The sequence below is a fragment of the Dendropsophus ebraccatus genome, chromosome 5, assembly GCF_027789765.1.
Source record: "Dendropsophus ebraccatus isolate aDenEbr1 chromosome 5, aDenEbr1.pat, whole genome shotgun sequence".
NCBI classification, from domain to species: domain Eukaryota; kingdom Metazoa; phylum Chordata; class Amphibia; order Anura; family Hylidae; genus Dendropsophus; species Dendropsophus ebraccatus.
Window position 1 is genome coordinate 131,456,642 of NC_091458.1, and position 72,089 is coordinate 131,528,730.

Sequence of the window (72,089 nt, forward strand, 5' to 3'; positions counted from 1 at the left end):
CACAAGTCTAAAAATCTGCCTTCAGGAGACTGGACCTGGATTTCTGGTAAGTTCAGCTTTATTTTACAGCATAAGAACCACAAAAAAATAAAAGCCTGGCCAGAAGCACTGGAGGCGGGCCGGTCTGCCCCTATTGTGTGCCGACAGTGAGCAGGTAAGTCCAGGGGGGCAGCAGGGAGCTGGAGGAGAGGCTCCTTGGATGGGCAGCCCATAGAAAATAATGGTGGTCTGCTGCCACCGCTTTTATTACACAGAGCGTCAGCAGCAGATTGTTGCTTGTCAGTTGATTGTTGCCTTTTATTACACAAAGCAATTATTGGCCGTAATGGCCAATAATCTGCAAAATATGACTGATAATCGCTTTGTGTAATAGGGCCTTTTATAATGGATCTGTAAGTAAAGCTTTTAATGCTGAACCTTGGGAAACTGAGTTACCCAATGTAATTACACATCCAGGTCAGTTCCATCCAAGTCATACTAATCTGGTGCTGTATAAATCGAATGTGCATAAGCTTTTTTTTTTTTTTTTTTTTTAAACTGGTGTAATACAAATATAATCATTCCCACAAAAATAATATTTTTGTTCAGTATAAAGGTCCAAGACAACATAAAGAGGTGAAAATAAATTACAAAATATTTTTTTCATTTAAAATTTAAATGATTATAAAAACAGTGACAGGGAATGAGAAAAACATGTAAAAGCCAAACGTTCACAATATACAGTTGGCCAATATATAACTTAGTTATCTTAAACATACAGTACATTGCTAGTCTAAATTCCAACTTGATAAAATGTTTTCTCCTCTGTTATGCCACGTATGTGAAAGATTTATGCAGTGCAGTAGAGAGTGTGCTTTAGGCTATGTTCCCACCCAGCATTTCTGCTCAGTATTTTTCAACCAAAACCAGGAGTGGATTGAAAACACAAAAAGGCTATGTTCACACACTGTTGAAATTTAGTGGATGGCCATCATGAGTAACAGCTGTTATTTTAAAACAACGGCCATTGTTTTGAAATAACGGCAATTATTTTCTGGTATATGGCGGCCATCCACTAATTTTCAACAGTGTGTGAACATAGCCTTTCTGTGTTTTCAATCCACTCCTGGTATTGGTTGCAAAATTCTTAACAAAATACTGACCAATTACTGAGCAAAAATACTGTGTGGGAACATAGCCTTAAAATGAATGAATCATGAAAAAATTCCATTGTTTATATCAGGTTTTTGCTTCCTTCTACTTTATTTTGTGTGGCTAAAGAACTAAAATCCTGACATACTCCCCTAGTCACGGCAATATTCACAACTGACATCTCTCTTTGCTGCAGCTCACTTTTTAGTTTTGCAGGGTAGATTGAGACTGAGGGTAGAAATAAAAGGATTTTATCTGATATGAAAAATATGGCAAAATATGTTTTGCACAGCCTGTACCCAGGTGTACGGGGTATTGCACCTCAGTTCTATTCTGGCCAATGTATGTTAATTGCAATACCAGACACAACCCAGACACCCGCAGAAAACGGCGGACATGTTTTCTTAATGCCACTGCTGGTGACCTACGGTGCCATGAAAAAAGTACAATTTTTTTTCCAAATTTTGTCACATTACACTTATAGACTTAGGCTATGTTCACATAACGTATGCTTTGAATAAATCAAGCAATTTGCAACAATGATTTATGCAAAACATATGTTGTATATTGAATTCCCACCAGAATGCCATATTGGAGGGTATAGTCACCCCTCGCTGTCACATTCACCTAGAAAACTCCCCCCCCAACTGAATTCTATAATTCATATTATACTTTGGTGTTTAAAAGTTTAAAAAACCTTTGTGCAATGCTGTACCCTTTCAAGTTTATGAGTGCAACCTTTAGACATAAAATAGACGGTGAAATTAAACACAAGAACCAATAGTGTTATAAAATGTCACAGGTTGGCAAGTCTCCAAGCTAGGCCTCTTAGCCGTCTATGTTTCCCAGGAGTGTACTTTGTAATGTGTATGCCACATGCAATGTAGACAAGATCGAACAGGAACGGTAAAGTAGTACCATTATATATTCACCTGCCCTTGAGCATTACATAGAAAGCCTGTCTGACTGACTCACCCATTCATATTTGAACACTTTCAAACCTGTCAATTACAATGGGAGTCATTTTAACAAAGTTGAGAATCAATGGTATATTCCATTGTAGAGTTTATTCAGTCACTATTTGGAGTTGTGGCCTTCAGACAGTCATCGTCTCATTTCAATTTTGTTTCAGGAGGTGTTACGTGAACACGAGGCAGTAAGTCTATCTCTTCATTCACCTTGTTGTTTACATGGAACATCTCTTGTTTTTGGAGATATGCAAGAACATTATCGGACTGATTTTGTTGGGTCAGCTTCTCACGACATCTTTTAGCGATCAGATATCCTATTTCACAAAGGTTGAGTAGGATGCAAACGACGGTGGTCACAACCATGAACAAGGTAAAAATATTTTTTTCGGTGGGTCTCGATATGAAGCAGTCTACAATATTTGGACATGGAGGTAATGTACACTTGACAATATTGGGTAGAGCGTAATCCTTGTAAATGTGATGAAAGATGTAGAGGAACACTGAATCTACTGAAGCTTTTACTATAAGACTAATGAGGTAGGTCCACCATAAACCTCCTCTCTTCTTTCCCGTGTCTATATAAAGTCTTCCACTATCCTCTCCCTGTTTTTGTTTATGTTTTCTTTCTCGATCTTCCCTGTATGCCACATGCATGAGAACGAGTAGAGATGGGCAAGTAACCAAAATGAGCTGGAGGGCCCAAAGCCTGATATGGGATACTGGAAAGTAGTAATCGTAACACACATTAGTGCACCCTGGCTGTTTTGTATTACAGTCAAATTCTCCTTGTTCATCTGCCCATACTCTTTCAGCTGCCACCACATACACTAGTAGCCGAAAGACAAAGACGACTGACATCCAAATGCGTCCGAATGCAGTAGAGAAATGACTTGCTCCACTGAGAAGACCCTGGAAGACTCCCCAGTTCATGGTTTATTAGAAAAGTTTCAACTTGAACTTAGCTGCTGTAGCCCACTTGTCCTTCCACCAATTCAGAATCTTTGATTCTTCACTATTAATTCCATTATGTAATTATATGTAGCACATACATATTTGGACCTCAAAATATTGTGACATGGCCGTGTCCCTTATCTGTAACGAAAAAGGAAAAATGTTTTAATTTCTTTACAGTACACTTACTAAGGACTATGAAACAGAATTAACATATACACTCTTCAAAGTCTTAGATAGAACTACACATGGTGCACATTGATTAAAAATGGGCCCCTGGCGCACTTCATGGAAAAGGCGCTGATTTTTATTCGAAGCATGTGCCAGCCATAAGCCCCGCTGACCTGATGGGCGGGCATTGGAGGCATGGCATGCACCTATTTCATCATGGGTAAACCACGGCACAAATCTTCACCTGCTGCAGAGCAGGTGTACATTTCTATGCAAGTTCTGCAACAGGCGCAGGTAATTGGTAGCGGGTTTATATTTAAGGCCATGTTCGCGGGGATGTGGCCATTCTTGAGTTCCTCCCACCATTTGTGGCGACCACAGATTTTCCAGTCAGTTTCCAAAATTTTTCAGCACCCGCCCTATAAGACGACACCCACCGTACAGGACGACTATTGAGAAGATTTTACTGGGCGAAAAAGTAGTAGTACACAGCAAAATACTGTATATTCTACAGAATACAAGTGGCACCTTGGATTACAAGCATAATTCGTTCCGGAAGCATGCTTGTAATCCAAGTCACTCTTAAACCAAAGCAGATTTTCCCATAAGGAATCATTGAAATGCAGACAAATGGTTCCACACCCCAAAAATAATGATTTTTACAAAATTCTGAATAACAGGTAAACAAATTAAACAAATATTTAGAAAACAGCTATATATGTGATATTTTAAGTTACTGTACAATCAGCATGTGGTGATGTGGTGTATAATGTATAGTAAGTGCATAAGAATGAAAGAACAGCAGAAGTTTGTAGATACAGGATGGAGCTGCAGATCCCCATGATGTAGGAGCCTAGTACAAGAGGCTAAAATAGAGAAGCAGGGCTGCTGTCAGAGGACTGTGTGGTCACATGACCACAATGGGGAAGGTGTGTGTGTTCAGCATGGACCAGGAAGTGAGAATCACAGAGCTGTGCAGGAGGACAGTGACAGAAACTTCTGTGTACAGCAGTGTGAATGGCTGAGTGTAAGTGCAGGCAGATTATAACAGCAGTGGGTATAGCTGAGTGTAAGTGCAGGCACATTATAGCAGCAGTGTGTATAGCTGAGTGTAAGTGCAGGCACATTTTAGCAGGAATGGAGAGGATGGGAAACACAAGGGCTGACAGGCACTGCAGGGAGTATGAAGGAATAAGCTGGGCATATGTGGGCAAAGTATAGCAGCGCTCTCTGTCCAGGGAGAGAGGAGTTACAGCTATGGCGAGATTACGTCCACAGTCCTGTCCTCTGATGCAAGCCCTGGCCTGAAGTGGACCTGCTATTATTTGGAAGGTGAGGGAGACTTCCTGGGTCAGAGTACAGAGCTGTAGACCCCGCTGTGCAGACCATGCCCCTCCCCAACTTTCTCTCCCACCCAGTACTGGGAGCTCTTAAACCAAAGCAATGCTGAATGCTCTCAATCCAAGTTACTCTTAAACCAAGGTACCACTGTACTTTGATCCCTGACGTTACAATATGAATTGGTTCTAGGGAGAGCATGGTTATGTTAAAACTATGGTATCTTGAGACTAAGACTATAGAAAAAGTAATTGGTTCTAAAGCAACCAAAATGTCACCCAATGTCACCAAAATTATCAAATAACAAATACAAATAACGTCCTTGCATATAAAAGAAATGGCTGTTGAAAGCTGTAAATCACTCGAGGACAGGAGCTTCCTAACCCTGTACGGTACATACGGTACTAGAAAAATAAAGGTGAGCCACCCTAACAGCAAGTCCTGACAAAGGTAAAGAACAAAACATGCAGTACTGCACTGTACGGTATGGTGGTTCGACTAGAGCTAATCCCTATGTATTTTACAGGGGTAATACAAGAGTTTTACCAGTGAAATGTACTGCAGGTTTTGTCTGTGGCAGTGTATGCTAAGAACAATGGTCCAGGAAAGAGCATTATATGTTGAAAATATTGTAACCTGGGGCCATTGTAACTTTAGAGGCCACTGTGTCTTCATAACAATGCTGTACCATATCCAACAAATAAGGCCATACAGTGACCCAATAAACGCAACCCCGGCCACTGTGACTTACAAGGCAAAAGCTTTGCAATGTTTATCCCATCCACTTACTAGTAACGCCTTGCAAGTGGCCCAGGAAGTGTTGTTAAGTAGACAGAATGAAGTTTGCTGGACTTTTGTAGCCCAGGGAAATGGCCCCTGGGATTTCAAGAATAGTTTGCATTTCGGCTAGTAGCATGATATTCTTACGCTGGAGGGGCTAGTTATGAATGCAAAAGTATGCATGGATTCAGGGTTAAAAGCCCTAAACAGCTATGGCCTTAGTTTATACACCAGAACCCTGAAGTTCACTCATGACCATATGTTTATATAGCCTATTAGTGTTTATATAGCCTGTAAGTACTTATATAACAGTATCAGGTATACTTTCCATTTGGTACTATATTATGCTTACCCTGGAGCTCATATAACTATACTCAACATTAAAATAACATAATGCTGGGGGGGGGGGGGTCACCTGTCACTTTCCTCTATGTCAATAAAGATGACATACAGTGTTTACGATACTCAATAAAAAAAAAGAAAAAACATACTATAAAAACTTCAGATACAAAAATGACCGATTATGGAATTATTTTGCCAAGCTAACACCGTGATTGGTCAGATTAATCTGTCTTGTATACATTTAATTACTAAAGGATTATATTAACATAGTTTAGGAGTAATTATACTTTACTCACTCTTAAATACTGATTTTCCGATAAACATTATATATATAGTGGAACGTCAAACTCATTATATCATTACATTGTTGATTTCCAGCATGTTTCATGCACATAACTAATATAACATTCCTTAGACCTTTGATACTGACAATTGTAGATCGTTTAACAAAGTAAAGCCCCGCTCGGTGCTTACCTTTACAGTCTTCCAGATGGTTCCCATGAGAATCAACGTGCTGTATAATGTTCCCTTATTATACTTACATGAAGAAAATAATGTTTTTTTTAAAGACTTTCTTCCATTGTAAACCGAAGACTCAAAAGTTCTAGGGAGTGTGATTTTTTTTTTTCTAAATCAAACAAGCACAAAAGAAACCGGATCTTTCAGTTTTACAGCCAATCTGAGCGAAGTGGGCAGGTAAAGGTGTGTTCTGCAATTCCTTAAGGAACTGGAGTGATTGCATTAACCCTTTAATGACAGACTTAAAAGATATGTAGTGAAGATGTACAGAATAATTCTGTGGTCTGCAACCTCTACTACAGAGTAGTATACGGTGATTTTCTTTTTATTACATGTTGGTGCATACAGAAGTAGGGCTGCATAGAAATCAAATAGAATTCTAATACAGTCATGTGCATGAGCTCTTACAATTTCATTTTAAAGGAGTTATCTTTTACATTCAAAACAACTGGTTTAAGAAAGTTATGTAGAGTTGTAATTTACTTCTATATAAAAATCTCAAGTCTTCTCATACTTATCAGCTGTTGTATGCCCTGCAGGAAGTGGTGTATTCTTTCCAGTTTCACACAGTGCTCTCTGCTGCCACCTCTGTCAGAGACAAGAACTGTCCATAGCAGGAGCAACCTCTCCTGCTCTGAATAGTTCCTGTCCTGGACAGAGGTGGCAGCAGAGAGCACTGAGTCAGAGTGAAAAAATAACGACATTTCCTGCAGGACATACAGTAGCAAATAAGTATGGTAAGACTTGAGATTTTTAAACAGAAGTATATCACAACTATATATACTGTAACTTTCTAAAACCAGTAGATAATTTGTCCGTAATGCATTCCTAGGCTATCTTCACACAACGTATGAGACTGGCCGTTCCGTGACGTGGTCTCTGAAAAGATCATCCCGGCCGGTACGGCAGAACCCTCATCAGAACTCTCCACTGGACACTATGGAATGAGTGGCCCGAGCCACTCGCTCCACAGGTGTTTTCAATGAATAGCAGCCGCAGAAAACTGACATAACAGTTGTTTGCAGCGCCACTAGGGATCCCGACCGGAGTGTATACCATGAGCGTATACACCTGGTGTAAACTACCCACAGCAACCAATCACAGCTCCTCTTATATTTTACCAGAGCTGAAAGCTGAGCTGTGATTGGTTGCTGTGGGCAGTTTACACCAGGTGTATATTTACACCCTTTCATAAATCTCCCCCCATGTGTATACACTCCGGCCAGGATTCCATAGGCGGCAACGGCACGTATATTTTAGTATTAATCAGGGCCATAGTTATACGAAAATATACGTTGTGTGAACATAGCCATAATCTGATAGTAAAAGTGGGAATGGTTTAAAATGATTACTCATCCATATTCTTTACTGATTTGTCTATGTAACCAATGTTTCTTCAGTAAAAATTATAGATCCGCAAAAATTACGGATGCTCCTATAGACTTTGATGAGACAGCCTTGAGCCCTATCAATGGGCGGATTTGCAATTATGGATAAAACTATGAGATGTGTAAATGTAGCCGTAGTCCAACATAATATTCAGGATCTAATAAATGGATCTTGTTACATTTACACAACTTTTGTCAGATTGTATTTATGAATTTAGTGGCTTCATTTGTTCCAGAAAGCACATGTAGCATGAATGTGTAGGTAAAGACTAAAGCATCTAGGTTGGTGTCGAATTTACTTCAATAACAGGGCTGGCTTCAATAAAACACACCTACGTACTGTACATTTCATCAGACATGTAAATTCATGTCCTTCCACAAGACAAAGTGTTCTTAGGCAATGTCATCATACAGAAAATATTTGCCACCCCTTAAAACTGATCAATGTTTTCCTGGACTAAATAATTCTCTCCCCTTATCTGGTTAATATACGAGTCACATAGGTGTGCTAGTACTGTAGTTAGAAAGGGATCTCCCTAATTTCAAAGGCTACCTCTCATTCTGTGGAGGTGAGATACAAGTTCACACTGTTGGGAACTCCGTAGTCTGCTGCTAACGTGAGCGGTATACAGAATTGCAGTATGTCCCATATTATTTTTCAGATAGTTACTTCTAAGAAACTATTCTGAGTTCTTTCAATACTGTAAATAATACTATGGCAAAAGAAAAACAAAGCAATTTGGATATCATATATCATATATTACAGGTGCAAAAAGCAGCAAACAAAAAAAATGGCGTTGTTAAAAGAGAAGTTCTGTGATTACTAAAATGTAGCAGCTTGCAGAGACAGGGGGGCAATTGATTGCAAGTAGGAACTTACCTCTCCCTGTGCCCACGTTGAGTGGTGGGACCGGATTTAAGGCCCCCGCCGGGTTTCGGAATCTCTGATGCTGACACGCCATGACCCGGCTGACCTGGCCGCTCCAGTCACTGATTGGTTGAGTGGAGAGTCCATGAGCTGGGACAGGCATTTTCGGGTGGAGGTCCAGAGGACGGCCTTCAGGTGGGTATCCCAAGGATGGACCTGCCACTCACCGCAGGCACAGGGAGAGGTAAGTTCCTACTTGTTTTTTTTTTAACAATTCTTTATTAAAATTATCTTTCATCTCATCAAATATAAAGCAATATTTACAATTTCTAGTACAAAAACATACTGTCCCATCAACAATTTCCAAAGAAATACATGTAGTATTCATATGGGCCTTTTCTAACTTTTGTATGCATAAAAAAAGGAAAGAACTGTCATTGTTAAGAAAAAAGAGATTATAAGGGCCACATCTGGCGAAAGAAAAGAAAGATTAGTTTTCCCATAAACCTTATTCAGTATAGTTAGACCTTAATTTTTGAAACATACAGTATATTTAAATAATAGAAACCTAATAAAAAGATAAAAATTAGAAATGCAAGAAAAAGAAGAGAAAAAAAAACACACAAAAAAGAAAAATAAGGGGAAAAAAAGGAGAGGAAAAGAGAAAAGAGAGAAGTTAGTAGAGGTCAGTAGTGTAGTGGACATTAATATTTCCCTTAATGGGCAGATATTATCTTTATCCAATCTCATTTCTAGATCTATAGATTTCCCAAGGGGCCCGGATCATTTATTGCCTAGGATAAGTATGTGTTATTAAACTAAGTAAGGACTTCTCCTTTAAAAAAAAACAATATATTGCATGTACTTAAAGGGAATCTGTCAGCTCCTTTTCGGCTTCTGAGGTGCTGACATTGTGAGGAAGGTGTGTGTGTGTTAGTGTGTGTATTACCTTTCTTTTTCTGGTAGCTGCTGTACTTTTTCCATAATCTGTTCTATAACTTGCGGCACAAGTGCCAAAGAGGAGTCTTGGTGCCGCACTTCGTCGCGCCTCAAACTCCCTTTTACTCCCAGCTTCACCTGAATATTCATTGGTGGCTGGCGGCGGCCTTCCTGGCAACGTCATCTGGCTGCAAAGGCTCCGCGCACACTTGTCAGTTTGCGCATGCTCCCTGGATCTGTGCGGCGCGCATGCTCCTGACGAACAATTCGCTCATGCGCCGTAGAGCATCAGAGCAATGCAGGCGCACTGTGCGCATCAACTGAGGGCGTAGGCTCCAGCCCTCAGTGCGACTGAGCCTCTACGGCGCATGTGCGAATTGTTCGTCGGGAGCCAGGGCTCATGTGCGAACTGACAAGTGTGCGCGGGGCCTTTGCCGTCAGATTAAGTCGCCAGGAAGGCTGCAACCAGCCTCCAATGAATATTCAGGTGAAGCTGGGAGGAGGTAGTTGGAGGTGGGACGAAGGGCTGCATGAACACGGCACAAAGACTCCTCTTTGGCACTTGTGCCGCAAGTTACAGAACAGATTATGGAAAAAGTACAGCAGCTACCAGAAAAAGAAAGGTAATTCACACACTAACACACACACACCTTCCTCACAATGTCAGCACCTCAGAAGCCAAAAAGGAGCTGACAGATTCCCTTTAACAAGATTTATGTAAAAAAGTATATCAATAAGGCACGGGCTACAGGGAACATGACACTGAATTTCAATGTTGCTCTAATGAAACTGCAACTAATTTTATTAAATGTGTTCAGAAATCTAGCAGGTTTGGATTTCTGTTGACTGTAGTCATCAGAATAAACATAACTTTATTGTCAGATCATAAAGGAGGGACAGTACAAGAGTCCAAACCTTAAGGCTATATTCCCAATATGGAATTGTGCCATCATTGCCGTAGGGCAGGGGGTGGTAAAAACATAGTAATCAAGTGATACTTACCCATCCCCGTGTCCCTGCAGCTTCCGCCATCCTGTGTTGTCATTATCTGGCAGGAACTACCCACTCAGTCAGTGACTGCAGAGGTGTCCCATATCAGTCACTGATTGGCTGAGCGGGCATTTATGAGCCGGGTTGTGATGTCACAGACCAGGGGGGAACAGTGAGTGCTGGGGCACAGGGACAAGTAAGTATCTCTAGATTGTTATGTTCCCACCACCCCCTGCGTACCATGATTTTTTATATTTACCCGGAGTTCCCCTTTATTTGTAGTAATTAATAATTTCATTGCAGTAATTAATCATTGCAATGACTGTAATAAAACTGCGATTTTAATGAAATTGTGGCAAAAATATCACAATTTTAACAGGATAAAATGCCAAAATAGCATCAAAATCGTGGCAAAAAAGCATTATTAACAAAAAGTAAACACCATGGGGCAGTTTTTTAACGCCAGCCTTACAAATGTCCCCGCAGCTCCAGAGCTCAGAGGATTTATTTAGAGTCACATTGCCTCTACAAAAATCCTGTGCGCACTGAGCCCGTCCGTGCGCACAAAGTGAAACCAACGCCAGCAGAAAATGAGCAATGAAAAAAAAGAAATCGACTGTAATTTTTATTGAAAATAAAACAATATGTGAACAGATGAAAAAAAAGCAACGTATGTATTTTGCAAAACCACATGGTAAATATTAAGCATGTTTATTATTTGGACAGTTGTAATCAAATATGGCCCTTTTTCTATACGGTGTGTGCACTGCCAGCCAATATCCTATTGACTTCAAAGAAGCGCATTATTATATTGAAAATACAGATGCATTTTACCTTTATTTTACAGTGTGAACATAGTCTTAGACTGGAAGTGCCTATTAATATTTCATATCCACAATTACAAAAAGGTAATAAAAATAGTTTTTTTTTTTTAAATTATACTTCTAAAAAGCATAGCAAACATTTAACCCTTTATGGCCCATGATGTAACTGTACATCATGGCAGGGGTTCAGAGAGAGAGGTCATGCCGTGACCGAGCTCTGAACTGTGCTGCTTCTGGGTGCTATCAGAAGGCAGGGACAGCTGCTATTTGCCAGCAGGTGCTGATTGCTGTGTCAGTTAATTAATCTTTTAAATGCGGTTAAAAGTGCATCCCTGATGGTCTAGTGGCGGGACCCCCCATCCCATGTGCCATGCGAGAGGGCAAACCTTCCTACTTGCTGGGCCTCAACAACGCTGATCCCAGCTCGGTAATGGTTTACTATGGGCTTCAGCAGCCCATAGTAATCAAGCACTGATTGCAGAGATCAATGCAGTAAATATGCACTGCATTGATCCCTTTGAGCAATCAGTGTATTGCTCATAGAAGTCCCCTAGGGGGACAACACATTACTGTAAAAAAAAGTTTTCATTAATAAAAAAATCCCATAAGTTTAAATCACTTCCCTTTCCCATTTTATAAATAAACATAAATAAATAAAACAATAAACATATTTGCTATCGCCACATGGGGAATTACCCGAACTATTAAATTATGGCATTCCTGATCAAAACCGGAAAAATAATAAAAAGTGATCAAAAAGTCACATACTGTATACGCAGGCATGGTACCGATAGGAAGTACAGGTCATGGAGCAAAAATTACGTCTCAAATAGCCCAGTAGACCAAAAAATAACAGTGTTATAAGGATGGTAATAGAGCAATTTTAAACATTTTTTTTAACGGTTTTCTTTTTTTTTTTTTTTTTTAAAAGCAATAAAATAAAATAAAAGTTATACATAAGTTATATATAAAAATTGCATATCCTTGTAAATGTACTGACTTGAGGAACAGAGATAACATGTTAGTTTGCTTTCAATATTACCGCACAAATAATTTATTGTCCGGTTTTGCACTATAGTTTATGGAAAAATTAGGCCCGTCATTACAAAGTGCAATTGGTGTCGCAAAAAATAAGAGCTCATTTTGGTCTGTAAGTGAAAAAAATGCAAGCGCCTTTTAAAGAGGGAAAAGCAAAATTGGCCTGGTCATCAAAGGGTTAAGAAACATAAGGAACTTTTATTGTTTATATGTGTCATAATAAACATATCTGTTCACTCAAATGATGCATTGTACTTGTACTACTGCACTGCATATGGCAGTGAATTTGTTGTGAATACTGATGTAACATTAAGTGATCATAATACTAACCTTTAATGAGAAGCTATTAGAGATGAGGGAACCTGGAGCATGCTCGAGTCCATCCGAACCCGAACTTTCGGCATTTGATTAGCGGTGGCTGCTGAACTTGGATAAAGCCCTAAGGCTAAGTGGAAAACATGGATATAGTCATTGGCTGTATCCATGTTTTCCAGACAACCTTAGAGCTTTATCCAAGTTCAGCAGCCCCAGCTAATCAAATACCGATCGTTCGGGTTCGGATGGACTCGAACCCGAACCCGGTTGGCTCATCTCTAGAAGCCATTAAGTCATTTAGAGAGATTTATTAAAGCAAATGTACCACCAGTACATTGCTTTTTTGTTTTGTACATGAATAGACCGGTGCTGGCTCGGAGATACGCATGAATAGATGCGCAGGAAACAGGCCACAGTTCAAAAAAAGGACCCCAGCATCGGCATCTCCGCAATGGATCAGTCGTACATTTATTTTTAAAGGGAACCAATCAGCCCAATTGGGCTGATATGGTTCCCTGGAGCACTGTATACAGCTCCTGAGCGGCCCGCAACACGTACCGGCCGCGGCTGCAGTAGAAGCTTTATATGGCAGAAAAAGAAGTTTTATAACCCGGGTGTGTGGCAGGCAGAGTCGGTGCTGTAGTCATCTGGGCCCTGCCTGTGTCTAGTCACCGCTCTCTGTCTGTCAGCAGACTCCGCAGGATAATTGACAGTGTGTTGCCCTGCCGCAGCCACTGATTGGTCGGGCAGGAGAGCAGTACGCCGGGACCCGCGCAGCGAGGAGAGGTAATGTATACAGCGGAGTGGGAGCGGGAGACGGGCGGGAGCTGAAGGAGTTAAAGGGTCGGCAGAATTACATACACGCAGCGGTCGTTCAGACAGCTGCAAGTATGTAGTGAAAGTGATCTGCCAGGACCTGACAGACTCGCAGCATAATTTACGCTGCTAGTCCCTAGGTGTGAAGGCACCCTTATAGTAAGATTCTCTTTGTTGCCCACAACAACAACAACAACAAATCACCACTTATTTTACCAGAGCAATATGAAAAATTAAAACTGAGCTCTGGTAATTTGCTATGGGCCGCATGAATAATCTCCTCATTAGTGTTTATTACTTTATACAGTAACAATGACCTATATACCATAAAGATATTATAAGCATACAGTCACAATAATTCCTGTCTGCTGTCATGCCAAGATGATGAGAAAAATGAATGCACTTTGCTTTTATAATGTCTGTCCGGATGTGGTAAAAATCCCTGTAAATAAGCCTAGGATATAAGCTCCAGGCTATCAGAACTTAGCCTAGGTGGTCATATTGTCTTCGACCTTGCAAAAATGTTTGATCCCACAGAAACAGATGGTTACGAATACTTGACTGTAAGCACTTTAGTCCCACGCTGATTCACTCATCAGTATTAATATCCGTATCGATTCTGTTGATCTCGGCTTCAGTAGTTATGGTCTCGCTCTCTTGTGATTCTAGAATTGTCCTTTCTAATTTGGATGGTTTGCGTTCACCGCTGTCGCAGCATTTAGAGTCCCTTTGTAAATAACTTTTCTGGCTTTCAGAGAGCATCTTCTCTTTGCACTTCTTTCCCACCAGATATGCAGCCTCCATGAGGTTCAGGAGAACACATACGGCAGAACTTATTATCATGAAAAGGGTGAATATATTTTTCTCCGATGGTCGGGATATGAAGCAATCCACCGTATTGGGGCATGGAGGAAGCGTACATTTTACTACTCGAGGAAGGAAGAAATTTTCATAGAGCCGATTAAACACATAAATAAAAACTGAGTCCACAACGGCTTTAACAAGAAGGCTGATGAGATAGGTCCACCAAAGGCCACCTCTCTTTTTCCCAATATCTTTGTAAAGCTTGCCGCAGTTCTCTCCCATCCTCTCTCTACGCTTCCTCTCTCTATTTTCTCTGTATGCCACATGCATTACAACGAGAAGAGAAGGACAAGTAACCAAGATGAGCTGCAAAGCCCACAGACGGATGTGGGAGACGGGGAAATAATGGTCGTAGCAGACATTGCTGCATCCAGGCTGCCGAGTGTTACAGTCAAAGTCTTTTTGGTCATCGCCCCAAACCCGAGTTGCCGTCACTCCATATACAAGGATTCTAAAGATGAAAACAATGGATAGCCAAACCCGGCCAAATTCGGTGGAGAATTTATTAACACCTGTCAGTAGAGCTTCATATACTCCCCAGTTCATTTCAGCTCTTCTGCATTCACTGGAAGAGAAAAGACATTCTGTTTAGAAACATTTTTTTTATTCTTGTTCAAAAAATTTTTTTTTACTCATGGCTTTTATGGAGGATTGTAAATGTACACATTGTCACAAGGAAACCATAGAGACTTACAACTCTTACAAGTGTATTCTTGATGCTACATTATGTCCTAACTGGTAATACTAGAACATAAAGTAAGGCTGCACATGTTCTGGGAAGTTGTCCGTGATCATGGACAATTTTATAGCTCATCGCTTCCTATTGGGCTATTCACACATTTCATTTTTTGACGAATCTGCAATCCATTCTGTGAATAAATAGCACACGTCATAACTTGTCTGACATCACGACACAGATTTCCCCATAGATTAATAAAACATATTGAATCAAATTACCCCATAGAAGTCTATGAGAACCATGTTTTTCACGGATTGCACAGATCCGACATCCGTGTACATGCGTGCAATCGTGAAAAACATGGATGTGATATAATCAGTGTAATTTGAAAGATTTGAAACAGATACTTAAAAAACATGGACACAAACATAGATGCAAAACAGACACAAAATGGATGGTTTTTCACTGATAGCGGACTTCAGCTACGGACCTTGAAAATTACTGAACCTGTGAATGCAGTCTGAGGCTGGGTTCACACTACGTATATTTGAGGCTGTATGTTTGAGGCTGTATAGCAACCAAAACAAGGAGTGGATTGAAAACACAGAAAGGCTCTGTTCACACAATGTTGAAATTGAGTGGATGGCCGTCATTTAATGGCAAATATTTGCTGTTATTTTAAAACAACGGCTGTTGTATTGAAATAATGGAAGTTAATTACTGTTATATGGCGGCCATCCACTCAATTTCATCAGTGTGTGAACAGAGCCTTTCTGTGTTTTTAATCCACTCCTGGTTTTGGTTGCAATATGAGGACCACAATACTGACTGAAATATACTGACTGAAATATACATATACTGACTGAAATATACGTAGTGTGAACATAGCCTCAATATACATTGCCAGAATATACCAGGTAACACCCCCTTTGCCTCCGTATGGTGATAATATCGCCCCCATGCCCCATATAATAATAATAATGCCTCCATATAGCAATATTGCTCCCATATATTATTGATTAGTACCGAGCAAACTTGCCATTTCCAAATGCTTGGTATTTGACTCCCGGTGGCTGGCTCTATGCCAAGGGCTGCCAGGAAAAAATAGATACAGTCTATGTCCATGTTCACACAACGTTTTCTGTGACCGCTATTCATTGAACAGCGGCCGCAGAAAACCCTGTCAGTGCACACAGTGGAGCGAGCGGCTCCGACCATACGCTGCATAGTCGTTCCGTGACCCAGCCGGTCTCATACATCGTGTGGCTGCATCCATGTTTTCCATAACTCTCTGGAAAACATCGTGTGGCTGCATCCAACTTCTCCAACCACTAGGAGTCAAATGCTGAGTGTTCCGGGTCTGCTGAACCCAAATCTTCGGTGAATTGTAATAGTAATAATGTCTCCTATGCTTCCATACTGTAATAATGCCTCCTGTGCATCCATATAGCAATAATGTCCCTGAAGCCTCCATACGGTAATTTCCCCTGCACCCCCATACAGTAATAATGCCTCCTATGTGCGTTATACAGAAATAATGTCCTCCTGTATTCCCATACAATATACTGTACTCTTAGCCCCCCTTAGTAATGGTGCCCCCCCTGCCTCTATATAAAATTAATTCCCCCTTCCCATAGTAATATTATCCCCTTGTAATAATAATTTCCTAATATGGCAAGAAAGAAAAAAAAACAAAAACAAAACAAGAAAACTTTTATTTACCTCGCCCAGGCATTGACGATACATCAAGCAGCTGTTCTCTTTTCAGACCTCTAGCCTGTGAGACACAGATATGGGACCCCCTGGCAGGTGTAATGAGGTTATTGTGCCTGCTAGTTGCATCCCAGTGGCTTACAGCCGGGAGACCTGAAGTGCCTGCAGCCTGTGAGTGAATGGCAGAGCAGGGCACTGGTATTTCCTTGCTCTGCCATTCTACTTCACTGTAATTGTGTCCAGAGGATGGAAATATAGACCTTTGTCAAGCATCATACTTAAAGGGGTTGGCCAGCGAAAATCTTTTTCTTTCAAATCAACTAGTGTCAGAAAGTTATTTAGATTTGTAATTTACTTCTATTAAAAAATCTCAAGTCTTCCCATACTTATTAGCTGCTGTACGTCCTGCAGGACATGTTGTTTTATTTTCAGTCTGACACAGTGCTCTCTGCTGACATCTCAGGCCGAGACGGGAACTGTCCAGAGCAGGAGAGGTTTTCTATGGGGATTCATAGAAAACCGAGACAGAGTTCCTGTCTCGGCCAGAGATGTCAGCAGAAAGCACTATGTCAGACTGAAAATATAACAACATTTCCTGCAGGGCATACAGCAGCTAATAAGTATGGGAAGACTTTTTAATAGAAGTAAATTACAAACCTATATAACTTTCTGACACCAGTTGATTTGAAAGAAAAAGAATTTCGCTGGATAACCCCTTTAATGCTTGATAAAGGGCCGTGATTTAATAGACTGACCGAAACGCGTTGCGTAATAAACAGAATATTCAGTCACATTCTTGTGTGATGTTCCAATTGTGACTTTGCCGGTCTCCTGGACGTTCACCTGCGATGATTCTCACACGGATTTTCCTTTGGTTGCAGTCATCCTCTTTGGGATACATGCCATTGACACATGCTAATCATCAAGGAGGGAGAGGGGAAAGAGGGTGATGAAAACAAGCAGGTACCGTTTTTCTCTTTGCATCGTATGCTATATGAATATGTAGCCAATTAGTTATGCAAATCTGGGTTGACAGTTTCCCTTTAAATCCTCTCTTCTTTTTCTGTCAAACATTTCTCTAAAGCTTGATCATTATTAATCTTTGTATATATTGAGGGGAGACATCCCATTGAACTGCATAAGTTCGGAATCATGATTTGATGGGGCATGGGCTACAAATGCTCTTAGCAAGAACTTTAAAGCATCTTTGTACCGACAATCTGACCTCCCCAAACCGCTTGTACCTTCGCATAGCTGAGGGCTACCTTACCCTGCACCGATCTAACATGCTCTGAGAATCTCCTCCACATGGGACGGATAGTCTTGCCTATATAGTATTTGCCACAGTTACATATTAATGCATATACCACATATTGGCTCTTGCATGTCACAAAGTCCTTGACCACATGGACATTACCTCCTAAATTGATGGTATGTGGTATACGCGGTATATGCGGTATATACATTAATATGTAACTGTGGCAAATACTATATAGGCTAGACTATCCGTCCCATGTGGAGGAGATTCTCAGAACATGTTAGATCGGTACAGACAGGGAGAGGTAGCCCCCGCATGATCAGACATATTCAGCAGGAACGTGATGGTGATACTTCACAGTTACATTTTGCTGGATTGTGTATAGTCCCTCCCCCCCAAGGGTGGGGGCGATAGAAAGCGGCAGCTCTTACAAAAAGAAACAGAACTTATCATTAAATATGAATACTCGTAGCGATATAAATATTGCATGAATTTGCTAGATCTATGTATCTGTATATGCTAGCCAGTGTAAAAAGGTTTTTCTATTTAATATGTGTTTGTTTGTCTATTGTTTACATTGTTTGATAAAGTTTGAGCACATAAAAGGAAGTGACGTACCAGGGTTCGTCAAAGCAGCACTAGCTGCGAAACTGCGGTCACCCACCTTGTCTCCCCCGCTACCCCTGCGTTTAGCAATAAAAACCTGCTCTTACTTGGTAACTTGGGCCCTAAATTGCAGACCATTTTGGATGCCCAGAGTGGCCACTCATACAGGTTTATATGCATTACATTTACCCTGGCACTCCACGTATAAAGAGGTGTAAAGCCAAGAGGTCCGAAAGCAACATAACTTTCCTTCACGATAATAAGATCAACTGGAAATTGAAAAGCGATGCCCAAACATATAGAATAACGTCCGTAACTGTTGACAGTTTTTTTTCAAATAATGAACATGCTCATTACTTGCGACATAGTTTTTCAAAATTCTGCCTTTATTTTATCTATTTATTGTTTTATTTTCATTCAAAATTACGGGTATATTTAGCTTTTATCTTTGGTGTATGAACTTAGCTTTGCCATATTAGTGTCACTCTGAAACTCCCGGCATAACCCGGCATAGGCATCATGCTAGTTTGTTCTATATAATCTTTCTTCCTGATATGCCTTTGCCGCTTTCTTCTACAGTATAGTTTTATGTGATCATATTATCAATAAGTCAACATATTCTAGATAAGTGTTATCTAGGGGATATTCTTTGTCACTTTTACTTGTTGTATCATCTGTTTTTATACTTCTTATCCCTTGTCTTGTTATTGCTGTGAATGCCATAATAAGATGCATTTCAATAAATAAATTAATTAACAAAATGATTTGAGGACTGAATAACTCTATGGGGGACACATATGAACTGGTGTATCTGCAATTTTTTGGGCGCAGAGGGACGGAAAAATGTTAACAGAAACCTGTACCACTCTGAGTACCACTCTGAGCTGGCATAGATTTTACTATGTGCACACATGGAAAATGTCCGGTGCGCACAGTATTTATGTAGGGGCATGGCACCCCTTTATAAATCCTATTCACATGTCCACATTTTTTTGTCTTGGCATTTGCATTCCGCAAAAAGTTGTAGTACGGACCACAATTGCAGCACATTGCAGATGGCTGCAAATTTCAGGCAGCAAAAATATACTGACGTGTGAATGAGGCCTAAGGCTATGTTCACACTACGTAAGAGACCAGCCGTTCCGTGACCTGACCGGTCTCAGAAAAGATCATCCTGGCCAGGATGATCTTTAGCGCCACAGAGTTCGGATCCGTGCAAGCCTGCATCAGAACTCCTCACAGCACACTATAGAGCGTGCGGCCGGAACCGCTCGCTCCACAGTGTGCACTGACAGGGTTTTCTGACATGTTAGTTTTCTACGGCGCCGCTAGAGATCCCAGCCGGAGTGTATACTATGGGGGACATGTATCAAGGCAAAACTGCGTAACAACGGCCGTGATTCCCACGGAACTTACATTGTGTGAACATCTAAATCTGTATATCTTGTAGAAGAAACTTTGTGTTATGTCATCCAGTAGACTAGGTAATGTCAAATGCTTGCTATCTGTTATCATCTTTTTAGGTAGCCATTAAATGGTGTCTATTACTGAGGCTTTTCAATTTCTATCACTGCAGTTTTGTACTGCAATGGGCATATTCACATTCAGCTCATTTATTGTGCTTAAATTATCACAGCTGAAAAACAGTCCCGATGGAGTTGTTTCTGCAATATGTGTGTCAATATCTGCAAAGTTGGTTCAGACGGATGGAACAGTTGTAAGTATTTCTGCAAAAAATATGCCGCCTATAAATATATGCTTATAGCTGGCAATATTTCTCTGACTTGTTAAATGCATCGTATGCTTTGAACCTTGACTTTTCCAGAGCAAATTATCTAATATAAATTTACTTGCAATAAATATGCAGCTAAAGTCCAATAGCAGTTGGCACAAACACAGAGCAAAGCGGACATTGATGTTAAGGTAAGATACTACATGACAAACATGTTTCCAGATATATCCGTATACGCAGCGTATTTACTGGTGCGATACGCAGCAAATATGCAACAAATACGCAGCAGATCAGATCTAAATAACTGAACACAGCATCAAATCTGCACCATCAAATCTGCTGCAGATCTGCTGCATATTTGCTGCGTATCTGCTGCGTATACAGTGTGTGTTTTTGTACCCTTAACCCCTTAAGGACCAGGCCTAAAATGGCCTTAAGAACTGAGGCAAATTTTATGAATATGACCTGTGTCACTTTATTCATTAATAACTTGGGCTTTTACCTATCCGGCAGATTCTGAGATTGTTTTCTCGTGACATATTGTACTTTACATTTCTGGTAAATTGGAGTCGATACTTATAACGAATCTTTATGAAAAAAACCAAAATAACATGAAAAATTGTGAAAAATTGCATTTTTCCAACTTTGAAACTTTTCTGCTTATACAGAAAATGGTTATGCCACATAAATTATATATTAAATAGCATTAACAACATGTCTACTTTATGTTGGCGGCATTTATTAAGCTATCTTTCACTTTTTTTTTAGACAATAGAAAGCTTAAAACATTAGCAGCAAATTTCCAAATTTTCAAAATCAGATATTTTTAGGGACCTGTTCAGGTTCAAAGTGTATTTGAGGGGACTGTATGTTAGAAAGCCCCACAAAGCACCCCATTTCAGAAACTGCACCCCCCAAACTCTGCAAAAGCACATCCAGAAAGATTTTTTAACCCTTTAGGAGAGTCACAGAAATAAAAGCTAAGTGTGTAAGAAATTTGAAAATTTAAATTTTCTGTGCAGAGATTTTAATGTAATCCAATATCTTTCATAATCATATACCTATTACCAGAGAAATGCACCCCAATATTGATTACACCGTTTCTGCAGTTTATAGAAATACCCCATATGTGGCCCTATTGCGGTACATGATGCAACCACAAGCCTCAGATACAAAGGAGCGCCTAGTGAATTTCAATGGCTCCGTTATATTTGGTCATTTCTGACTGTACCCAGGGCCGTTTCCTGGCTTCATGCCGCCTGAGGCAAACCTGGGTTGAAGCCGCCCCCCCCCCCGGAAGGGCCCATGATTGCAAACACCCCAATCCCCCCCCCTCCCCCGCGCCGCTCAACACCACACTGTCACGCACCCCCCTCCCCCGGCACTTACCAGAGCGCAGGGCAACACTTCCTAGAGAGTGCAGCTGCGTAGCGCTGCGGCGGACGGCTGCGGCATGCGCACGCACGCAACCAACCAATCAGGGACAAGGCTGCTGGGTGACGTCAGGAAGAGAACCCGGTGGTATGTGGGGATGCCGGGGAGCGCGGGCGGCAAAATGTGTGAGTGGTGAGGCCGTGACTGTTGCTGTCATTTTAGCTAAGTTAAACTTAACTAAAATGACAGCGGTGAAGATCTTGCCGCCCCCTGCAGGGACTAAGAATCTGCCGCCTGAGGCGGAATACTCATTCCGCCTAATGGCAGAAGCGGCCCTGACTGTACCACTTCAGGTTGGCTGAGGCTCTGAGGTGCCAAAACATAAAAAATACCCCTAAAGGGACACCATTTAGAAAACTACACCCCTCGAGGAATGTAACAAGGGGTGCGGTGAGCATTCGGACCCCACAGGTGCTTCACAGATTTTCAGAACAATGTGGCGTGAAAAAAGAAAAATGTATTTGTTACACTAAAACGTTGTTCTAGCCTTTAATTTTTCATTTTCACAAAGGGATAAAAGCAATAAAAACCCCAAAACCGTGTAGCGCAGTTTCTCCTGAGTACGGAAATACCCCACATGTGGCGATAAAGTGCCAAGGGGGCGCAGGACGAGCCTCCAAAGGGAAGGAGCGCCAATTGGCCTTTGCAAGCTAGATTTTACTGGAATGGATTTCAAGGGTCATGTTGCATTTACAGAGCCCTCGTGCTGCCAAAACACTGAAAACCCCCCACAAGTGACCCCATTCTGGAAACTACACCCCTCATGGAACCTAACAAGGGGTGCAGTGAGCAAATGGACCCCACTGGTGACGGGCACAAATGTGGAACAATGTGACGTAAAAGGGAAAATTTTCATTTTATCACTTTCACGGCACAAATGTGCCCGTCATCAAGGGGTCCATATCCTCATTGCATCCCTTGTTAGATTCCTTATGGGGTGTAGTTTCCAGAATGGGGTCAATTGTGTGGGGTTTCTAGTGTTTTGGCAGCACGACAGCTCTGTAAATGCGACATGGCGTTTATCAACCATTCTAGCCAAATCCAGCCTCCAAAATCCAAATTGCGCTCCTTACCTTCGGAGGCTTGCCCTGCGCCCACATGGCGCAGGGCAAGGGCTCTACACATTTTGTGTGTTTTTTATCTTTTAACCCCTTGTGAAAATGAAAAAATCAAGGCTAGACTAACATTATAGTGTAAAAAATTTTATATTTCATTTTCACGCTACATTGTTCCACATTTGTGCCCGTCACCAGTGGGGTCCACATGCTTACTACACCCCTTCTTACATTCCTTGAGGGGTGTAGTTTCCATAATGGGGTCACTTGTGGGGGGTTTTCAACTGTCTTGGCAACACAGGGGCCTTTTAATTGCAACATGGCCCTTTTTTTAAATCTTTTAACCCCTTGTTAAAATGAAAGAATCAAGACAAGATCAATGATTTAGTATAAAAATATATATTTTTTTTTACTCTAACTGTTGGTCTAGCCTTGATTTTTTCCATTTCCACAAGGGGTTTAAAAAGGAAATGAATGCAAAACGTGTAGGGTAATTTCCCCTGAGTACGGAAATACCCTACATGTGGACATAATGTGCCATATGGGCACAGGGCAAGCCACCAAAGGGACAGAGCGCCATTTAGAGGCTGGAATGAAGGATGGAGGCCATGTCGCAATTAAAAAGCTCCTGTGCTGCCAGGACAGTAGAAACCCCCCACAAGTGACCGCATTCTGGAAACTACACCCCACAAGGAATCTAACAAGGGGTGCAGTCAGCATATGGACCCCACTGGTGACTGGCACATATGTAGAACATGAGGTGTGAAAATAAAAAAAACAATTTTTTTCATTTTCACGGCACAAATGTGTCCGTCACCAGGGGCCCATATCCCAGCTGCCCCCCTTGTTAGATTCCTTACGGGGTGTAGTTTCCAGAATGGGGTCACTTGTGGGGGGTTTCTACTGTCCTGGCCGCACAGGAGCTTTGTAATTGCATTATGGCAAGTCTCTAATGGGAATGGCGGCCATGCCTATTTAGCTGGGGAAAAGGGACAATTCTAATTTATTTGGGGGTATTAGGGCAATTATTAGTTTATAAGGTTGAAAAGGACAGGTGTCCATCAAATTCAACCTGTATTGATCCAGAGGAAGGCAAAAAACCCTCGTAAGGCAGACAACAGTAGCCTCATCACAGGGGAAAAATTCCTTCCTGACTCCATAATGGCGATCAGAATAATCCCTGGACCAACGTGACCCCTGAAATAGGAATAAGGGACAGAATTTAGAAAAGGTAGAACTCCAATGACGTGTGGTATGCCTTAAAGTGATCCAGTATGCAGAGGCCTGTTACGCCACACTCTGCACTTCTTCTAGGGTCTCCTGTTTTCCAGTGTGGGGGACGTCACTTGGAAAATGTTGTCCTGGTGCGATACGGGGTCCCTCATATCCAGAAGCGCTGGGTCCGCTCCATGGCTGCTAAATATTAGGGCTTTATTACTGCTTCTGATATTTTCAGATCGTGCCGCAAGCTACAGTAGCTTGGGCAGCGAGGGACCGGAAGAGGGGGTGCTGGTATAAAAGTTATTCCCGTACAGGTGGTAACCTTTATCCAGCAGTGGGAAGATCAGGTCCCAAACGATCTTCCCACTAACTCCGAGGATGATGGGGGGGGGGGGGCATCTGGGGGCTGGATTCGGGTGTCTCTTCCTTCATACACTCTAAGGCTGGGTTCACACTATGTATATTTGAGGCTGTATTTGGTCCTTATGTCAGGTCCTCATAGCAACCAAAACCAGGAGTGGATTGAAAACACAGAAAGGATCTGTTCAAACAATGTTGAAATTGAGTGGATGGCCGCCATATAACAGTAAATAACTTCCATTATTTCAATACAACAGCCGTTGTTTTAAAATATCAGCACATATTTGCCATTAAATGACGGCCATCCACTCAATTACAACATTATGTGAACAGAGCCTTTCTGTGTTTTCAATCCACTCCTTGTTTTGGTTGCTATACAGCCTCAAACATACTGCGTTCACACTACGTATATTTCAGTCAGTATTGCAACCAAAACCAGGAGTGGATTAAAAACACAGAAAGGATCTGTTCACACTATGTTGAAATTGAGTGGATGGCCGCCATATAACAGTAAATAACTGCCATTATTTCAATATAACAGCCGTTGTTCTAAAATAACAGCAAATATTTGCCATTAAATGGCAGCCATCCACTCAATTTCAACATAGTGTGAGCAGATCCTTTCTGTGTTTTTAATCCACTCCTGATTTTGGTTGAAATACTGACTGAAATATACTGACCGAAATATACATATACTGACTGAAATATACATAGTGTGAACGCAGCCGGGGCCCGGGGCTATGTTCACACTATGTATCTGTGCGGCTGTATTGCGGGCTGTAAATCATCGGCCGTATTTTTCCGGTTCATGCGTACGCTGGAAAGTATAAGATATACGGCTGCACAGTGCACACTATGTATGAGCCTACGGCCCGATCGTAAACGGACCCGTAAAAAATGAACAAGACCATTGTTTGCGGCTGGAACTGTGCAAATTCACGGCCGTGGATTGACAGGCGGTCCGTACGGAGTACTTAAAAAATAGCCGGCAATAATGCCGAATGCCGATGCCTCTAATAGTTAATATATTAAATTAATAAAACACATTTTCTTTGTAATAAAGTCCCTTTCGTTGTTCAATAATTTAATTCTAACAAATCCATCATTGTGCAATTAAATAAACTGTTAAAATAAATATATATATAAATAAATGTATATTTATATATATATTTATTTTGTGACAGTATATTTAATTGCACAATGATGGATTCGTTAGAATTAAATTATTGAACAACGAAACTGATTTTATTACAACAAAAATGTGTTTTATTAATTAAATATTAATTAGTACAGGAAGCTCCATTAAGCTGTTAATTCATATTCCCGGTAAATAGAGCATTCTGTACTAATCAACACTTTACTTTAATTAAAACATCAAATGTTTCTTCTAATTATGTTATCACAATAGCTGATTGGCTGATCGTCTGAGAGCACATATACAGAGCCGGTCCGCAGTACAGTCACTTCATTGTGCTGCGGACCAGCGAAGAGGACACAATGGGACATCGGATGGTGAGTATAAAGATCTCCCCACCCCCTCCCCAGCACTGCACCCATCCCAGTAAGGAAGGGGGGTCACTTAACCCCTTCCTTGCTGGGATGGGTGCAGTCTGACATCAGTCCGGCCCCCAAGGGGTTAAGGGGGATGCAATACATTCTCCCTTAACCCCTTGGGGGCCAGACTGTAAGCAGCGATCTGTAAAGATGCTGCATACTGTAAGGTGCACAACACCGCTCACAATGATGGGTGTTGTGCTCCTGTTTGTGTTTTTTTTGTGTGTTTCTCCCTTTTTGTTTTTCAGATATTGGTATCCTGTGGATTACGTCGGATTCCATGGACTACGACGATGACCAGCGGTTGTTTGGTGTTTTTTTAAATAAAATGGTCAATGAGGGGTGTGGGGGTGTTTTTATTTGAATAAAAATTTTTTTTTTACTTGCGTCTTGTCTTTATTTCTTTACTTTATAGACTTTGTAGTGGAAGCCGTCTAATAGACGGAATCCATTACTAAGTCGGGGCCTAGTGTTAGCCGGTATAAAATGGCTAACACTAACCCCCCATTATTACCCCAGTACCCAATGCCACCAGTGGTACTGGGAAGAGCCGGGTGCCAGTGGTCCCGGAGCGTCACAATTGGCTTCCACTACTAAGTCTATAAAGTAAAGAAATAAAGACAAGACACAAGTGAAAACATTTTTTTTATTCAAATAAAAACACCCCCACACCCCTCATTGACCATTTTATTAAAAAAACACCAAACAACCGCTGATCATCGTCGTAGTCCATGGAATCCAACGTAATCCACAGGATACCGATATCTGAAAAACAAAAAGTGAGAAACACACAAAAAACACACAAACAGGAACACAACACCGATCATTGTGAGCGGTGTTGTGCACCTTACAGTATGCAGCATCTTTACAGATCGCTGCTTACAGTCTGGCCCCCAAGGGGTTAAGGGAGGATGTATTGCATCCCCCTTAACCCCTTGGGGGCCAGACTGATGTCAGACTGCACCCATCCCAGCAAGGAAGGAGTTAAGTGACCCCCCTTCCTTACTGGGATGGGTGCAGTGCTGGGGAGAGGGTGGGGAGATCTTTATACTCACCCCGATGTGTCCTCTTCGCTGGTCCGCAGCACAATGAAGTCACTGTACTGCGGACCGGCTCTTTATATGTGCGCTCAGCCGATCAGCCAATCAGCTGAACGCACATATAATTCAAAATGTTTCTTCTAATAATGCTATTGTGATAACATAATTAGAAGAAACATTTGATGTTTTAATTAAAGTAAAGTGTTGATTAGTACAGAATGCTCTATTTACCGGGAATATGAATTAACGGCTTTCTGGAGCTTCCTGTACTAATTAATATTTAATTAATAAAACACATTTTTGTTGTAATAAAATCAGTTTCGTTGTTCAATAATTTAATTTAAATGAATCCATCATTGTGCAATTAAATATACTGTCAAAAAATAAATATATATATAAATATACATTTATTTATATATATATTTATTTTAACAGTATATTTAATTGCAAAATGATGGATTCGTTTAAATTTAATTATTGAACAATGAAAGGGACTTTATTACAACGAAAATGTGTTTTATTAATTAAATATATTAACCATGAGAGGCATCGGCATTACTGCAGAGGATCGCAAACCCCGGTAATAGCGATTCATGTAAACTGTTTCCCTGCTTTCCCAGATGCATCCAGAGGTGTTTGCATCACTTTCTAAAGATTTCATTTGTTATTTTTAGTTGAACCAGATTTCCAAGTAAATGACCGTATGTTTTCAGCCGCATGTCTATTTTTTCCCACGGCCGTAGTTTCAGCCGCACATTTCCAGCCACGTAAAAACTACAGCCGCACAGATACATAGTGTGAACATACCCTTAGGGTACATGTACACTGTGGAATGGCGAAGGATAACCCTTGTGCATTCCGCAGCTGGCACCCACCGGCGGACTGATGCAGGCGTGTGTCTCCGCACATGTCATAGACTCCATTCTATGTACAGGCGGATTTCGCCCTCCGTCCAAAGAATGAATGTGTTCATTCTTTGGATGGACGATGGAATCCGCCCGTGCATAGAATGGAGTCTATGACATGTGCGGAGACGTGCGCGCCCGCATCAGTCCGCCGGCGCGTGCCAGCTGCGAAATGTACAAAGGGTTATCCTTCGCCATTCCGCAGTGTGCACGTACCCTTGATCTGTAAGTGTACCCTGTGGTACTCTCAGAGTTTGTAGAATTTCACGCCATACCGTCATTTCTTACTGGGACGGTACTGGCGGAAAAGACGTGTATGGGGCAGCGTACGCTACTCTACCCCCAGACACGTCACTGGATGATGAGGATGAGGATGAATGGAGGAAAAAAGGATCCCCCCATTCATCCTTACTGGCTGTTTTGGTGTCGGAGGCAATAATAACGTATGCTTCCGATGCCGAAATCACCCTGGGGGTCATTTTTATATGGGGATTGGTATTTGGGGTATGCAGATGTGTAGTGGTGTAGTGTAAAACTTTATTCCGTGTAGTGTAATGGTATTTTTTACATGGTTTTTTACCATTAAGTATAAAAGAAAAAAACTACGCCAAGAAAGGAGTTGCCGATAAATGCCGCACTTATGTGCGGCACTTATAAGCAGACCGTGGCTGTAGGATATAGGAAAAAAACACCCTACGCCAAAACGGAGGAGTTGCTGATCAGCGGCGCACTTACGTGCGATGTTGATCAGCACTCAGCGGCGATAGGGTGCGGAAAATAAAATAAAAATTTTTTGGAAAAAACAAACAAACAACTTTCTTCAACTCTATAGCTACTGATATGTGTATTATATACACTTATCAGCCGCTAGGGGGCAGTAGAACGCAAATTCCGAAAAAGGCCGAAGTTTGACAATGCTGGAGCCGATGATTGCCGAAGGGGACCGCCGGAAAAAGCCGAAGAGGACGATGCGAGAAGAGGACGCCGCAGACCCGGAAGACGCAATTGGGACCCGGAAGACGCGATCGGGACGCTGGATCAGGTGAGTATGGGTCAATACCTGCTGTGGACACCTCAGCTACCTAGCTGAGGTGTCCACAGCAGGTATTTAACCCTTTCTTGGGGTACTTATATTGGCGTGATCGCGGCGATCGGGACCTGGCACCGTGGCCACCATTACTTTTAACAGTAATGGCGGTTGGTGCCGTTCTCGGACAGCACCGACCGCCATTGCTCTCCGGGCCATCGGGTCACCGATGACCTGGAAAGCTGCAGATCGCCGCTATTGGCTGATCTGAACTGATCAGCCAATAGCGCCGATCGTCAGCACGGGGGGGGGGGGGGGGTTAATCACCTCCCGTGCCGACAAGCAGGGATGGCCTGCTATGCATTATAGCAGGCCATCCTCCCCGATCGCTGCGTGTACACACGCTGAAACCGCGGGCGTAAAAGTATGCCCATTTGCGTTAAGGCACGGGTTTTGGGGGAGTACACTTACGCCCGCGGTCGTTAAGGGGTTAAGAACAGTTTTATTAGAGATGAGCGCGCATGGTCGTCTGAGCTTGGTACTCGTTCGAGTATTAGGGCACTCGATGGTACTCGTTGCTCGGACGAGCATCTCACGATACTTGAGGCAAATGGCATCTTCCTCTTCCTGCATGTTTGGTGGCTTTTTTTTCAGCCAATCCTCATGTAGAAGAGTTTTTTGGAGCTCATAGCATCATGTGGGAACCCTACATGTCGATAGCACCGATTGGCTGGCCAGATGAGATGACCTGGGCATATAAGAATCAGGTCCTGCGGTGCTTGCGTCAGACGCAGGCTGGGAGAGATTAGGGAGAGAGCTGCTGTCTGTCAGGGAGAGTGTTAGGCAGGGAATTAGTGTGCGGTTAGGCTCCACTCATGACCCCATGTTCCCACATTTATCATGAAAATACAGTAGTGAAGAGGTGAAGGTTTCCAGCACTCCATATAATTATAAAAGCGATCCTTTATTTCATGTCAAATAAATTTAAAACTCCACACAGGAGACCTGTTCACAACTCTTGCGTGGAGTTTTACATTTATTTGACATGAAATAAAGGATTGCTTTTATAATTATATGGAGTGCTGAAAACCTTCACCTCTTCACTACCATTTGGACATTCTAGTCACCGCTCTCTCCCTGTCAGCGCACTCGGCAGGGATGAGTGACCGGCAGAGAGGCCAGTTACTGGCACCTCTGCCTGTCCATCATCCCCGCCAAGCCCGCTGACAGGGAGAGAGCGGTGACTAGACACGGACGGGGAGCTACCTGCCCAGATGACTACCTGCCCTTCTCTCCCTGCCGCGCAGGGGGTTTAATCTTAATTTTCTCCGGTATAAAGCTGCTGCAGCCATAGCCGGTACGTGCTACGAGCTGCACAGGAGCTTTATACAGTACAGTGCTCCAGAGAACCAAATCAGCCCAATTGGGCTAAGTAGTTCCCTTTAAGTGAATGGGGACAAATTGCAGTATCACACATGACGTGTGCTCAGTTATTAGTTTTCCTGGTAAGTGACTACTTCCAGGAATTTCACTTTTGATATCAGAAATAACTGTGGTAGGTACTAACTTGTGTTGCTTAACTTTATAAGAAGAATAAAGAATAAGGGCCCTATTCACGGAGTGATAATTGGGCAAATTTGGCCAATTATTGCTCTGTGTAATTGAGAGAAATTAGCCGATGAAATCATGGGCTGATCATTTCTTTATGCCCATACCTAAAATCATCGGCTGCTGACCGCACATCGCTATGTGTAACAGTGGTGCGTGGCCGATGGTTGATGATTGCCCAAACAGTTTACATTACCTGTCCATGCTCCTGGTCTTCTCCTGCACACTGTATCCATCCCAGCACCACATGCTGTGGCTTCAGAGTGGCCTGTCTTAGCTGACAGGCTGTACAGCCAATCAGTGGCTTGGACCGCTGTGAGCAGTGATTGGCTGAGCAGCCTGTCAACTCAGACAAACCACTCTGAAGCTGTAGTGTGCTGTGTCAGGACGGAAAGAGAGCACAGGAGAAGGCCTGGAGCATGGACAGGTGTAGTATTTACTGTTTGAGCTAGGGCTGCATGGACATTGCTAACAATGTTTGTGCAGCCCTTGCCAAACGATTATCGGGCCGTATAATAGGCCCAGTAAATGAACGTTGATCTAGCAGACAGGCGCTCGTTTACAGTATTGATCGGGCCTTCATTGGTCTGTGTAATAAGATCAGGGCAGACCTGACAAAAGTTATAGGCAGCACTCACTAGTTTTTTCTTTTCCTTTATTTCAGTTTATCAGCCTGATTCTGCCAACAGCATTTCATGGGGTTAATGGTGTTTATTCACCTTAGAAAGGTATCCCCTATCCACATTATAATGGATAATGAGATAATTGAGAGGAGCTCCCATTTGTGATCTCCCATTTGAATTGACTGGCAGGTCAGACAAACATGCCGCCACTCTCTTTATTCTGGGAGCTGAGGAAACAGCTATAGTCGTAGGGAACATATGAAGCAGCGGGATGCTTGTGCAACCCGTCAGTCAATTCTAACAGGAAATTCAGATCCCCACATTGAAGGGGGCTCCACACAGTCATCAAGTCATGCCCTATCCTTTGGCTAAGAGATAACTTTGTAAGGTGGAAAAACCCATCTGAGCAAGTAGCTGAACTTTTATATTCTAATGGATGAGTGTTGTCCCTGTTCTCAAGATTGCTGGAAGTCCCCCCCCCCACATATCATTATCTAGTTTTAACTTTCTAAAATGGGATCCCCTTTAACAACATGCTTTTCCACGGGTGGGTGGATATAGTAGTCTATCCTCTATATATGATTACGATGCTGATTTACTAAATACACTTGCGTCGGCAATTTTATTTCATAAGTGATAAAATAGTTTATTCCACACTTATGATTGTGATACTCACTCACTGAATGCACCTATATTATTGGTATGATATGATCAGCTTCACCTGCGCATGACCTGGGGGTCCCCTATATTGTGTGGGTCCCACCTTGTTTCTCCCTTTCTGGGAATTTTAATTGTTTTTAAGTGTGCAGGGATTTCTTTGCCAGTTTTTGTGTCATCATGTGTATTTTTGGGTAATAATTAATAAACATATTTTTGTATTATTTCTAACTTCGGAGTGCTCCTTTATATGACATATCCCTGGTTCTTTTGTGGTGTTGGGCATATTCTGGTATATTTTAGAAAGCAACCTCTTTTTTCATTATTTGGTAGTACATGCGCCAATTTTCTTGTTTGGTTTCCACAGGTGGGTGACATCACCATGTCCCTGTGGTGATTAGTGGGGTTACTCACTATATAGTAAAAAGCCTGGTATACCCTAATCACTCATAACATTAAACTCACCTGTGTAATATTGTCCCCTTTGTGCTTAAAAAACAGTTCTGACCTATGAAGGCATGGGCTTCACAAGTCCTTAGAGGTTTCTTGTGCTATTGGACACCAATATGTTACCAGCACATCCTACAAGTCCAGTAAATTGCATGGTAGGTCTCAGTTGGTTGGACTTGTTTTTCCAGTATCAAAATTTCTGGAATTTGGAGGCCAAATCAAAAGCTTGAGCTCTTTGTCACATTCCTCAAACCATTCCTGGAGACTAGTGCTATAAGAGGACACTGCTGCCATTAAGGGGTGTACTTGGTCTGTAGCTCCCCCCATCTAAATGTTATGTGTCAAAGTAACATCTCCATGAATGCCAGGATCCTGCTGAATAGCTTGACGTAGAAGTCCTGACTTGTACTGTCAAATGATATTATTGCAGACATATGCAATAATCACTATCTTAGTGTCAATTTCACCGTAAAATATGTGTCAGCAAATATTTGCAATTCATTTTTTTTCTTTCTACATACTGAAAGTTTATTTTCTCTAGTTTTGACTTGAATGTTTCTCCCGACCATCATTCAAACTTGAACATAGCTCATGGGGAACATTACACTTCCTTTGCCAGCTTGCTTTTTTCAAAGTATATCCTAGGCCGTCTTAAACCCAGTTGGGCAACGATAGAAGCTGCCAAGCTGCCAAGCTGCCAAGTATAACATTACACCCTATTCAGAGTGGGCCAAAAAACTCTCAGGGCAAAATTCTGCACTACTCCCGAGAAACTTTGAAAACAAAATGCTGAAACCTACATAGGGCAGACCTGACAAAACATAGCAGACAACACTAACTTACTATCCACAATCCATATAAAACAATATAGCAGAGATTGACTGGACACGACAGAAACACCAGATTGCTCATAATAGCAAATAATAATAAAGTAATACAGACAACACTGACACCAGCAAATGACCCTTCATATACACAGAGGAATCACCTCAAATCAGACACAACATAGGTCCATACTTCAGCAAAACATCTGCCAGCAACTCATTAAACTTCACAGGAGAATAACCCATCCCCATTTCCCCACAGTGCTGCATCACAGGCTCCCAGACCGCCGCCAGGCTCCAGTTTTTCCTGATTTCGGGGGTTGTAATGACCCGGTGGGAAAAGCCCACTCTGCCAGTCAGTGACTGCAGCGCTGTTCCACCCCAGTCACTGACTGGTTGAGCAGGACATTCCCCTACCGCGTCGTGCAGTAAAGCAGCGCTGCAAGGGCATGGGGAGGGGTAAGTATACATTCTTTATTATGTTCTCACACCCCTGCCTTCTGCAGATTCTTCACTTCTCCTTTTTTCTTTGAAGCAGAAGAAGAATTTCTGCCCCGCATAAACGCAAGATAAGGTTCTGATTCTGATGTGCCCATTGTAGATACTAAGTAGTGGAAATTGGTCAGCATGGGCACTTTGACTAGTCTTCAGATAACCGGCTCCATTTTCAGCAATCTACATGCACTTTTTGTTCTCATACTTGTCTATCATAGTCAGCAGTATATACTACAGTCATTTTTACTTCTGTAAGATCAAACCAGACAAACTAGCCTTTGCTTCTCATGTGCATTGCTGAGCCTTTGTCACCTATGACCCAATGGTTCTCGTTCTTTGTTTGGTTCACTTTTAGCATTGTAGGTACTAACTACTACTTGTCAGGGACACCTCCCAAGAACAATTGCTATTTTGGAGATGTCTTGACACAGTGATCTAGATATCACAATTGTGACTAAAAGTCACCCAGATCCTTCCAACTGCCCATGTTTCCAACTTCCAACACACAAACTCCAATGTTCACATGTCCTCTTATAATAGTAACCATTGTCATTGTAACAAAATAACACAATAATAAGCAATTATCATCAGTCATCATTGTTTTAATATTATGGCTGATCAATGTTTATTTGTACATGGTTATTTCTCCACCCGTTGCATTTCTAAGAGAAAGACGGTAGGGCAGTCCTGTACTGAAACATTGATCAACAGAAAAAAAGATATGTTTTAGTCTAACTATACCAGTAAAGTGTTTGTCCCTTTACAAATTGTTTTTATAAAGTGCTATGGAATCTGTTGGCGCTATATAAATAAACAATATTATTATTATAATTATTATTATTAATGCGTGTCTGACTTCTTAAATTGTCCGCTAATGTATGTAGCAGGTGGTACACAGTAAAAGCCTGTTTTAAGAGATTAGGATTATTATTTCTCATATTAATTCTCATATCTGATTGTTCAAGATGTTTACTATTAGTAAAAAATTATATATATATATATATATATATATATATATATACACACACACATATATACTAGATAGATAGATAATTTTATATAGTACAAAATATCTTTTTATACTGTAATGGTCATAAAATATAAACTCCCACAAAAAATGGAGCCCTTACTATGTCAAACATTGTACATAGACGATACTAGTCTGGCCCCAGTGTTTCTTCCTTTATAGTGAATCACTGTATCGCACTCATATACATAAAACTGCTCCCATTTAACATGAATATATATACGTAAAGCACTCTATAGACAAACGACCACCTAAATTCCAGCACTTACCCTCCAGGTGATCAGTTGGTGCTTTCAGTTTGTAGTTACTGCTTTTTACCAGACCTTGTAGTTCAGGTTGTCAGCCATGTCTTCCCTCTGATCAAACCTAACACAAATAGCCTGCCTGGGTGTGTCATTCAGTGGAAGGTGGAGTAGAAACTAAAGGATCAGATAGTCTTTCAACCTTTTTAACATCATCCCTTGATACAAATGCATACTGGAGTTATAAGCAGGACACTGGCAACACAGACATATAATTTATATAAAAAACAACTCATTGAAATAAAAATAGACCAGTTGATTTAAAAATGAACTAATATTCAGACATCAGTGATTGAAACGTATATGTCACATTCTAAACAGCAGGATGAGTTTGGTTATGTTTATATTAGACAAATGCACACACACACACACACGCACACACACAGACACACACACAGACACACACACACACACACATATATATTTAGGCCAGTTTCACACGCAATCTGTGTCTGTTTTTGCTACTACTTTTAGGGAGCTATAAAACACCCCATCGACCTGAAAGATGAAAATGTATGAAAGTGATATGAGTATGTCTACATATGTTTTTGGTTTTTGTTTAGGTTTGAAGTTTTTGAGGGGGGTCAGTGGCATACTTATTAAAATCATTCCATGTTCTGGGTTCTTTAAAACAAATGTACCACTAGTACATCATTTTTTTTTTTTTTTTTTACATTATTAGACCAGTGCCAACACAGAGATGTTGGTGCTTCGATCCTTCTTTTGTACTGCTGCCCGTTTCCCGCCTACGGCGCTGGTCTATTACTGAGCACCGGCCAGGCATGAAGCACTGGGGGCAGGCTGGCCACAGAGCAGAGGGCAGATCGTCACATCGCTTCATGCCCGGCGAGTGCTCAGTAGTAGATCGGCACTGTGCGTGGGGATTGGCCGGTAGTTCGAAAAAGGACTGTGGCACTGGCAAACCCGTCTATTCATGTTAAAAAAAGAAAAAAAAAAGGCAATGTACTAGTGGTACATTCACTATAAAATATCTAAGAATTTGCAATGATTTCAATAAATATACCAAAAAAGGGGTGATGTACTAGTGTTACATTTGCTTTAAGTAGTTTCATACAAAAGATCCATACAAAATGCTTTACACTGCATGTGAGCTATACATGTGTTTTACAATGCGAAAAACAATCCATGAAGTAAACATGAAAGATAAAATAAATGAATAAAATACCAAAGGTAGTATGAAGCTAGCATTAAATCGTCACTGCAATTGTATACAACCTAAATTCAATTGACAACATAGGTGATTGGTAAATTACTTACTCCAGAAAAATAGCTTTAAGTCTTTATCACTTACTTACAGTGGCGTAGCTACCATAGAGACAGGGTAGGCAGTTGCTATGGGGCTGTGCAGGAGGGGGGCCCGGGGGGAGAAGGTAGGAGTGTGCGTCCTTTTGCTTAACGCCTTATGTACTGCAGTGTGTAAGTGACACGTTTACTTACAAAAAAGGGGTTAACAAGCAGAAGACAAGGATCTCTGCTTTACTGCACTGATAACCTCTGACCTCTGTTCTCCAGCTGTGCAATCAATTAGGAAAATGTGCCGAGCACACTGCAGATGTCAGAGGTTATCAGTGCACCAGCAGTAAAGCAAAGATCTCCTTGTCTTCTGAACTTTGGGTCACTTACACACTGCAGTACATAAGGGGTTAAAGCAGAAGGTAGTCTGCTCCTGCACCTATGTATTTAATCTTAAGGGGTCCTTATGCGTCCTTATAGTCAAATACAGTGGACTGACACAGCGAGCAGCCATTATCTCCCTGCTCTGGCAGTCACTCTTGTGGCTGCAGCCAGGATTCTGCCTCTGGCCACAAGAGATGTTATTTTTTGGCCTCATCACAGAGCATACACTGTATCTATCTATCTATCTATCTATCTATCTATCTATCTATCTATCTATCTATAGACCAAGAAATAGAAAATGTGTGTGTGTGAGCCTAGACTGCTGTGCATGCATCCTCAGCATGTCTGCCTTCCCCAGAAGGTCCATACTGTGTCTCAAATGTAAATCAGGACTTTTCTCTTAATTCTGAGCACTCATAGTCCTTGGTAGCTTTCCTTTGAGTAGCATTTTCATCTTTATTATCATAATCATAAGTAGCATAAGTTCCCTGCTTAGACCTTGGCTGCTTCTGTGATGTAAACCCTTCCTTACTTTTACTCCACTAATCTCTTTAACTTGGGGGTTGCTGTTGCATTTTTTGAATTTTTGTCTGTACTTAAGCCACAAGCAGCGTGCAACCTGCAGTTTGAACAGAGGCATAGAGGTGCTGCCAATTTTTTCCTTTTTTCCCCCTTTAACTTGTCATCATCTTCAGTAGCTGCTTACTGCTTAGACCTTAGCTGCTTTTTTATATGAGCACTGCCTTGCAATGATGCTGTTTCTGTTTTTTATCTGCTCACATACCACCCTGCAAAGCCCGTACTTCAATCATCTCTCATCACAGTGTGTGTCTGTTCATTCCAGTGCAGTCTCTCCAGCACTATGTCATAAAATAGCAAAAAGGAATGGGTGCTGCCCTGTGACTGGCCAGAAAAGTAAAGTAAAGGAAGTCAAGGTATGAGTACTGCAGGCAAACAATCCCCCTCTGGTATCACCTAATGAAAGAAAGAAATTGAGAAATATATGTACACATAATGGAGACTCAAAAGCAAAAGCTCAAGCCTTTTCAACACTCTGAAGGGTTAATGTAACAAAACCATGGTAGCCGTGGTTACCGGTTTGCAGTTTACAAGGACTGACTGCTGAAATATTCTGAAAATTACACTGTATTTCCTTCCTTGGTAATGTGAGTAGCGAAGGGTTAGTCACTGCATTATAGTAGCACTTGTTGGACAACATACTGTATAATGATATGTTTCTAGAGTATTTTTACTTTAAATTTTAAATGTAAGTTTCTGTTACTGTGTGGTAAATGCATGGAACATATGCTAGATGTTTCCACTTATAAAGTTTCTCATCTGATCAAAGGTCCTGAGGTGTATAATATGCTGGGATCTGATATTGGGGTTTAAATTATGCTGGCCCTGATACTAGGGTCTTTATTATAGTGGGGGCTTAATACTGGGGTCTTATTCTCAGGTCTGTAATATGTTGGGAGTCTGATTCTGGGGTCTGTATTATGCTGGGGACCTAATACCGGGTTAATGTATATGTTGGGGGCCTGATACTGGGGCCTGATTCTGGGGATTGCATTATGTTAAGGGTCTCATACTGGGGTCCAATTCTGGGTTATGTATTATGCTGGGGTCTGTTTATGGGGTCTGTAATTTTCTGTCGGCTTGCTCAAGGAGTGTGAGAAGTCCAGTCTCCATGATCACTTTGACTAAGGTATACTAAACCATGACAACCCAAGGAACTACTACATTTAGCATCCCAACTAGTATGCCTACATATCCCACAAAGCCTCTGTCACCATACAATCCACTCAATTCCTGGGCTACTGCACTTGTAAGTGCAATAATATATTATTCATATATATATATATATATATATATATATATATATATATATATATATACATATACACTACCGTTCAAAAGTTTGGGGTCACATTGAAATGTGATTATTTTTGAAGGAAAAGCACTGTACTTTTCAATGAAGATAACTTTAAACTAGTCCTAACTTTAAAAAAATACACTCTATACATTGCTAATGTGGTAAATGACTATTCTAGCTGCAAATGTCTGGTTTTTGGTGCAATATCTACATAGGTGTATAGAGGCCCATTTCCAGCAACTATCACTCCAGTGTTCTAATGGTACAATGTGTTTGCTCATTGGCTCAGAAGGCTAATTGATGATTAGAAAACCCTTGTGCAATCATGTTCACACATCTGAAAACAGTCTAGCTCGTTACAGAAGCTACAAAACTGACCTTCCTTTGAGCAGATTGTGTTTCTGGAGCATGACATTTGTGGGGTCAATTAAACGCTCAAAATGGCCAGAAAAAGAGAACTTTCATCTGAAACTCGACAGTCTATTCTTCTGGCATCTTCATTAAATAGTACCCGCAAAACACCAGTGTCAACATCTACAGTGAAGAGGCGGCTGCGGGATTTTGGGCTTCAGGGCAGAGTGGCAAAGAAAAAGCCATATCTAAGACTGGCCAATAAAAGAAAAAGATTAAGATGGGCAAAAGAACACAGACATTGGACAGAGGAAGACTGGAAAAAAAGTGTTGTGGACGGATGAATCCAAGTTTGAGGTGTTTGGATCACAAAGAAGAACGTTTGTGAGATGCAGAACAAATGAAAAGATGCTGGAAGAATGCCTGACGCCATGTTAAGCATGGTGGAGGTAATGTGATGGTCTGGGGTTGCTTTGGTGCTGGTAAGGTGGGAGATTTGTACAGGGTAAAAGGGATTCTGAATTAGGAAGGCTATCACTCAATTTTGCAACGCCATGCCATACCCAGTGGACAGCGCTTGATTGGAGCCAATCTCATCCTACAACAGGACAATGACCCTAAACACCTCCAAATTGTGCAAGAACTATTTACAGCAGAAGCAGCAGCTGGTATTCTATCATAGGTAATGGAGTGGCCAGCGCAGTCACCAGATCTGAACCCCATTGAGCTGTTGTGGGAGCAGCTTGACCGTATGGTACGCCAGAAGTGCCCATCCAACCAATCCAACTTGTGGGAGCTGCTTCTAGAAGCGTGGGGTGCAATTTCTCCAGCTTACCTCAACAGATTAATAGCTAGAATGCCAAAGGTGTGCAATGCTGGAATTGCTGCAAAAGGAGGATTCTTTGACAAAAGCAAAGTTTGATGTAAAAACAATGTTATTTCAAATACAAATCATTATTTCTAACCTTGTCAATGTCTTGACTCTATTTTCTATTCATTTCACAACGTATGGTGGTGAATAAGTGTGACTTTTCATGGAAAACACAAAATTGTTTGGGTGACCCCAAACTTTTGAACGGTAGTGTATATATATATACTATATACTATAATTCATTAGTGCTGCTGGTGTCGCCAGCCTTAGTTTTATGTCATAGGCCTTGTGGGGGTCACTACAACTGTGGCTAATGCAGCCAAATAGGGCAAATGAGGTCTAAATAAATCCTATACCTCTCTGTCTTTGGCCCTGTGAGGTCAATTAACTGCTGTTACCACTACTTACTGCTTTTGGGCCATTGCACTCTCCGCCCATCCCATAGACTCCATTCTATGGTCAGGCGGATTCTGTCGCTTATCCAAAGAATTGACATGTCAATTCTTTGGGCGAACGGCGGAATCCGCCTGACCATAGAATGGAGCCTATGGGACCAGTGGAACTTCAAGCGGGAGCACAGGGGGGCGAGCGGCGAAATTCGCGGTAAGGGAGAGAGAGGATCGTGTCCTGGTTGCTTACAGAGGCCACAGGGAGTGAGGGGAGGGGTGTCCTGACTTCCTACAGGGAGAGAGGGGAGGGCTGGCAGAGTGCACCACCACAATCTCTGCCCCTCCGCCCCCTTTCCTGCCACTGGCAGCACTGATACCAGTGATGTACTGTAATAAAATGGTGTATAGATACTGATATCAGTGATGTAATAGAATGGTGTATACAGCTAATACCAGTGATGGAATAGGATGGTGTATACAGCTGATACCAGAGATTAAATACAATGGTGTATAGAGCTAATACCTGTAATGTAATAAAATAGTGCATAGAGCTGATACCAGTGTAATAGAATGGTGTATACAGGTGATACCAGTGATGAAAGAGAATTGTGTTTAGAGCTGATACCAGTGATGTACTGTACTCTAATAGAATGGTGTATAGAGCTCTTGATATCAGTGGCGTTATAGAATGGTGTATAGAGCTGATACCAGTGATCTAATAGAATGGTGTACAGAGCTGATACTAGTGATGTAAGAGAATGGTGTATAGAGCTCCTGATACCAGTGATATAGTAGAATGGTGCATAGATCCTGATACCAGTGATGGAATAGAATGGTGTATAGAGCTGATACCAGTGATGTAATAGAATGGTGTACAGAGCCTATACCAGTAATGGAATAGAATGGTGTATAGAGCTGATATCAGTGATGGAATACAATGGTGTATAAAGCTGATACCAGTGATGGAATACAATGGTGTATAGAGCTGATACCAGTGATGGAATACAATGGTGTATAGAGCTGATACCAGTGATGGAATACAATGGTGTATAGAGCTGATACCAGTGATGGAATACAATGGTGTATAGAGCTGATACCAGTGATGGAATACAATGGTGTATAGAGCTGATATCAGTGATGGAATACAATGGTGTATAGAGCTGATACCAGTGATGGAATACAGTGGTGCATAGAGCTCCTGATAAAAGTGATGGAATAGAATGGTGTATAGAGCTGATACTGTACTCCTGTTATACTGTATTCATTTCCAAGAATAGTTTTAGGGCTAGGAAATACTTCCCAAATGTAGTGATGTATAAAAAAAGTTTATAATACAGTACTATTTGCTGTATGAATGCTGTCTAATTAAACACATGATAAATAACTCCCGAAACGCGTTATTGACGTTTTTATGCATGATTTTATACTGGTTTTTACCAATAAACCAGCTTTGTGAAAGAGTGAAAGAGTTTTTGTGAAACAGTTTTTGTGAAAGAGTTTTTGACAGCGCCAGGAATTTGTCCAGGAATTCTTTTCACCCCTCATTTCATTGCATGTAGCTACAGGCATTGGGAGATCCCAGTTTCCTGGATCCTTTGGCCGGCAGCCATAATCGGACACTTTGAGCTACCCCTCAAGGGGCTAAAAGTTGAGTGTCCATCTGCACTTTTTTTTTTATTCATACACCTCCTATATCACAGGATTACATGAGGCGCAATCCTCCTGGCCTTTTTGTCTCTCTCATATTTCTAGGACCCTATAAAAGACACTTTTTGTGCAAAATCGGGTGGTTGGCTCATAGAGGTTTCACTGTATATGGAGGCCACCGCAGGGGAAATTATTACTATATGGAGGCACAGCAGGGACATTATTACTGTATGGAGGAATAGCAGCCCTGGGGATAGGTAATAACTGGGGTAGGGATTGTGATAAAGAACTTAAACAACTTTTAGCCTTTTAAGTCTATAATTACACACACTCAAATCAATCATAGTTTTAAAAAAACTGAATGTTTTACTAGTGCTTGATCCAAAAAAGTTTGGACCAAGTTCTAGACCCCACATGGTCTGGAACCCATGACCCCCATTCCCACCCATGAGCCCTGTTTCTGAATGGGAACATTTAAAATTTGGTTGCCTTTCAAATACTCCCAATTCTCAACTGGTGAAGATGGACACTTTTTAAAAAACTGATGGAACTGAAGAAACCTGCCTGGACAATTAATGACTTTCTCATACAGACAGAGGGTGTATGGGTTTTTATGTTTCAAAGAGTAGAAACTGTTGGGGGTGGAGGGGTGAGGTGGATAACATGCAAGGCCAACTGTAGTGGAATACGGGAACATTCGGGTGAGCCCACCCTCCAAATTAGCCATAGCAGATAATGTAAAGTCTGGCCTAATGTGTAATTTAATTTTTGTTTTATTAAAATTTTAATTTCATCAAATGTAATTTTTTGTGCACAAAGTTAAAAAAAATGTCACAAGGAATGGCCTAAAAGGCTTCTAGAAACAACGTCAACGTGTTTTGCAGCTCAGGACAGGGGTCAGAGGTAGTGCTGTTTTGCTAGAAAGTAGCTGTGTTTATTTTAAGCAAAGATAACCTCCATAAAGAGATTTTCTGGGCAAAATCAACTTTCCCCTTATCTTCAAGATAGTGGAAAAGTAAGGGATCACGGGGGTCTGCCCTCTGTACCCCTCCGCTAATCTCCGTATTGGTCCCCGGCTTCTGAAAAGAACCGCGGGTATGGCACATGTACGGCTCTATTCATTCTTATGGAGGTGCTAGAGAGAGCTCTTCTGGCTTACTTGGTTCTTTCTGGCCATAGGAATAAATAGGAATACTGTACCAGCGGTTCTGTTCATAAAAGAGAAGCTAGGGCCTTATACTGAGATTGGCAAGGGGTATGTAGGTCGGACCCCCCTGCAATCTCTTGATCTGATTTTGCCTGGGTAACCTTTTTAATTGCAACTGCCAGATTTTGAAAAATACCTTTTTTTTTATTTTACAAAAAAAAAAAAAAAAGATTTTTTAAAATTATTTGCGGCATGATAATTAATAACGGCAGTTTTTTTTTTTGTGTAAGAATGCCCATTATTTGCCCTTATTTTTACATTGAACAGAGAACATAGCCTCACTGTGTATTGTATGGTAAAATTAAGTTTGTCATTACAAAGTACACTTGGTTTTGCAAAAAACGAAAACACATATGGCTCTCTAGATAGAAAATTAAAAGTATGTAACGCTAAGACGATGAAGAGGAAAAACTGAAAAAGCCAAAGTGTCATTAATGAGTTACACCTTACAGTAAGTTGTTGGTGCCACTTAACTTTTGGAGCTGGTTTCTAGACCTGGCTAAGATTTTCTAAGCCTGTAACTCATATTGGCAATCCAAACTAAAATGGCGTTACTGCTGGAAAAAAATGTGATTAACAGCTATGTATAAAAAATCTGAGCAATAAGTAAAAAAATGTGTACTCCTCAAAGTATGTTCATTTTTTATCATACAACATTTTTACTGATATGACTCACTCCATGACTCACATAGGTCACTTCCTGCATGAACAATAACATTGTGTCAACTACAATATTCTTTCAGCAAGTGCTGACACACATAGTCATGGTTCATTTATCAGATCTCAATATTTCACTTAGGCCTGTCCCATCCTGCTAGACACTTATAAGGAATTATGCAAAGTTCAGGCAGTGGCCCAAATTTATGAACATGTCTGAGACCATAGCTGCCTGATCTGTCCGTCACACCTCGCTGTTCATTTTACCAAAGCAAGTGAAGCTGTGATTGGTTGCAGTGGAGAAAGTTTTTGTCTAAATGCACACAAAATATTTTGTTTTGGGTAATAAATATTTATATTAGTAGAAAATGCCGTAGCATTATGGCTATTTTTTCACTTCGGGAAGGTATCGGGGGAATACGGCTTCCTCAATGAATATATGGCCACTAATAAAGATCATGATCAATATGAGCGTCTTCCTATTTAACGAGACTGCCACCGATATGTTCCTGAAGTAGAATAGCCACAGTCCCAGCCACCAAATATTCAAGGAACTGCAATTCAGATGCAATTCATCCAAAAGTGCCACTTCCAGCCTGAATCTGGTGCGCATGCATTTTATGGCTATGTCCCCACTTTGGGAAAATAAAGGGGAAGGCAGCCGTCTTGTAATGTAGATGACCACTAATAATGACCATGTTCATTATTAGTGGTCATCTATTAACCCTTTAAAGGACCAGGCCTGAAATGGCCTTAAGGACCGCGTCAATTGTCACTTTTACGTTTTAGTTTTTTCCTCCTCGCCTTCTAAGACCCATAACTCTTTTATCTCTCTTTTATAACTCTTATCAATCTGCCGTAAAATGAATGACATAACCCCCAAAATATCATTTATGGGGTGAATTTGGGTCAAAAAATTCGATTCTGCAAATTTGGAAGGGGGGGTTCCATGTTTACTTAATGCACTTTACGATAAAACTGTCATTTATTCTTTATTCTATAGGTCATTCTGAACACAGCGATATTAATTTTTACTATGTTTTCTAACTTTTTACCGTTTTAACGTTGTATTTTTATTAGCAGTAAAACTTTTTTTTTGCAAATAGCTATATTTAAAATGGCCCTATTGTGACTCTTATAGCGCTTTTATTTTTTCACCTATGGGGATTGTATGGGGTGTTAATTTTTGCACCATGATCTCTAGTTTTTATTAATTACATTTTTTTCTAGATCGGTGTATTGATCACTTTTTAGTAATCTTTTTATTCATAAAATGTAATTTAAAAAAAGCCATCCCTGCATTTTTTTTTTTACCGCTTTTTGTTCATGATGCTCACCGTGCAGGAATAATATTGTTTTATTTTAGTAGATCGAACGATTACGCACACTACAGTATATTATATGTTAATCAACTTTATTATTTTTATGTGTTTTTTGTATAAAATGGGAAGGGAGGTGATTGGGGAAGGGGCTTCGGGACATTTATTAATTTTATTGATTTTTTTTTTTACACTTTTATAGTCCCATTAGGGGACTTTTACATACATACAGTACATTAGTCGTCTAATAAAGAAACGAAGCAGGAAGCGGCAACTCACCAACCAGTGCGATTTATTCGGGGTATACGCTGTACATCAGCTCACAGGCAGGGCAATAACATTCTGAGTGTGTTCCACAGAGGCTACGGCCGTTTCACGCTTTCCGCGCTTCAACTGGCCTCGTATTATTGGTAATACGAGGCCAGTTGAAGCGCGGAAAGCGTGAAACGGCCGTAGCCTCTGTGGAACACACTCAGAATGTTATTGCCCTGCCTGTGAGCTGATGTACAGCGTATACCCCGAATAAATCGCACTGGTTGGTGAGTTGCCGCTTCCTGCTTCGTTTCTTTATTAGACGTTTAAGAGTATCTCCATGCAGAGCACCACCTGTTAAAGTGCACAAGACGCCATACATGCAAAGACTGTAAGCCACAGCCCTCTCCCTTGATTGCGCATCATAGGGGACAGTGCCAAGCGCTTCACATTTTCTATGTACTGTTATACAGTACATTAGATTGAATACACTGATCACTGCTAGGGATCAGTGTTATCTGTGATCTTCTGATACAGCCTGCCTGTGACCTGCGGCAGACTGTATCAGGAGATGCTCCGGTCACTTACACTTAAACACCTCTGTCGCGGCTTTAAGGGGTTAATAGCGGGCGGCAGCGAGATCGCGGTCGCTCGCCATTGAGGGTGAGGGCCTGGCTGCAGATAACAGCCGGTCCTCACCCATTATAGAGCTGTTATCGCCGTATTCGGGCAATATCAGCCATTACTTCTGATAATCGTCCCGTGGAATAGAAGACAACGATCAGCCGACATCATTCATGTCGGCTGATTGTTGTGGTGTTTGTCTTTCAAACTTGTTGAAAAACAAACAACTGTAATAGGAGTGATCTGCTGCCGTCACTCGGTAGAATAGGAGTGGTGGCAGCAAACCGCCACTATCCTTTATGGGCTGCCAGGACGATCACCCGGGCAGCCCCCCCGCAGCTCTCCCGCAGCTCTCCCCTGCTCCTCACTTTCAGCCCGTGGAATAGGGGTTTTAGACAGACCGTTATTCCTAATATTTAAAGATTCTACAATGACAGGGATTGTTCCACAGGACTGGCGCCTAGCTAATGTGGTACCAATATTCAAGAAGGGGTCAAAGAGTGATCCTGGAAACCATAGACCCGTAAGTCTAACATCTATAGTGGGTAAAGTATTTGAGGGGTTTGTAAGAGATGCTATACTGGAGTATCTTAGAGGAGAAGTCTGGTGAAAATTTTTATGAAAGTATTGCATTGCCCCCCTAAAATTTATACATATTACCCATATAGACTTTTTACGGCAAATGCTTATAAAGTGTTTTTTTCCCTGCACTTACTGCTGCATCAAAGCTTCATATCCTGGATAAAATGGTGATGTCACAACCCGACTCCCAGAGCTGTGCGGGCTGTGGCTGCTGGAGAGGATGATGGCAGAGGGATGCTCACTGTCCCTCCAGTGCCCTGTGTCCCTCAGTGTCCCCCTGCCATCATCCTCACCAGCAGCCACAGCCCGCACAGCTCTGGGAGTCAGGTCGTGACATCACAATTTTATCTAGGAAGTGAAGCCTTGATGCAGTAGTAAGTGCATCAGTTTATAAGCATTTACCGTAATAAGTGTATATTGGTAATTTGTGTAACTTTTGGGGGGCAATGCAATACTTTAAAAAATTTTCTTTTAATGAAAATAATCTTATAACGCAGCACCAGCATGGATTTATGAGGGATCGGTCCTGTCCGACTAATCTAATCGGCTTCTATGAAGAGGTCAGTTATAGACTGGACTTAGGGGAGGCTGTGGATGTTGTGTAGTGTATCTGAATATTTGATACTGTGCCGCATGAAAGGTTGGTCTACAAAATGAGGATACTGGGACTCGGGGAAAATGTATGCATATGGGTAAGTAACTGGTTGAGTCATAGAAAACAGAGGGTGGTCATTGATGGAACATATTTAGATTGGGTTTAAGTTACTAGTGGGGTACCACAGGGGTCAGTGTTGGGTCCACTTCTTTTTAAAATTTTTATTAATGATCTTGTAGGGGGGGGGGGGGGTGGAGTAATCACCACAGAGGAGGATAATATATTACAGAGGGATTTGGAGAAGCTGAGGGCTTGGGTGGTGAAATGGCAAATGAATTTTAATGTGGATAAATGTAAGTATATGCATTTGGGCCTTAGAAAGTACATAATAAGTACAGTTATGTGCTAAATAATAAAACACTGGGTAAAACAGCTTCTGAAAAGGACCTGGGGGTATTGGTGGATAGTAAACTCAACTTTAGTGATCAGTGCCCGACAGCAGCTGCCAAAGCTAATAAAATAATGGGGTGCATCAAAAGAGGTATAGATGCTAAAGATGAGAACATAGTTTTGCCTCTTTATAAAGCACTGGTCAGACCACATATGGAATACTGTGTACAGTTTTGGGCACCAGTATACTGTATATGAAGGACACAGCTGAACTGGAGCGAGTGCAGAGGAAGGCAACAAAGGTCATTAAGGGAATGGGCGGGTTACAGTACCAGGACAGGTTATCACGCTTGGGGTTATTTATGCTAGAAAAAAAGACATCTTAGGGGTGATCTGAGTACAATGTTCAAATATATGAATGGACATTACAGAGATCTTTGTAGTGATCTTTTTACTCCTAGGTCTGTAACCATGACAAGGGGGCATCCTCTACGTCTAGAGGAAAGAAGGTTTCAGCACCAACATAGATGAAGATTCTTTACTGTACGAGCAGTGAAATTGTGGAACTCTCATTATTATCGCCGATTCATTAAATAAGTACAGGGGAGGCCTGGAAGCTTTTCTTGAAAAATATAATATTACAAGTTATGGGCATTAGATTTTCAGTGATTATTCTGATGCCATTGGAGTCAGGAAGGAATTTTCTCTCTGTGAGGGGGATTTGTCATCTGCTTTGTTGGGATTTTTGCCTTCCCCCTGGTACAACACAGTAGGGTTTCCCTAGGTTGAACCTGATGGACTCTTGTCTTCTTTCAACCTTATTTACTATGTTACTATGTGAGGCTATGTTCACACACAAAAAGAGACCGGCTGTTCCGTGATCCAGCCAGATGATCTTAAGTGCCGCAGAGTTCTGATGCGGGCACATCCGTGCGCGCCCGCATCAGAACTCCGCACTGGACACTATGTGGTGTACGGCTGGAGCCGCTCGCTCCATAGTGTGCACTGACATGTCAGTTTTCTACAGCATCGCAGAAGATCCCGGCCGGAGCGTATACTATGTGTATACGGTCCGGCCAGGATCCCATGGAAAGCAAGGCAATGTATGTTTTCGTACAAAGTACGGCCGTCGTTGCCGATTGCAACAGCAGCCGTACTTTTGAGAAAATATACGTTGTGTGAACATAGCCTAACTATGTATGTTTATATTGATATATTGATTTTGTAGAACCACTTTTTTTTTTTTTTTTTTTACAGAACATTCTATACCTTAGAAGAAGTTAGCACTTAAACTATGTTTACACACAGTTAAAAAAGCTAAATATTGCTATGTTCCCACAGTGTCTTTTTTCAGCTGTTTGAGGCCATTGTTGTACAAACCACGTCCATCATTATAAACTACTGGCCTCAACTGGCCAAAAAACATAGCTTATGGCCAACAAAACTCAAGAGTGGAACTGACAGGGCAAAATTATAATGGAAAGATCTGCACAGTTTCTGTTTTTTTGGTTAAAAAAAGACAGCTTATACACAGCATCCAATAAGCAAAGGCTTAGTGATAACCATATCATGGCGAGTACCGACTATTACTTTAGTACCCATTGGAACCAGGGATACCGGGAAGAATTGAGTATCGATAGACCCAGACCATCAAAACTGGTCTGGAAGTGGGATGATAGCAGGCTGATATTAGTAGGTTGTGAAGGGCCAATATAAATGTTCCTTCCCACCCGGTAGTACTAGGATGCTGCTGTTTTGATTATGGAAAAGGAGGACCCAATGTACATTTTTTTTATTTAAAAAAAGTGTGTGTGTGTGGGGGGGGCTATTAGCATAAGTTTAGTGGTGGATAAACTGGCTGCAAACTGCTGGCTGCTATGGCTGCTATGTGTGAACATACCCTGAAATGCATAAAAATGTGCCACATGTCATGTAAGCTGGTGTGGTCATGTAAGCACAAACTGCAATAGAGTTTAAGTGCACAAAGCTTTATTTATCTCTCTAAATGCACTTTTCTTTGTGTTTTTTTCTAGTGTTTTGTTGCATATTTTTTTTCAAAACGTGCTCTAGGTATTTTTTTCCAGTGTTATTCCTATAGGCCTTTATAAAGGACTTGAAAAATAGGGGGGCAGTGAGTGGTGCCGCCACACTGCAGGGGCACGGGGATGGGTAAGTATGACTACTTTACTATGTTTCCACCTTGCTCTGCCAGCACTGGATTTTCAAGTTTCGGCTGGAGTTCTGCTTTAAAGGGTCTGTGCACAGGTTTCATGTGCACATCCGTAGTCCTGTCCATAGCTGTGAGTTCACGGCTGTGGACAGGCATAAAGATGTGTGAATTGGGCCTAAGAGTAACATGATCCTAGGGACATTGACATGCTGAAAACTGAAAATACTTTTTAACTCCTTAGGAAAAGCAATGTATTTTTAGTGTAATATTATAGTTTTATCACCTATATTTTACACAATCTGGTTTCATTAAAAGAATTTTTTGTAGTACCTATTCTTTTCAATTCAGTATAAGGCTAAGTTAACACAATGTAAAAGTACTATTAGCAACAACGGCCGTACTTTGCATGTGTATGCACATTGCCTCTCCTTCTATGAGATCCTGGCCGGAGCGTATACACAAAGTATCCACTCCAGCCGGGATCCCATGCAGCGCTGCAAAGAACTGACATGTCAGTTTTCTGCGGCCACAATTCAGTGAAATAACTGTCAGTTCACACAATGAACCGAGCGTCTCCGGACGCTTGCTTCGTTGTGTGCTATGAGAGTTCTGATGCGGGCGCGCATCAGAACACTGTGGCCGGAAAGATCATCAGGCCGGTACTGCAGTACCGGACGGGATGATCTTTGCAGTGACTGGCCGTTCCGTGACCCGGCCGGGTACGTAATGTGAACATAGCCTAATGTACCATGTGGGGGTGACAATTGCTATTGATCACAGCATCATAATGGCTAATCTTCGTGAAGGACTCTAAATTAAAAATAGGTTGATCCACTGTTTTATAATGAAACACTCAAGGTAACAGAATGTTTATTCTATCTTTATCCTTTAATGACGAATGAAGAAGCAGTACACTTGAGCCACCACTAAGAGGAGCTGTGGTTTAACTTTTTTCATTTATGCAGTTTTAAATTCTACATAAATATATATATATAATTTTTTTTTGTTCCCCAATTCTGTTTGTTGGCAAATTGAAACAAGCAGTAACCTGTGAATAATAAACAATAAACAGATCTGTACCTGATCCTCTGTGTGGAGTCTGCACCAAAAATCAGCCACAATTTATCCTAATTAATTTTTTGGAAAAAAAATAAAATAAAATAAAAAATAATAAAAACAGGGCACACAGGGGTAAAACAGCACCACAGTCCTTCTTTAGAGGATATTTGCATCCTTTACAGTAAGGCAATGTAAAATCCAAAAGCTCTGCTATATGCAACCTTACCTTGAATATACACACGCTTTACTTCCTCTGTTCTTGAGATCAAATCTGAACATTGATGGTGTTTGTCTATCTTGAGCAAATAAGAACTCTTTAACATTACTGTATTACAGCTCTGAGTTGTAGGAGGCTTTAATATACTGTAGCTTACATAGAAATCTATGGGCCTGTTCTCTACCTACATGTATTGCATAGTTTATATGAAGGCACAGTCTGTAAGAGAAGATGCCATATGCCACAGGATACAATAATATGATGGTTTCTCCCCTCCAGGGCTGTATAAAGGCATATTGAATATCTACAAGGGTATTGGAATATCTACAACTTTGTAGGGAGTACCTTACAGCAAATAACAGGGCCGGTGTCAGCACAGGGCTTATCCAGGCAAGGGTTGGAGCCCACAGCGCCTCTAGGTGCCCACAAAGGAAGTCTGCCAATTTTTAATGTTCAGCCCACTCACTGTAGTGCAGGGTGAGGGGCTGAACATCAGAAGACACAGGAAACAGAGCAGGACATGCACAGATTGAGAAAAGGGTGAAGGACCTGATCACATGACCCAAAGGTCCTCAACCCTGTAGTGTGGAGAGTAGGCGTGATCAAACATCTAAAAAGGCTAGGTTTGATCGAACTCAAACCTAGCCGGACCTTCCGTATTTGATTACTGATGTCTTCACGGTCGGTGCGGAAGGAGAAGACATCCTGGGGACTGCCTGGAATTCCGAGATACAGCCTATTACCTAGGCTGAATCCAGGAATTCCAGGCAGTCCCCAGGATGTCTCCTCCTTCCGCACGGACCGTAAAGGCTTCAGTAATCAAATACGGAGGGTCTGGCTAGGTTCGAGTTCAATCGCACCTAGCTTTTTCAGATATTCAATCAAGCCTAGTGGAGAGCAGGAAGAGGGAGAAGACGGAGCTGTAAGTGCAGTCAGTCAGTGTCAGTGTCAGTCAGTCAGTGTCTGAGTCAATAATGTGTGTTTGTGTATGTTAGTGATGTCTGAAGTGATTGTGCATAGTGTGTGGATGATGGGTGCATAGTGGATGCATGAGGGGCCCGATGAGCCTTTGTCGCCCGAGCTGGCCCTTAAAAATAACATCGGGTTTTGGATGTCAACCATACTGCCAATGATGATGTCACCAGCTCTTTTGCTTGGTTGTTGAGGAATAAAATTTACTGTCACCACTAACCGTACTCTTAAAAGGCATATTTGGCCCTGTTTAAAAGTCAGTGGGGCATGCACCTGATCAGCGGTGGGAGTCAGCAGAGCCAGGGCGCTGATGATTGTAAATTTTTTGTATATACTTAAATTAAATAACTGGTTTTTACTTAAATCAGCTTTCTTTGAATTATATTTTATTTTACCCTATGTATATTACTATACCGTCACTCTGCCAAAATAGTCATGGTACACTTTTAGTTAAATTCCCAGGCCAGTAAGGATTAATTTTTGTTCCCATTATGCCTCACTGGTGTTGCCTCTCTGTTTAGGCACATAATAGTCTGTGAAAAGAATTGGGAAGAACTGCATAAAAAGAGCCATTAAAAGGCATTAATGTTAATTATTCAAACTGACGTTTTTACTCAGAAAGTGTCTATGCAATTGTCTTCCTCCGCTGGGTTCCAGGCTCTGCCTGATCTCTTGTATTTTATGGGACGGGGAAAGAGTTAATTGAATGAATACCTAAAATATCCCTCGAATAGTAAGGACTGCAAACAGAAGATACAAATGAATCCGCACATTCCCCCGGAAATAAACAATGATATACAAGTGACTTGCAGACTATATTAGTCCATGAACTGCATAAAATATTCCATTTTACCAAATGTAATAGGTCACTGAAGTTTTACATCTCACACCAGTTAATGAAAAATTATATTGCAGTCTGCAGAGGAATTTATAAATGTGCTCTTCAGATAATGGGTACAACTATATACATCCAGAGGAATAACTAGAATTCATGGGCCCCATAATAAAAGTTTGGAATGAGTGCCTCCTCGCTCACTTAGATTTGTTAGTGGATTGCAATTGTAGATTTGCCTGCAATCGCCAAACAAAAATGTAATTTAATTAGAGAATCAAGCAATAAAAGGAAAGATGTACATGTAGCAGATGTTTCCTAAGCAGTTGTGTAAACTGGATAGTGCCAAAAAACATAATAAATAGAGATGTGCGAGTATAAAAATGTTCATTAATGAGCGAATGCTTGTTACTCGAGTCGAGTATTTTCCGATGCTTGAGTGCTTGATTTGAGTAACGAACCCCATTAAAGTCAATGGGAGACTCAAGCATTTTTTCAGAGGCCTCCTATTTGGTAGTGGGGAGGGTGTCTGGTGCACATGAAAACCTCAGAAAGTGATGGAAACAGCATGGAAATGGCTCAGCAGGGGGAGCATGCAGAGATAAATTTAAGACTCCCAGCTCTTCGAATTATTCCATTTTTGCAGACTGACAATATTGCACACCCACCCCAAAATAAAGTCCAATTTAAGGTGGGGGGTGGGGTAAACACCTTTTCCTGCACATTAACTTGTAGAGAAATCAAAAAGGAAAAAAAATTCTCTAACACCTCATAAAGTGACTCTGTAACCACAATCTGACCCCCTCAAACCGTTTGTACCGTAAGATAGCTGCTTTTAATCTGAGAACTGTCCTGGGGTCAGGAGGTGATGCAGTTATTATCCTAAAAAACAACTTTTAAACTTGCAGCCCTGTGTCACATTGGCATGGCCCAGAGTGTCTGTGCCCTAGGATTGTGACGTCCCTCCTTCCCGCCCTCCTCACCATTAGGAATGCCCCCGGGCCAGATTGTTCCTAATCATCACTTGTCTGAACACTGCACACATGCCTTAATGATCCAGCACATAAGCAGTGTTCAGATAGGTGATGAATAAGAGAAACTTTTCTTGGGGCATTCCTAATCATGAGGAGGGCGGGGAGGAGGGACGGAGAGGCATAACAGGACTAGAACACAGACACTCTAGGCCATGCCAATTTGACACAGGGCTGCAAGTTAAAAATAGTTTTTAGGAGAATAACTGCATCACCTGCCGAATGGATTGCAGGACAGATCCTGGATTAAAAGCAGCTATCCGATGGTACAAGTAGTTTGGGGGGGGGGGGGGGGGGAGGGGGGTTACATTGTGGGTACAGAGTCGCTTTTAAAGCTGGCCCATCTATCATTTTAGTTCCCATCATTTTTGACAATCATGGACAACCATGCCATAGATGAACTAAAACTACACTGACCGGTAACTGTCACTGCTTGTATGTGACACGGTCAGACTCATCCTGTTTACATTTTGAAAGCTCTAGATTCATACACTCATCAAGTGAAAGGGGTGCTAGAAATTGAATGGAAAGAAGGAATCCCATACACCCTTCATTACCCATAAAGGAGGGCCTTATACATTTACTGTTACAATTTTTATGCAAGAGCCTGGTGGTTACCCTCCTTATATTTAGGGGAAAGAGACTGGTGATGACCCCCATAAAAATTTGGAGCTAAAGTCTGTTGTGAACCACCTAATAATTGTGGGTAAGAGCCTATTTTGACTCTCCTTATAATTGTGGATAAGAGCCTTTTGTTACTCTTCTTATAATTGTGGGTAACAACCTGTTCAAAATTGAGGTTAGGAGCCTTTTCCAGGTCAGTGAAGCTGTCAGAACAGGAGCTGGCATAGCGGAGATGAACAGAATAGCAGAGTGCAGAGCAGAGAAGCTCAGTGCTGCTGGCCAGAACAGCCAATAACACCGAAAGCAGGGACTGAAAGCAGGCCAGGAGCATGGTCTTGATGGTACTTTTGCTTTAAAGTTAAAGGACCACCCCTTTTGTGCTCCTTTAACTTTAAAGCAAATGAACCATAAGGAAGTACCTGAGGGTACATTCACTTTATTTTTTCTGTACTTTTTTTGTCCCCTTAGGGGACTTGACACATTTGATCATGAGTGTAGTACACAGGAATACTTCTGTACTGATATTTACTATACACTATCAGTTACACTCACAGTTTTCCATAGCTAGCATAATATAGCCTCTGCTGCCACAGCACCCATTGAAACCCTGTGATCACAGGAGTGTTCATGGGCTATACCCCCCAATATACCCTATAAATGCATGTATACAGTATATTGTGAAAATATTATATATGTGTGTATATATATCTCACGTCTGATTACTGTAAACAATGTTTATTTCCTATATGTAATTATATTGCACTGAAGAAATAGGAATTTTTTCTAAAATGTAACTTTTATTCTCCTTTTTTATTTTATTTCATATTCAAAAATGGTCACCAAACACAAAATACCTATTAACTGTTTACACAGCCATCACCAATAATTTATCTTGTACAAAATTACTAAACTACAAAAATTGATACAAAAAAACTATATACACTATAACACGTATTTTTTGTGCAGTTTATTTGTATTCACTATGTTCCTTTCTTTTTAAAAAGTCTTTTTTATTTTCAGTGTGAGTATTCAGATCATTGCGTTTTTTTCACAAACATTTTTTTACAAGAAAAATTGAAGAGTTTACTTCCCTTGTATTTTTTTTGGGTTCTCTTCACATCACATGTATTGCATCCCAACGCGTTTCCTGTTACCACACATCTTCAGGGGCTATAGGGTTAAACTCACATGTTCCCAGGGACGTTTTTTTGTTCCTCTGTACAGCTCTGGTGATGGCCGTACCCATCACCAGAGCTGTACAGAGGAACAAAAAAAATTTCTTTTTGTAGTTTAGTAATTTTGTACAAGCTAAATTATTGGTGATGGCTGTGTAAACAGTTAATAGGTATTTTGTGTTTGGTGACCATTTTTGACTATGAAATAAAAAAAAAAAAAGGAGAATAAAAGTTACAGTTAGAAAAACTCCTATTTCTTCAGTGCAATATATATATATATATATATATATATATATATATATATATATATTTTTTTTTTTTTTTTTTAATGAATGAATAAATACAGATTTATAGATTAATACAATTAAATGTAGATTATTAATATTCTTAATCCTATCCTAGTTTGCCTCAGTGTGCTCTTGTTATACAACAAAATCAATCACAATTTGTACACTTCTATTCGGCATACACTGTAGGTTAATGTATAGCTACTATCTCCTTAATACCTAAATCAATATCATATTGAATATCCAGAAATATTCATCTATGGAAACTATGCAAGAGCAATGGATACATTTGCATAGCATGAACTGTTTGACATTTCTATCATGTAGATCAGTAGGTGAACGGGGGTGGGGGTGGGAGGCTTGCTGACTGCAGACTGAGAATTATTATTATCCCGTATTTCCCTCTGCCAGTGAATTGGGTAAATAGTGCAATATCTCCAATAGTTTGTCATGGTCATGTAATGCTTATAAGAACAGTGTGAAAGGAGCTATTTGGAATAATAAGCAATTTCAGAGACAAGTTCTTAGCAGTGGATTATTTATGCTAAGGAGCTATCCGCACAGTATTAGTACATTCTGTTTAATTGTTGTCAGAAAACAGAAAAGCTCAAGGGAAATATAGACATTGAAACTTTGTAAAGAAAACAAAATATCAAAGTTGTACAAGTGGATTGCTTTTTACCACTCCTGTTGCTTAGTGGTTTGATAAATGCTACTTTATATTGAGTTTACCACCTTTAAGCCGCAGAGCATAGCCCATTGCTCAGGCAGTTAGCTCGGTAAAATGTTCCTCTATATAGAACATTGCTGAATCAACTGATGAGGTCATGTACTGTATGGACCTCCCTGGTATTTTTATCAACTAACTAAATGACAGAAATAGTGTAGTAGGAATACAGCTCACTTTCTAAATGGCAAAAACACATATAGGCTATTCCTATTCCAGGCAGAGTGGGGAGGAAAGGAGTTATACTCAGGGGTACATAGCAACCTTTACATAACAGCTATTACGGTGTAAGAGAGCATTGACGGCCCTCTCAGATGTAGGAAAGTCATTACATCTGTTGGGAAAAAAAATTGGTGTCACTTTCTGCCGTTTCCCATTTATATGAATTCCTATTTGTGCAAAGAACAAGCTGAATTTTCACAATATGTTTACTGTCGAGTACCAACAGGTCATGAACCCAGGCCCCCTACTATGGTAGGCAGGACACTTACCATTGCCCTACAGCCATCATTCATATTTTGCTGGTTACATGTTATATCTTATGTCTGTGTGTGGGTTTCACATAAACCATAAAATACAGCTAATATAAAAACACCAAGGCCTATTAACCCCTTCCTGCATCAGGGTGTAACTGTACATCCTGATGCGGGAGGGGCGGTTCAGAGGGGGCTATGTGTAGCCTGGGACTGCGGCTATTAGCAGGCAAGGTCCGATCGTTGCTTCCGCTAATTATACATTTAAATGCAGCTGTCAAAACTGACAGCTGCATTTAAATGTATTGTTTCCCTCTTTCCCTCATGTCTAGTAGGGGGATCTCCCCCCGTGATGCGATCGCAGAGGGGAGATCCCCTCTGCTTACCGGGCTGGGGCTCAGTGTCACACTGACACTGATCCCGGCTAGGCAATCCATTCATCTGGTTTGCTGCAGACCAAAGCAATACAGCAATGATCTGATCGATCATTGCTGTATTTAGTATACTGCAGTGATCTCTATGGGAGGGAATAAAAGATAAGTGTTTTTATAAATAAAAAATCCCCTCCCCTAATAAAAGTTTGAATCACCCCCCTTTTCCCATTTTACAAATAAAAATAAATAAATAAATAAACAAACATATTTGGTATTGCCACGTGTGTAATTGTCGGAAATATTAAATTATTACATTCTGGATCTCACACGGTAAGCGGCGCAAGCGCAAAACCCACCAAAGTGCTAAATTGCGCATTTTTTGTGACATTAAATCGAGAAAAATCATAAAGTTGATCATAAAGTCAGGTATATGCAACTAAGGTACCGATAGAAAGTACAGATCATGGCGCAAAAAATGACACCTCACAGCCCCATAGACCAAAGGATAAAAGCGCTATAAGGCTGGGAATAGAGCAATTTTAAACACAGTTTTATTTTAAAGGTTTTAATTTTTTAAAAGCTGTCAGATAAAAGAAAAGTGATATAAATTAAATATCATTGTAATCGTACCTACTTGAGGAACATATATAGCATCTTAGTTTTACTATTAAAGGAATGGCGTACACACGAAACCGCCAAAATGAAAAAAAATTCTGTTGTTTTTTTTCAATTTCACTGTGCAAATATTTTTTTTCTTATTTCACAGCATACTTTACAGAAAAATTAAGTCCGCCATTGCAAAGTACAATTAGTGGTGCCAAAAATTAGGGCTCATGTGGGTCTGTGTGTGAAAAAATGCACGTGCCATGGCCTTTTAAACACAAGGAGGAAAACATGAAAACGCAAAAACGATCATGAGCCTAGTCCTGAAGGGGTTAATAGTTTGTTATATTTGTTTACAAATAAGAAGCATCTGTGTTCTTTTAAGTTCATGTATTGTAACATTTTAAAGAAAAAAAAAATATTACATCAGAAGGGGTAGTTTTAAACCCATGACCCACTGGGCCTGAGACTGAGCGTTAGACCACTACACTATAGAGGCTCTCCTTCAAATTACAAGCAAGAATCCTGTTGTTTTGCTCATTACTATATAGAGAATTTTAAATACTTAAAACAGTTGTATTTCTGTTTTTAAGTAGAAGTTATTTTTTTTTGCTAGACAGTCTGTTAATTTATGCTGTAGAAAAAACAACCTCCCTCCAGTGGGGTTCAGTGGGGCGCAGGTCCAGAAAAGTGTACAAAAGGATAATTGAAAATGGATTAAAAAATTTATTTTAAAATATTCATGGCGACACAACGTGTTTCCAAACTGCTCTGGTTTCTTTCTCAAGAACCGGAGCGGTTTGAAAACGCGTTGTGTCGCCATGAATATTTTAAAATAAATTTTTTAATTCATTTTCAATTATCCTTTTGTACACTTTTCTGGACCTGCGTCCCACTGAACCCCGGCTGGAGGGAGGCTGTTTTTTTCTACTGCATTATCCATTTTATGGTGAAGCTGGGGGATGGCTGCGGTCCTAATACATGTCTTCACTGAGTGTTGTGCCTCCCCTTGCACAACCTCACCAGGTGAGAGCTTCTGTGTTACCCCTCTTACCTGTGTGATTTGTGCTATGGAGCGCTGTTACATTTTCTCTTGCTTATTAATTTATGCTAACATATGTGAAAAAATATATCTACAGTACAATGTTTTAACAATATTTTTAGTGCAATTGTGCCTCTCAGCTGCTGACCAATGAAGAGCTTCCCCGGGACGTCCGAACTTGATTTTTCCGCTTTTTTTTGTTTGCTATTACTGTATGGATCTGACGAAGAGAATTTCCATCCATTTGTTCAATAAAATTTAGTTACTTTTGCCCACACTACATCTCCTATCATCCTTTGGATAGTAGTACGGGTACGAGCCAATTAACGCCTTTTAAACCTTGTTCTCCTCTCTGTCTGGACCTACTGCGGCAATCCTTTGCTTTTTTCCACCCCCTGTACCATGTATGCTTATTAGAATATACAGTACATGGAGGGAAGCTGCCTACCAGTACATGGAAGCCTTTGCACAGCGAGTGGTGATTACTCTGCTAGGGTCACTAGCTGCAATAGAAATCACCACGCACTGTGCAGAGACTGCCACACATGACATAGTGGTAGAGTGATCCTGACAGGCAGCTTTCCCCGGAGTATTGTATATTCTAAAAAGAATATATATTTCAGATAGATAGATAGATAGATAGATAGATAGATAGATATGAATTTATTAAGACTTAAATGACCGTGGAATACCAAATAATTATTTATTATAAATGTCTGGTACTAGATTGAACTGTGGGAGTCTTTAAAGAGTTCTGCCCAGAATTGACAGAAAACAGACAAACTATTTATATGTGTGCCTTGGGAAATTGCATTAAAGTATACAGCCTTTTCTATATACAGTGTATATTTATAAATGTTACAAAATCCAATTTATTATTCAATCAACTAACACTTCAGGTTTAGTGGCCCATTAGGAAATGTAATAGAACCTACAGTCATTTTCAGAACAGCAATAACCCTGTTTTATGTCAGCAGTGGATGGCATATTTAATACAAGAATACTCCAGATACTTAGCCCAGATGACTAGATGGAACTATAGCATTTCAAGTATTGAACTCTTCGGTTTTTGGTCAGTTATAATTCTGTTATACAGTAACGTCAGTGTAAAACCTAACTTGATGTGTGACACCAATTAATTGGTTATTTCGCTAGTTTATTTCTGTGTACTACATCATCATGGATGTAAGTTTTGGAGTAGTATGGGCATGATCACAGCTTCTGATCCTGTATTCAGTCAAAAAGAATTGGCCACTTTATATGACTTTGTGCCACGATTCAGTGTTTATTTCCTTGCTACACCTCGCAGTTCCTGAAATATAGGGGCTTTACTATTTATATGATTATTTGTACTTTCCACTGAATTGTCAGCACTATGGCCGGCCTCTTACCGGGTACAGGGTGTGTGCCAACGGCGTCCCTGGCATCCGGCTCGGCCGGTTCCTATGGACGTGGCTGCATCATCCTTGTTGTTGCCGCGGTCGGGGCTTCCCTGCCCAGGATGATTGGCACAGGTGTGCATTATGTGTATTTACTGACTGTATTAGCCCTGGGGTGGGAGTCTCAGCCCCAACCACGCTCTGAGGCTGGGACTCTAGGCTCCATAAGAATACTCCCCTATGTGTACTTCTTGCCTGCGATAGAGCCTCCATGTGAGTGTAACTATGCTAGCATTTCTCCTGATTAAATGATATCCAAAAGTCTCCTGTTGGTCCTTTCTGGACCTTTTACATATTACATTCACCCCGATGCTCGTTTAAACACTCTGCTTGACCGAGCATGCTCACTTAACACTACCTTTAAAGGTAGTCCTGTGAAAGTAAAAAATAACATGAAGACCGGAGGGTTCCGAAACATAAAAAATATAAAGTATACTTACCCATCCCCGTGCCCTGTTTCGGTGCTTCTGGGTCTCTCTGAAAGCTGCAGCCTCCTACAGCTACCCGAGCTACAATGTCACGGCTATGAATGCATCCAGGTATGTCACATACTCTGCTCCCCCAGCTGCAACGACACATATCCAGCTGATGGATTGCTGGCTTAGCCAATCAGTGACTGGCTGAGTGGGCAATCCATAAGCAGGGCCATGACATTGCCGCTGGAGGAGCCAAGTACGGGACATACCTGGATTCTGGCTTAAAAAGTGACAACTGGCGGCTGTCAGAGAGACCCGGGAGCAGCACTATGGTGGCACTGACAAGGCTAAGTATACTTTTTTTGTTATGTTTCCGCGAATTCCTGTCTGCCTGTTATTTTTTTGTTTTGCAGGACTTCTCTTTAAACTACTGCAAAGTTACCTGACATATAAAAGATTACAGATTATGAACAGATAAAATACAACCTAAGGCCATGTTCACACAACGTAAGTTCTGTACTAATGACGGCCGTGATTGGTACGGAACTTACGTTGTGCTGCAGGCCGAGGGAGTCCTGGCCGGAGTGTATACACATAGTATGCTCTCCGGCCGGGATCCCTAGCGGCACCGTAGAAAACTGACATGTCAATTTTCTAAGGCCGCTCTTCATTGAAAAGCGGCCGCAGAAAACCCCGTCAACGCACACTGTGGAGCGAGTGGCTCCGGCTGCACTCTCCTTAGTGTGCAGTGGGGAGTTCAGTTCCATGCGCGCCTGCATCAGAACACTGCGGTGATAAAGATCAGATCTCTCAGATCTTTTCTGAGACCGGCCGTTCCGTGACCAGGCCGGGTAACGGAACGGCCGGTCTCATACAAAGTGTGCACATAGCCTAAAATATCATATTTAACAAAAAACATGAATTGCATGTGAGACTGCTCCCCCCCCCCCCCCTTAATGACTGCTTATATAGGCCCTAAGTTCTGCCTTCATATCAAACCTAGAGGACACAGACTACGATGGGGCTATCAACACAGAATCAAGAAGCAATTAATATTTATAATTGTAGCTTGAGGGTATAGAAGTCATAAAGCAAAATGCATTCATCAGTACACAGGGACAGGCTGTGCCAGCAAGATATAGATTATTATTTTAGCCGGAGAAGAGAAAAACCAAGAAGTGGATCATAACAACTACTGTACAAATGTAGACGTCTCTTGTTGAATGTGCTAGTATACCCTATTCCAGAGGATTTGTATTCTGTAAATCACAGATTATACTGAAATATTATGCTTCTGTTTTTTTCAATCACTTTCTCAATTCATTCAAAGGTTAGCTGTTTTGTTCCTGTATAACAAAACTGATGGCCGAATGATTATCAGCCATCAGTCTATGGCATTTAAGATGGGTGCTAAGGCCTTTTCATTATTTACCAGCCACAGCTCTCTATATTCTGTCTGAGAATGTACTGCCTGCTAATTAAGAAGCAACAGCATCCACCCAAGCTGTATGGCCCCTTTAATCAGCTGACTGTAGGGGTAACAGGAGTCACCCAAATGTTGAACATGGGGGTGCTTGTAGTTGGACTCCCAACAATCTATTGATGGCCTATCTGACCCCCAACAATCTGATATTGATGGCCTATCTGACCCCCAACAATCTGATATTGATGGCGTATCTGACCCCCAACAATCTGATATTGATGGCCTATCTGACCCCCAACAATCTGATATTGATGGCGTATCTGACCCCCAACAATCTGATATTGATGGCCTATCTGACCCTCAACAATCTGATATTGATGGCCTATCTGACCCCCAACAATCTGATATTGATGGCGTATCTGACCCCCAACAATCTGATATTGATGGCCTATCTGACCCCCAACAATCTGATATTGATGGCGTATCTGACCCCCAACAATCTGATATTGATGGCCTATCTGACCCCCAACAATCTGATATTCATGGCCTACCTGACCCCAACAATCTGATAATGATGGCCTATCTGACCCCCAACAATCTGATATTGATGGCCTATGTAATATAAATGCCCCAATATTAATACTCCTCTTATGACTTTTCAACATTCTAGTTGTAAATATACAGACGAAGGAGCTTGAGATTTTTTAGATTTGTTTGGTAGTCTGAAGCAAAAGTGGGATTTAGAAGGAGAACAGATATGAATCAGCATATTATTTTGAACCCGATTAATGAAATGAAACATATTGATATAACAAATGGGGGGGGCGTGGCCTGCATCTGAGGAGACCGGACGTGTTTTTGCAGAGCTCCGTCCTTAGCTACAAACAAGCGTTGCCTGCTTTGCTTATTCTGCTGGATTGTCACCGGGAGACCTCGGGACCTCCTCCACGATATACCGGGATGCGACACACATCTAAAAAGGCATCGGCAGCCGCCAGAAAAAAGGCAAAGGCCTCGGTTCCTGCAGCGCCGGCCTTTCAAGATGGCGCCGGCTCCCTCCCGACCTCACTTATCAATGCCATACTAGCCAGTGCGGTGGAGCCGTAGGAGGACTCCCCTGCACCCGTTCGTGAAGACATATGCCGGGAGGTAAGTCTTGACAGCTTATCACCTAATAAGGCGGAGAAACGGAGACGGAGGAAGATTAGAATTGCTGAGGCGGCTAAACAGCGATTAGCGGCAGAAGCGGACCACGCTTTTAGAGCTCGGTCGTGCTCTGACTTATGTTTGATGTTTCTAACTTTGATACTGCCGACTGTATTACCCAGCCGACTGGGGACGTGGACACTACTCCAGCAAACCGAGATGCCTTAGCGTCTCCCCCTGCTTCACTGTCTAAGACTCTCTCTCCTCTGGCGGTGCCGTTTACTACTGTGCCTTCTTTACACCTGCCTGGTGAAATGGACGGCTCTGCTCCTCACTGCCTCTCAACATGCAATTCTGCCTCGGTTTCTCCACGACATTTGACAGCACAGGTGCCCAAGGTTTCTACGACTTCCAACACAACTACCTCGCCTTTAGATGCTGTTAACCATGATCTTGCTACGCATTTGGATTTTCTTCTCACGTACCCAGCTCCATTGTCTATCACAGCAGTTAAAGAGATGATTGTAACGTTAAGAGACTCATTGTTACAGAAACTGGACCATGTCTTTACATCTCTTTCCTCCCTGGTGAGAGCAGCGGAGGATAGAGCATTATTGGCTGAACAAAAGCTCTGCGAAGTCATTGGGGCTCATAACTCCTTGACAACTACATGTGAGAAATTGGAAGCAGAGCTTAAACTTCTGCATGACAAACAGGGAATTTTGGATGATGTTCAAAGACGTAATAATATTAAACTGCGGAGAGTTCCCGAAGCTGTTACTCTCTCTGAACTCCCATTCTACACTCAGAAACTTTTGGGTACTGTGCTCCCGAACTGCTTACCTACAGATTTACAAGTCGACTGGGCAAAACGACTTCCGAGACCGGTTCATCTTCCATCTGATGCCCCGAGGGACGTAGTGGTTCGGATCCACTACATGCACGTTAAATCAAAATTCCTGGCAGCAGTGAGGGACAGACGGTATCTTCCGACCGAATATGCGGGCGTTACATTTTACACAGATTTGTCCCCGACAACCTTGCAAAAATGACGTGCCTTTTCCGATGTCACAAGACCCTTGCGAGACAAAGGCGTTTCTTATAGGTGGATAAATTATTCACAACTATTGATCTCACACCAGGAGGTGCAACACCACCGCTTACTGTCTACCTGGAATTTAGCCTGAACATTTTAGCTTGGACTCTGGGTCTCACTATAGGACCCCTTAAGGTCTCTGAATAGGCCGGACTCTGTGCCCCAACCACTCATGCCAAGCGGCTTGATTGCCCGCGTGTCTCTCTGGCATGATGTTTCTAAGCTTTTCTCACTCCCATTGCTGAGCATAGTATTTTACCTGTATTGGTATTGTGTTTGATGTTTGTAACTTTTCACTAACTTTGCGATTTTATCTTCTATATACAGCTTTGCTAGCATGCTCTAACATTCCTTATCCCCTATGTTTGTCTCTGTTTGTCTCTGTGTTTGTTGATCTTTGATTTGCTCCGATACCCTCATACGCTTATCTATGTATAGGTCTTTACGTGACTTTGAGCATATTCGAGTTCTCTCATTCATCAACCTTTATCTGATTTGTCTTTATAGTAGCACTGTCGTTTCTTGTCTGTTAAATCTATAAAACTCTCAATAAAAAACTATTGAAACAGATATAACAAATGGGGGATACTGCTGACACTAGTGTTTATATCGGCAGGGTTGTGGAAGCGGTAAGCCGCTGCTCCGACTCCAATCAGGGACTGACTCCGACTCCGGCTCCTTCCTAAATGGCCAGACACCGGGGGGGTTATTGATCACACAGGTGTACAGTAGATCTGGCTCGGCAGCTTCTTCCTAATGTCCAACATGATCCTGGGGCAACTTCTGAGTGAATAAGGCAAAGTTGTAAAGCAGATTCTCCTCTGTGTTTGTACAGTGGATGCACACCAGGTGGTCTTTTTTTGCTGACAATCTTCTATGTTTTTAGCTTAATATTCACCATACACAAATAAAAACTGCTGACAATGCCAGATATCTGTGATATAGAGGTCAGACATAGGGATATAGAGGTCAGACATAGGCCCAGATTCATCAGCAATAGGAACTACCCACTCGGCCAGTCAGTGACTGCAGCTGTGTCCCACCTCAGTCACTGATTGGCTGAGCGGGCATTTCTAAGTGGTGCTGTGACATCACCATATTGGGAGCCCCACAGGGGTAAGATTGCACTTCAGGGGTATGGGGATGGGTAAATAGGACTTTATTAAGATCCCACCACCACAGATTTTTTTTACTGTTGCCCAGAAAACCCCTTTAATTTCTGCCTTTCTATTAAACACACATGCAGCCTGATACTGCCATAGAACACTGTAGAAATACACAATTTTTTTCCAAAAAGAAACCACATTGAGTCCAGAGGTTACTGCCACACTACTTATGGCTTCTTCTTCTCTACATTACACAGAATATCTTCATATAACACTGCTGCTCATATACAATCATCCAGCATCCAGGAAGAGCACAGATCTTCCCCCCCCCCACACACAATGGACTCTTCTAGCATAGAAAAAAGAGACCACCCTTATCTAATAGGGCCAGTTATTTATTACTGATATATGGAGGAATGCTTCACCCTTCACTAAATGTATATGAGAAAGAGTTTATAAATAAGGGACTTAGATTGATAGAACATAAAATATATTATTGAGGAATGTAAACCTAGAGAGAAAGAGAAGTGGCTGACACTAATGCCTCTCAGCTACATTTAAAAACCAACGCCAGAATGTTGGTATATAATTTGATCAAACCATATTGCCTCATGTACCACGTGCAGGTTTTAATGAGGAACATTTATAAAATTAATATAAAAACTCAAAAATAAAATTTTTAAATTTTGAGATTTTTTTAAAGCTGGAGTTGGAGTTGGTAAATTTTTTCCCACTGCAACCAAAACTAGCCCCATCTTCGCAGCCCTCTCTGCTAGTACTAATAATTGGAGAATTCTGAAGGCGCTTACCCCCCACCCTCCGGCCACTTTGCCTGTGTGTTATTCTTATAGTGTACTTATTTCTACAATATGGTGCTGTTATGTACGTGTGCAGTATGGCAGCAATGTCTCTGTACACCATGTAATGAGGACACTGCTTGTTTAAGTGTATATGCATATATTTCAAGTGTATATGCATGTGTCTCTGTATGTGTGTGCCCGTGGCATGTGTGTGCGTGTGCAAGGCAGAAGTGTTATTATATCCTTCTTTGACAAAATTCTAGATATGCTTGAGTACAAAAAGCAGCAACATCTGGATAGCTGCTGTATTTTCATATACACAACACACGACATTATGTTCTCCGTCAGTTCTTTGTTATAGTAGCAATGGATTAACTAATACCTACCTTAGAAACTGAATTTGCACTGAATCAGTTACAAAAAGAATCACTACAGGAAGAAACAGCATGAAAATGTAATAAAAGTAATTCTGACCACTCAATCACATTAAGTCAATGAGAAAATGAAAATCTCAACAGCGATATCCACGCTCTTTCACTTACACATAACTAGAATGACTAACGATATGAACAGACAAAATGTCTTTGTAACACTGCCGGCAACTGCGCCATCCTGTTCACTGTTCAGCTGTGCTCCATGCTCGTCCTGGGCCTGATATTGTCTTCCGACATCTTCTTCCTCCTTCTGCTACAGTTAGCCACTGCCCATGCGGCCAACTGCTCTGGATTTATAGAATCAGCTTGTCTCCACCTGTTTCTGCCATCTGCCAGTCCAAAGCCACCTACACCTATTTAAACTGGCTCCACCTATCCCTCCCCTGCCTGAGCATTGTTGGGTTATAGCATTCCAAGTGGAAGTTTCTGTCTGCTCTTTAGCTGTATTCCCATGTATCCTGACCCATGCCTGTTTTTTGGATTATGCTTTCTGCCTAACTCTCATCTGTACCATTTGCCTCTATCGTTGGCTGACCTGCCTCTGAAGCTGAGTGCCCTGACACTTTACCTGTCTGACTATGATACCCATCTCATCCCTTATACTGACTCTGCTGCTGATGACCCAGCTTGCTGACCATGTATACTTGCTTTTTTCATGGTGCCTAGCACAGACTCTTGGGAACCAGCTCATGTTTAAAGCACACATGTGGAGTGACCTGGTATCCTCTAGCAACAGAGTCCCAGCTTCCACATCCTGGAGTGGAATAAAGGGTAAAGACTAGAGATAAGCAAAGCTCGAGCATGCTCGAGTTGATCCGAACCTGAACTTTCGGCATTTGATTAGCGGTGGCTGCTGAAGTTGGATAAAGCCCTAAGGCTATGTGGAAATCATGGATATAGTCATTGGCTGTATCCATGTTTTCCAGGCAACCTTAGAGCTTTATCCAAGTTCAGCAGCCACCGCTAATCAAAAACCGAACGTTCGGGTTCGGATCGACTCGAACCCGAACCCGGTTCGCTCATCTCTAGTAAAGACGTAGAGGGCACTTGAACTCAGCACCCTGGTGTGGCCCAAAGCCAAACCGGTTGAGTTGCACAGCAAATCCATAGTCACTGTTCGTTACAGTAATATCCAAAAACAAAATTTATTTTACTTTGTTAAAATACCTACTTAGTGCTTATTGGTCATCCTTATGCGTATCAGTACAAAAATAGTAGCGACATTGGAATTGGTATTTTTAGATTTGATCCTCACTTTTTTAGCCAATTTTTTATAAAAACAACAAACAAAATAAATAAATAAAACAAATGTAACATCTCAATATGATGATTCATAGCTTTAAGAACTTAGCTCTGCCGTATCTTCAAATGCTGCTTTTCCTCAATGCTGATATATCTAGGATAGCAAAAAAAAGTTTTGCAAGTAGAAGCCGCAACTTTATAGATATACTTGATATTCAAACACTGTGCACTGAAGCAAAAATTTCTTCCATCTGAAAATTTCCTTTATAAAGCGCTTCTTCTATTGTCTGGTATAAAGGAAGTTCTTTTAAAGCAGATGCACTTGTTAAGTGATAAAATAAGCTTTGTGACTAAATTAACGGTTCTCAATGTTAAATCTAATTAGCCGAGTGTAAAATGGTTTTGTTTTCAAAGCAGTTTATATAACAAGTTGGCTACACAGCGGTTGTGGAGCTGTGTAATGTCTCATTATAAACTACGTGAATCAGGACCATGGACAGCAAGTGTCTCCAAACTGTAACCGTGCTGTACTGGGTACCAATTAGTCAACGCTTAATACCAATCTATAAATACAGCACCTCCAACATTTAAAGCAGACAAAACGCTGACTTGTTAGCTGGAACAGGAGGAAATACAACAAAGTGTTACTTTATTAAACAAATGTCTATTTATGCAGAAATATTTTAAAGAACACTCTTAACATTTACACATACAGTGGTAGCTCGGTTTTCGAACTCTTCTGAATTAGTATTCGAACAAAAATTGACCTAGAAGTAACGTTCTGAATTCAAACTTTGCTTGGTGTCCGAACCTTTGTCCAAGCGTGGATCGTGGGTTGTACATGGTGAGTTTAGCACTGGTGAGGCTTCACGTACAGTAAAGTACTGTATAAGATTGCTGGGGTGCATATACAGTACAGTAGTAGTAGAGTCTGTGCGCCGCCATCTCCTATACTTTACAGTGCTGTGGGGGGGGGGGGGGGTGTTATGCAGTAAAGGATGAGTGAGGAGTTAGTGACTACTGTTAGAGATGAGCGAGTACTAAAATGCTCAGGTGCTCAATACTCAAGACAAATATTTCCCGATACTCGGGTGCTCGTTTCAAGTAAAGAACCCCTGTCAGGACTGGCAGGCGTAGACAAGACAAAAGACAGTGGGCCCTAGATCTGAACCCACCCACTGTCACCTGCCTACTTGCCTCAGTCGACCCTAAACGGTCGCGGACAACCACGGAGTCGGTCCCTACACTGCGTAGGTGGATACACAAAACGTAGACACACAAACAAAACACAATGGAGGATAGTCAACTAGCAGGGTCAAAACCAAACAGACAACGCAGTACAAAATCAGAAGGAGAGCGGATAGTCAAATGTCAAGCAAGAGGTCAGAACACGGGCAGAGCAATAGCAAGGGGATTAGGACAGGGAACGCTGGGAAAGGAGCAGGGGAGCTGGGACTAGTAACAACTACCCACTTTCTCTTGCTGTGTAGGGAAGTGGTTGAGACGAAAATATAATAGGCAAGAATTTTTGAATGTCTCGTATTTGTCACGGTCACCAGAAAAGCGGTCAGGGAGCAACATTGTGGTTTTGGAAGGTTTAACAACCACCGGGGGCGCTACTACTGCTTCAGCCTGATTTTGAGAAAGAATCTGGACCTGTTTAACTAGGTCCACTACCAAGACTGACAAAGCCTCCATTTTAGTAACAAGGTCCGAGTCCATTAGCTGATTAACCTGGTTGGCCAGCTTGACCACCAGGCCTGACACCCCCTCCACTTGGGTAGCAAGATCTTTGACTGTAGCCATAACAGAGGGGGGCAGTATATTTTAGGCTGGGTATTCTGTTAGGAACCGGACAGCAGGACAAGACAGTGAGCCCTAAGCTCAGCCCCGCCCACTGTCCTCTACCTACTTGCCACAATCCGCCCTAAAATGGCGGCGAGCAACTGGGCGGCAGTCCCTGCACTGGCTAGGTGGGATACAAAGACAAGACAGACAGACAAAACACAATGAAGAATGGTCAGCAATCCGGGTCACAACAGTCTGGCAGCAAAGGTACAAAATCAGGATCCAAAAGAGTAGTCGAAATAACAGGCAATATGGTCAGGGGCAGGCAGCAAGCAAGGGTAGTCAGAAAACAAGGCAAGGGACAGAAAACCAGAGGTAACGCAGATAGATGCAGGCAGAGCTGGAATGCAGGACAGGGAAGCTATACTGAATAACCAGCAATGATCTGGGATACTGAGAACAACTTATAGTGAACCAGAGCCCGGTCCAGAATCCCATTGGAGCAGCCTCCTGACTGCAGAGCATACACAGCTGATAACAAGGAAACTGACTAGCTATAAGATCCCTCAATCACAGAAACCAGAGCAAGAAAGCTTAACTCTGAACCTGCCAGAGAGCTACACAGGTGGACACGGGTGTGGTGGAAGCCTGCTAATCACCACCCAGCAAGGGCTGGAATAAAACAGTGTTCAGACCAGGTTCAGACATAAATGAAATACAAACATAAAAGTGCAGAATCATGGCCAAAAGCGTAGTCTCGGTCGTATCTTACGAACTGAGGACTGCGCCAAGGTTCCAGCAGGAACATTCATGACAACCCCATTGAAGTCAATGGGAAACTCGAGCATTTTTGCAGGGGATCAACGCTCTGCACAGGGAAGGTTGCGTGAAAACCTGGAAACCTCAGAAAATGATGGAAGCAACACGGAAATGGACAGCAGGGGAAGCATATATGGATGCCTCTATGGCTGGCTAATAACAACATTACGCCAAATTATGGGCAACAGCCGGGTGGTGGCACTCAATACAATTTTGCTAACCCAGACCAAGATGGGCAAGGCACATATGCTTGCACATATTAGGAAAGCACCCAACTAGGTGCAACTGGGAGGACTTTTGGTGTAGTCTATGTGTGTACCAGGTACCAGGTGCTGTTTGTTTTAGAGCACCCGTTATACTGCACACTGCACAGCCAGGATAGGTGTGGCTGCACTACAGATCCCAGCAAGCCAAGGTACAGCAGCAGCAAAAATTAGTACTGAGAAGACTTTGGACAATTTCCTTGGGGTCTATGTGGACCACGTGCTGTACCCTTTCTGGCACCAGTCGCTCTGCACAGTGTGCAGCCAAGAGGGCAGTAGCTGCACTACAAGTCCCAGCCAGCAGCCAAGAGGAGGCAAAAAAAATGTAGTTGTAGCCCTTAGAAGGACTGTTGGGTTCTTTGTGGATGATTCCTGCCTAACAGACACTATTTTCCCCACCCTAACACTCTCCCTGACAGACAACAGCTCTCTCCCTAAGCTCACCCAGCCTGAGTCTGAACGGAGCATCACGGGACCTGATTCTTATATGCCCAGGTCATCTGATCTGGCCAGCCAATCGCTGCAATCGACATGTAGGGTTCCTATGTGATGCTAGGAGGTGCCAAAGATTCTCCTGCAAGATGATTGACTGACAAAAAGCAGCCAAACATGCAGAAAGAGGAAGATGCCATTGTCTCGAGTATAGCGAGATATTGAGTACCCTAATACTCAAACGAGTACCAAGCTCGGACGAGCATGCTCACTTATCTCTAACTACTGTACTATAATTGCTGGTTTTGTGGAACATTTCTTGTTATGAATGTACTGTAGAGTATAGTGCTGTTCTGTACTGCAGTGATTAAACTGGGCACTTTTCAACGTAATAAATGATACTGTAGTTAATTACTGGAAGGTGCTGGAACCAATGAACATACAGCTACATTATTTCCTAGGGGAAAACACTACTTGGTTCTCAGACTGCCTTTCTACACCAATTAAAGGACAACTCCAGCCAAAATCTATTTTTTAATATGTTATTTCATAAGCAAAGTTATACAAATTCCTAACATACACTAATTATCGGAAATGCACAATTTTGTAGATCAGACAGGCTTCAATTTCTCTATAAAAACATGACGCCACGACTCTGGGTCTATATCTGAAGGGTGTAGCAGGGGCCACAGTATATGTTGAAACTACATCTACAAGTTACATATACTGGTGCGATTGGGGGGGGTTGGTTGCACTATGGCTCCTGTCATGGGAGAGCTGGGGGGGGGGGGGGGAGGGTAGCTCAATTTTACGCCAAAAGCACATGAAGGGCCCTGTTATTTTTTACATATAATTTCTACATATACTGCACCCCCTGCTGGATCCT

At 41.6% G+C, this 72,089-nt stretch overlaps 2 protein-coding genes across 2 annotated transcripts; both read right to left on the reverse strand.

The window, feature by feature from the left end:
- Nucleotides 1-1,138: 1,138 nt before the first annotated feature.
- On the reverse strand, nt 1,139-6,318 carry LOC138793822 (gap junction beta-5 protein-like). Its single transcript, XM_069972522.1, has 2 exons — nt 6,159-6,318; nt 1,139-3,194 (listed from the first exon to the last, which is right to left on the reverse strand). Exon 2 carries the CDS (start codon nt 3,030-3,032, stop codon nt 2,244-2,246), a length of 789 nt encoding a protein of 262 aa, XP_069828623.1. The 5' UTR covers nt 3,033-3,194; nt 6,159-6,318; the 3' UTR covers nt 1,139-2,243.
- A 7,392-nt stretch (nt 6,319-13,710) lies between these two features.
- LOC138793823 (gap junction beta-5 protein-like) lies at nt 13,711-34,933 on the reverse strand. Its single transcript, XM_069972523.1, has 2 exons — nt 34,783-34,933; nt 13,711-14,810 (listed from the first exon to the last, which is right to left on the reverse strand). Exon 2 carries the CDS (start codon nt 14,789-14,791, stop codon nt 13,970-13,972), a length of 822 nt encoding a protein of 273 aa, XP_069828624.1. The 5' UTR covers nt 14,792-14,810; nt 34,783-34,933; the 3' UTR covers nt 13,711-13,969.
- Nucleotides 34,934-72,089: the final 37,156 nt, after the last annotated feature.

Bases quoted from the DNA above. Each gene is read 5' to 3' on its own strand.
- LOC138793822 (XM_069972522.1), bottom strand. From the start codon at position 3,032: ATGAACTGGGGAGTCTTCCAGGGTCTTCTCAGTGGAGCAAGTCATTTC.
- LOC138793823 (XM_069972523.1), bottom strand. From the start codon at position 14,791: ATGAACTGGGGAGTATATGAAGCTCTACTGACAGGTGTTAATAAATTC.